The 71,923-nt window shown below is 41.7% G+C and overlaps 4 protein-coding genes and 1 long non-coding RNA gene across 8 annotated transcripts; 4 read left to right on the plus strand and 1 right to left on the minus strand.

The window, feature by feature from the left end:
* The first annotated feature begins 13,930 nt into the window (after window positions 1-13,930).
* LOC129596949 (olfactory receptor 1496-like) lies at window positions 13,931-17,602 on the plus strand. Its single transcript, XM_055494355.1, has 2 exons — window positions 13,931-14,329; window positions 17,033-17,602. The coding sequence occupies exons 1-2, from the start codon at window positions 13,931-13,933 to the stop codon at window positions 17,600-17,602; spliced, it is 969 nt and encodes a 322-aa protein (XP_055350330.1).
* A 2,180-nt stretch (window positions 17,603-19,782) lies between these two features.
* On the plus strand, window positions 19,783-21,403 carry LOC129596914 (uncharacterized). Of its 2 annotated transcripts, XM_055494320.1 has the most exons (3): window positions 19,783-19,984; window positions 20,059-20,605; window positions 20,716-21,403. In XM_055494320.1, the coding sequence occupies exons 2-3, from the start codon at window positions 20,132-20,134 to the stop codon at window positions 21,142-21,144; spliced, it is 903 nt and encodes a 300-aa protein (XP_055350295.1). In that variant the 5' UTR covers window positions 19,783-19,984; window positions 20,059-20,131; the 3' UTR covers window positions 21,145-21,403. The 2 variants fall into 2 exon arrangements, with proteins under 2 accessions (XP_055350295.1, XP_055350294.1); XM_055494319.1 differs by having other exon boundaries at window positions 19,783-20,605.
* Window positions 21,404-22,377: 974 nt separating this feature from the next.
* Window positions 22,378-23,303, plus strand: LOC129596960 (uncharacterized). The gene is made up of 3 exons (XR_008691499.1): window positions 22,378-22,530; window positions 22,691-22,839; window positions 22,912-23,303. It is a non-coding gene; the product is annotated as an uncharacterized LOC129596960 (long non-coding RNA).
* Window positions 23,304-26,420: 3,117 nt separating this feature from the next.
* Window positions 26,421-33,696, plus strand: LOC129596910 (uncharacterized). Of its 2 annotated transcripts, XR_008691494.1 has the most exons (8): window positions 26,421-27,813; window positions 27,885-30,104; window positions 30,251-30,673; window positions 30,767-30,998; window positions 31,431-31,468; window positions 31,777-32,204; window positions 32,376-32,671; window positions 33,321-33,696. XR_008691494.1 is itself a non-coding variant. In XM_055494315.1 (3 exons), exons 1-3 carry the CDS (start codon window positions 32,141-32,143, stop codon window positions 33,420-33,422), a joined length of 462 nt encoding a protein of 153 aa, XP_055350290.1. In that variant the 5' UTR covers window positions 31,933-32,140; the 3' UTR covers window positions 33,423-33,668. The 2 variants fall into 2 exon arrangements, 1 of the variants encoding a protein (XP_055350290.1); XM_055494315.1 differs by lacking the exons at window positions 26,421-27,813; window positions 27,885-30,104; window positions 30,251-30,673; window positions 30,767-30,998; window positions 31,431-31,468 and having other exon boundaries at window positions 31,933-32,204; window positions 33,321-33,668.
* Window positions 33,697-51,328: 17,632 nt separating this feature from the next.
* Window positions 51,329-54,448, minus strand: LOC129596913 (uncharacterized). Of its 2 annotated transcripts, XR_008691495.1 has the most exons (3): window positions 54,287-54,448; window positions 53,659-53,998; window positions 51,329-51,951 (listed from the first exon to the last, which is right to left on the minus strand). XR_008691495.1 is itself a non-coding variant. In XM_055494318.1 (2 exons), exons 1-2 carry the CDS (start codon window positions 53,835-53,837, stop codon window positions 51,702-51,704), a joined length of 429 nt encoding a protein of 142 aa, XP_055350293.1. In that variant the 5' UTR covers window positions 53,838-54,050; the 3' UTR covers window positions 51,329-51,701. The 2 variants fall into 2 exon arrangements, 1 of the variants encoding a protein (XP_055350293.1); XM_055494318.1 differs by lacking the exon at window positions 54,287-54,448 and having other exon boundaries at window positions 53,659-54,050.
* Between the last annotated feature and the right edge of the window lie 17,475 nt (window positions 54,449-71,923).

A 71,923-nucleotide genomic window follows, 5' to 3' on the forward strand; every position in this document is an offset into this window, starting at 1 on the left:
CAGTTCACTGTTAGGAATTAATGAAAATTAAGTGCTACCCAATCGTCCTCTTACATAAGTATATACAGGTAAACAATTCGAGCAATGATGACTTACGCTTCATATGCAGTGTTAGTACGAGTTATATGACCATATGGAACTAAAATAAAAATCTGTAAAATGTACCATCTACAAGAAAACGTTAAATTGTTCATGCTCCTCGCAGCGTACCGCGGGTCACGGGAGATTCTGCGGAAACTGTCCAGTCTGTTGCGCCGGATCACCAATGAGATGCTGGAGGTTTTCGATCATTTGATTAACTTACAAGTGCCGGAAGCACGTCAGTGGCGGCACGATGCACTAAGGGCTTCTCGGCAGCTGGACGAGCTTCAAGGTTACAATATTATTCTAATTTTTTTAATAAAGCTTGAAATAATAGAATCTTGATTGAAATACATAAATATCAGAATCTAGAGTTAAGTTAAAGTTAAGAATAATTAATTTTGGAAGTTAATTGTATAAAATCATCCTGTACATTAGCCTGGTAACCCATTAGCCTGGTAAGATATCTTCATCTAGGAAAAGAAACCAAATTTATGTTAATCTGCTCATAGCCTGGTGGTAGTACGTCTGGCTTTACGATTGTATGTCCTGGGTTCGATTCTCAGGTTGGGTAACTTTTATCTCATAAAATCAAACAAACAAACGTATAAAATTTCAAAATGAGCCAAAAAAATTTTCCATTAGCCTGGTAAGATATTTTCATCAGCTTACGCTGAATAAGCTGGCTACTGTGGGAAACAATAATAAAAAAAACACAGAACGCATCGTATATACCTCGTAAAGTAGTAGTAGTAATGATTCGTGAAGCACGGTGTTTTGACAATAAATGACGAGTGACACACTTTGCAGATAGCTTGATGTCCTTCCACAAGGGATTAATCAACGATCAGCAGAAGGCTGTGAAAAAGATGGAGGAACGTTACATGAGTACTACAGCCGGAACAAACTCCCAAGCTTCTGGTACCGGGACGAGCGACCCATTGTGAAGCAGCCATGCTGCTTCGCGTAGATGCAGAATTTAATGCTGTACTTCTGCGGATTTTGTATTACTGTTTCTATGCCGGCTAGATTTCGCTGTGTGCATAAATGAGGGAGGATCCCACATTTATGCATTCCATTAATATTATTAATATTATGTTATTAAATCGTTATATTATTATGCTATATTATTATCGCATGCGTACGAAGAATAAGACATACATACCGACATTAAAATTGTTTACAGAAATGTATATCCAAATTCTCTAAAGCAAATATTTAGATAATTTCACAGAAGACAGGCAGAATAAATAACGTAAAGTTAATTAATGAATTTGCCATCGTCAATGTACTTATCCGCTACCGACGGCCAGTTCCAACACCATGGCAGTGCCAATATGTACCGTAATTATCGAATTTGCACCCCTGGGGTGCAAATAGTTCAAACGTCCTGGAGGAGGGGGGCTTATTTCGGGGAGGGGCGTTATTTCGGGGGGTGGTACTATTTTTCAAACAGCTTTTTTTCCGGAGGGGGCCTTTATTTTTCAAACAACTGGGCATCCAGTTCGACTGATACTGAACGCAGCAGATACCGGTATTTGCAATTACACAACCTTACGAGCAGCATTCCGAAGCCACGCATCACATTATTTTTGTGACGTTTGTCTGCTTATACATTAAATCATAACAATTATGGTGAAGCAATTTGCGGTATATCTATCATTTTGTGGCGCTTAACATTTAATAACGCCCCCTGGGTGGTAAATTCGGGGGGAGGTGCTATTTTTCGAACGGGTTGTGGGAGGGGGGCTTATTACGGAGGGGGGCCTTATTACGGGGGGAGGTGCAAATTCGATAATTACGGTATATCAAGCCGAGCTGAAAATGATAGGGGCCGTACTCCCATTAGACATCTCGTCGTGTGGCGACTTGCGTTTGTTCAGGCGCAGGAAGTCGCACACATGACGGAATCATCGGCAAACCATCCTGTATACATACACTCTGGTCGCTCGGTTTCTTGCTGTTTTACTGTAGGAGAAGCAGGAAAGCGTAATATGTGGACATTTCTCATACGTTATATACAACGGAGAATGTTGCTAAATTCCATAATGAAGTGTACTGCTAACGCTCACAACAGTTACTGAATCGTTCAACACAACATCAGCACAGCGTTTAAAAAAGTTTCGCATCGCTAGAAATACGTTTCAGAAAGTTAACCCAGTATAACTTAAACTATCTTCTGCGATCTAGTTCTGTTCCATACGACGTGCCGCATCATTTCCGTCAACAGTTACTTATTTTACAAAGCTTACGTGATTGCTGGAGGCTTTATAACGACAACATTATTCGGATTCAAGTTTTCTGTAATATACTGTACAACAGTATTTCCAATCTCTAACCATGATTAACACTTTTTCCATCCAAGCTAACATCACTGATACTTTTGGCATCCGGAAAACCAAGTTCAAGGTCATCGTTAGCATTTTCACCGTCATTTTTATCAGCGGTTCAGTGTCGCAAATGACAATAGCTGTGCTACTTGTGGGCTCTTTCATAGCACTGCCATGCGTTAAAGGAATGCGTACCTGTACGTTAGGTTGTATGCTGAATTTTGTGAACTTTTCATTTAAGCTTCTGTTTTTGTTTCGAATTAACTTTTCATGGTAAATGTACACGCACAGTAATGACACATAAACAAGAAAGACTGGTTGAGTGTATCGGGCTGCCGAACTCGACAGAAAAAAAATTTTACTTACGGTTAAACTTACGCGAGTATTATAATTACTATTTACTGGGTTAGGTATATACCTCATAAACATGAACATAAGGCTTTTTCGCATAAACATAAATATAAAAAATAAAGCTGTCCTGCATAAACATAAAGCCGAAGTGCATAAGTATGTACCGCAAAAACATAAGGAGAAAGCTCCACACACCACGTTTTACCACTACCAGTCTCCGCACAACACTGTTCGCACCATGTTTTGTCTCGAGTCACCGTTTTTGCGCCGCCACCATGTATATCAAAATACCGGCAGTCTCGGGACACCACTATACTCGTGGTTTCGAAGACATATAATGGGCGGTTGTACTGTATATACGACTAATACGGGCTATGTTGGGATGATTGGGGCATACCGCCGAGAGTTGCGAGGTTTAGATCAGGAGAAATTTTGCGGATGTTTGTTTACGGATGAGGAATTTATTTGTCCAGTACAAAGAGTCTGGTAAAGCTATCGATCATGCATGCCACAATTTCTGTATTAACAACAATAATGATAAAAAAGGTGATAAAAAGGATGATGATAAAAAGGTGTGAACTGATGATAAAAAGATAAGAGTTATTGATAAAAAGGTGTGAGGCACTGTGAGCTAATTACAATTAGGAAATAAAAGGTTAAGCAGTATGGATTTAGAACAGGAGAGCATAATGCTCAGCATATCAGGGCGGTAGCGGTAGATCGATAAGGTGATGGAAAAAGTTGCTGACTGCTTAATAGTACACTTCCCCGGTGTTTCACCTGACACGCTAACCGTTAACATCGCTGGTGTTCGAGTTTGCCGGCTACACTCGGACACCTTCTAAATCTTCCACGCATGTCACCTTGACAGCTACAATGTAATGCAACCGTATTCTTCACAGTATCGTTTACGCATCTTCAATTCATTCTGCTGTCTACCGCTGGTCTACTAGATTCTTGAATGGTTGTGGTCACGGGAAAGCATCATCCGTATGATGACACTTCTGCGGTTTCGGTTTCCACTTGCTTCTCAAATCCTTGTTGCCAGCACAAGCGTAATAACGTTCAATAGTTTTCACTGCCATCAAGAAAGTTAACGTGATTCCGTTTTAGAGATACGTTAGCCCCACCGGAAGTAACTTCTCAGAAAATTGCATTGACTTTCCCAGTAACGCAAAAATGGACGAAAAAGACACGTCATCCAACACCAGGTGCAGTGAAAAATTGATATATTTTCAGGAGCTGCTGAAAATTCTCTCAATGCAATTAGTTAAAGTATTGATGTTTCGCAGGTGTTCATCATGTATTAATGTTCATGTACTGATTGTTCCGCATCCGATTCGCAGGAGAAATCCGGGATGGTTACAATATTTTGCGATCAAGTCCGCTGAGCAACCTGAGCGTTGGGAATTCATCATTTCAAAATGTGTTGACACTGCAGAAAATGGTAACAGCAGCATCATTACTCATTCCTAAACTCTAACAATCATGAATGTGTCGTCGATCCAGGCCAACATCACTAATATTTTCGGCAACCGGCAAACCGAACTAAAAGCCATCACCTGTGTCTTTACAGTAGTTTTCGTAACCGGTTCCTTTTTATCGTTAACTCTGGCTTTGATTATAGCCTGTCGACCGCGTTTGCGCACCGGTTCAGGGATTCTCATTGCGCATCAGCAACTGCTTCACGTTCTCCAAACCGGCGTAACCAATCCGTTCTACATGGTCACCGGGTGGGTGGTGTGGCTGGGTTTACCCATCACCGGGCTCAACTGTACCGTCATGCATTTCTTCTGCAAACTCTTCACTTTCACCGACATGTGGGCGTCGCTGTTCTTGGTGGTCAATCGTTTCGTCGCGCTGGTATATCCCCATCAATACGGCGCAATTACGACAAAACGCGCTATAATTATGTGGATAATTGCTTTCTGGATTATTGGTTTACTTCGGAGTTCAGCGTTAGTGCTTCCCGGTATCTTTGGAGTCGGAGGCGTTTTCGGGATGCGGAAATATGACTGTGGTTACATTGGAGTAACGCTGTCTTTCATTAACGACACCGTCAACAGTCTGGGAGTTTATATTCCGTCAATTTCGCAGGGCATTCCTTATATAGCTATGTTATTATTGACGCACCCAAATAAAAATTCGCGTGTTCATAGAAAACGTTTGGCGTTATTTAACTTATTGTTGGGCTCATATGTGTGGTTCCTGCTTTTTTATTTACCACAACCCATCGCGCTGTCCGGATACCCTCGGTTTTATTTTGAGGATAAAGTGCGCGCGGGTTGGTTCCAGTTGTTACAAGAAGTAGCATATGCCGGAAGTCCCGTACGTCTTACTGTGTTAGAACATTTCTTCGTAATATGCAGAGGATTACTGCGTTTTCGGATGTGTCAGTGCGTTATTGACTTATGGATCAACAAACGCACGTTATTGATCAACGGATAAGCTGATATAGCGTTTAAAATTACGCAGTTATACAGGGTGCGTTTGTGTTGTAGGTTTTCATTTTGCTGATGAACAAAGATATTGTTTCGGATGCTACGGAGGAACGCGGGTGGAAAAACTGCTGGAAATTTGGCGCTTCGTCGTCTCCAACAAATAGGGTGGTGGCATCTAATTCAAACGAGCCCGTTATAAATAGTTAATCTTTGAATTCCAAGCTAGAAGATAAACAAAAGCCTCTTTGATCAAACTTATCGTGACACCGTGATTTTAGCCACTTCTACCGTACATGCATGGGTGAAGCATTTACGTACCTGTTAAAATGCATGCAAGAGGTTTAGAAATGTTGATAAAGAAATTAATGAAATAATAATTTGGAAATAAAACGGTCTCTGGCGTCCGGTTCCCGAATCCGTATTGTGAGATGTTTGGAATGCGATGCTGCGTCGAAGTATTAATTAGCCGCCGTTAATTTTATCAGATTTTGCTGACGACTGATACATGTACCTAGAAGCGTAATTTAAAAGCTGAAGTTTTTTAGCATTGTTTCGTTATCAACAAGACTGAGCAACGTGAACTCCTGGAATTAACTTCTGTACAGGTCGTGCCAGCCGTTTACAAAGATAAAAAGCTAACAGTTGCACTATTTTAAGCTTAAATTTTAGGATGACCGAAATTGGGAATAATGAACTTACGCATGCATTCCGATTCTTCTAATTTCCCGCCATTTTACGTTCCGCGTAACTGAAGGAGCAGCAGCAAACCAAAATCCGATTGCCGGTTTGCGCTTGATTAAACAGGATTTTCCAAAGGTTTAATTAGTGGCAATAACGTGGCACGTGCATACACCGAGATAAATGAGCATTAGCGGAAGAAAGCTCGCCATGAGGGAAGATCGAGTTCATTGAGCTTGACCGGTAACCCAAAAGAGAGGAAGATGACGCAGCAACAAACACAAGGTGTAGTGAACAGCTGATTTCATTTCAAAACACATTACGAAAGATCGCAGGGTAGCAATTAGTTCCTGTATCGCCTGAAATACGCTTCGGAAAAGCAATCCACTATGGTCACACGATCTCCTGTAATCTAGTATTGTTTGCACACGACGTGCGTCGAAATGCACTGATTTTAAAAAAGCTGACTAGGTTGTTGAAATTCTGACTATGATATCAATATTTATTTTTGTAATATACAACAGTAAACTCCAAAATGATCAATGTTTCTTCTATCCAAGCTAACATCACCGATACTTTCGGTACCCGACAAACCGAGTTAAAGGTCATAATTAGCATCTTCACCGTGATTTTTATCACCGGTTCTGTATTGTCATCAGCCTTGGTTTTGATTATTGCCTGTCGACCGCGTTTGCGCACCGGTTCTGGTGTTCTCATTGCGCACCATCAGCTGCTACACGTTTTACAGACCGGCATCAGCAATCCGTTCTACATGGTAACAGGTTGGGTGGTGTGGCTGGGATTACCCATCACCGGGCTCAATTGTACCGTCATGCATTTCTTCTGCAAGCTCTTCACCTTCACCGAAATGTGGGCGTCGCTGTTCTTAGCGGTCAACCGTTTTGTCGCGCTGGTATATCCGCACCAATACGGCGCAATTACGACAAAACGCGCTATTATCGTGTGGATGACTGTTTCCTGGGTGATTGGTCTATTGCTGAGCGCGGCGTTAGTGGTTCCGGGAATTTACGGTGTGGGGAGTTTTTTCGGCATGCGGAAATATGATTGTGGTTATATTGGAGTGACGCTGTCGTTAATTACTGATAGTGTCAGCAGTTTGGGAATTTATATTCCGTTAATTGGACAGGGACTTTGTTATATTGCCATCTTATTGTTGACGCATCCAAGAAAAAGGTCGCGTGTACAGCAAAAGCGTTTGGCGTTATTTCGGCTATTGCTGGGCTCATATGTGTGGTTCTTGCTGTTTTATTTACCACAGCCAATTGCGCTTTACGGATATCCACGGTTTTATTTTGAGGATAAAGTGCGCGCCGGTTGGTTTCAGCTGGTGCAGGAGGTCGCGTATGCCGGAAGTCCGGTAAGCTCTTATGCGCTGAGATTTATATTTACAAGGCACCCTGTCTTTTGAATGTTTGGTTCAGAGTTATAAGACACGCACGTGTAGTTATCAGTGCCTCAGCTTACGGAACCTTATACTGTGTACAGTAATTATTACGGAATTACAGCAGATTGTATTGTAGGTGTTCCTTTTGCTGATGAACAAAGATATTCTACCCGATATTACGGAGAAACGCGGATGGAAAAATTGCTGGAAATCCTCTACTTCGGTGGCGCCAGCAAATAAAGCACTCGTTTCTAATTCTAACGCGGTTTTTACTTAGTACTGATGTGGGTCGTTTACAACTTTACATAGCTCTAATTTAGAAGTGGGAGTGAAGCCCGTTTTATCCACCGTAGTTTTAACTACACCATTATTACATTAAGAACAGACCATTCGATTAACTGGACTTCAACGTATGGTCGATACAAGAGAGCTAACTTCAAGACAGATCAACGATTCAGAGAGCAAAATTTAAGAAAATGCCATCACCATCGACATTGAGTATCTTTTTGTCAACGTTTTGTGTGCGCTCAAAAGTATCTTTATGTCGAATCTCCAGCATGCCTTTTTCTATCTTCTTCTTCACCGGTGCGACAATTTTTGTTGGGTTCGGCAAGGTATATGGCGCTCTTACGTTCGTGAAGTCTATCATTTCGACTAAATACGGCGGCGGATACGGCGGCGCTTCGTAGCTGTAGATCTTGTACAGCCACTCCGCTTGGACTGCTTCCAACAATATTATGATATTGTACAATCCGGTCCGGAGATGAAGCACGATAGAGAAACAGCTAATGCATAATAAGCGCGATGGACACTAAACTACTTTTACCACAATACGTAAATGCGCTCCGCATGTTACATGCGGAGCGCTTTTACGCATAGATTGTCTCTCACGGCACCGACCGTTTTCTAGCCACCTTCCGCCAGACAATTACGATTAAGGGTATATTCAATAAAATAAATGCCGAGCAACCAGCCACCAGCCAGCCAAACGCATGTTACGTGTTTAAACAGTGAGGCGCGGTATGTTGTTTGGCGTAACTCATGAACTTACACATTGTTCGTTGTTCTCTATCATGCTCTATCTCCGGACCGGCTTGTACATACATATTAACTGTAAACACTAAACATACAGTTTAGACAGTAGAATATTTCACCCGAATTAAAATGTTGTAGTCATTGTAAGAATTAGGCATATTCTAGAATTCGGCGTCAATCGGCGCAGAAATAAGCTAGAATAGATAAATCACACGGGCACGGTAATTTATTTTAGTTCATTTCTTCCGCGCAGAATGCGCGGAGTCTACTGGTGCAAAATAATTCTAGTCGATGTTTAACTGTACGGTGCAACAAATTCTGCCGTTCACCCCTTTGTGGTTATGTGGTTGTCATCGTTTCCAGCCGAGACCCGCTTCACAACATTCATCTAAATATATTACTATGATGGCACAATAGCCATAATATATTATACTAATAATTTTTATGGATATTACTAGGGGATTATGAAGCTTTTATGTTTTTCCTTCAAACTGTTTTGAAAGCTCCGAACACGCTGTTGTTGCCAGCGTACAATAAATTGTTTCCAGAGATGGATGTCAAACAGTACAGTATATTATTTAGGTTATATGTGGTGGAACAAAATTAGCGCAGTCTGTGCAGGCGCCAGACATAATCGTTCGCGCGGACATCCGTTTATTACTGTACTCGTAGTTTGAACAACTGCAAGGCGAGCCCATCAAAAATTACAACAATCAACAATGGCGACAGTCCAGCATGATCAAAACCATCCAGCATGATTATCAAGGTTTCGACTGGCCAAGCAAGCCAATATAACTGGAACTCATCGCTAAGTGATTGTGACCAAAGCTGGTCTTATCAGCAAAGCGGACTGCGGAGCTCCGTTGAGTTAGCATATGAGCCTCAAGTAATTTCTCGTACAAGATGGAGGGATGGGTCTGCAGTACGCCGTGTACAAAACTTTGCGTCGAAACGGATGCACCCTTTGAAAAAATTGTTAATCGAATCAGGAAAGCAGTACAGCAAGTTCCGTAAATCGTTCAATTCGTTGCGGCTGCCATTGTCTGTTCCTCTTGTTTCTGGAACAAATGAGCATTGTCCGTTTACTGTGACCAGCAGACATGTGCAGTGATGGGCGATGGAAAAAATGCACAAACACTCACTTGTTAAGCCATTTCTCATGCAATCAAATTTCAACAACTGCTAAAAGAAGCTGGTACGAGTTCTCTTCCAATCAGCGGAGTTGGATCGTGGAAGTGGCCGTGGCTTCCAAATTTTGTATATTTTATAGGCTTTGTTGAGGTCCACTTGTCCAGATCTCCAGACTGCAGCGCTCCTTATAAATCAGTGCCTTTCTTAAGCTTTTCTGATTGTTCAACAGATGTCTCCCGCCTAATTGGGCAAGGCGTTTTCCAATTTACAGCCTATAATAGTGTCTGTTTATGACAAAGTTTTTTTATAATTTTCCCCAAAATTCATTTTGCCATCCACAGATTGTACTGTCCGATGCTAGGAGATGTCATCGATGTCAGATAGTGTAGCGGTTCGGAATTTAACAATCGCGGCTTTACTGCATAGAGCCAATGCATTGAAAGCCGCCCGCCAAGAATGCGTGGACACATTCAATGGTACCAATAAAATTAACATTATTTCCTTAATGATTCGATTGTTTTCTGTATCTTACAGCCGTTTTTGAGCTATACAGTGCCAATTATTGTGGCTTATCTTGTTGTAATCCACAATAATTAGATTTACCGTTGATACTACGCCTTTAGAACACATCTTCACAGTTTTGGAGACAGGTAGCCATTTTTGTCCACTGTTTTAGAGCATTTCGCGAACGTAAAGAAACACGTTTCCGGCGTGGAAGGCCACGAGAAGCCTGGAAAAGTCGTCTGCGCCAGCCCCAAAGAAATGGCTGCTCATGAAAAGGAGGTCTCCAGTAAATCATCGGAGGAGGGACGCCAGCATTTTGCGCAGCTCAGCGACTTGACTACCAAAAGTAAGTAATCAAATGTAAACTAGGGAAGTGCACCGCTTTAGGCTAGCACTATTAGACCGAAGCGAAGCCGGAAACTGAGTGTTGTACAAAAATACTTAGGTTATTTTTATGTAGTTTTAATACGCAGTAGCCATCAAAATAACAAAAAATTGCAAGCGCTGGCATACTACTTTACATCACAGTTAAAATTTGAACATTAAAAATCGATGTTATTTTATGCTGATTAATGTTGATAAATACATAATGTTATGTTGATTAGGTATTTATTTCGTATTAAATATTAGGAAATAGCTATTCTTATCGCCCTGACACCACCTTTGTAATGTCACCACCTTTCACCTCGTTTTTGCTATTCGCACCATCTTTTTTTAATATTTCTTACACCACCTTTAGCTATTCTCACCACCTTACGTCTTTACTGCATTCGGCTATTGCCATCTGTTTTCGCTCCATGTTCTCACGCGTGAAAAGCCAACATTAATAAAACTGGATGCGATTTCCCGCAATTGCTAGTGTGGATTACCGCTTTATCGCACGTAATGCCTTTACTTTTGTGTAACCAGGTTATCGCTCAAGCTAATGTGAGCGGGAAATGTTTTCTTGTGCAGTTTTCGAACTTGTTTTCGGACTTGGGAACATTACTGCATGACCGACGGACAGACAAAAGCGCCGCAATGTTGTACTTATAGGTCTTGCGCTGTATGTTTTCTATAATACTCAAATTCATACAATAAATACGACAATTTTTTTAATATATTTAATTTTTATTTATATTTATTTTATTCTTAATTTTCTTATTTTTATGTGACCGACGGACAGATTAGTGCGTGACCGACGGACCAAAAGTAAATCAAAATATGACAAAACCGTTGCCCTTTATTTACAGGGCGCACACGCCAAGTTGTTATCAAAACTTTTTAAATCTTATAGTTTTCTGATCAAACCGGAAGTATTTGTTTAATTATTGTTTTTGTGGTTGCTATTGTTACTTTCCATCGTTTGAGCCATAAACTGCCACATGTGAGCGGGCTGCGATTTGCAGCTACCGAATACAGAGTACTTGTATATCAGTTTTCTTGCCATCGCGAAAAACTGTTTTTTGCATTTGCTTTTTAGGTTTTTCTTGCAGTCGTCGATAGTTAACATTGAATCGGAAAGTTATGTATGTCCCATCTACTTTTAAATCGTTCAGAGGGAATCCTTGCCTCAGATTTTCTAACAATCTTGTGAACTTATAAAGGTCTCGGGCATCTACAAAAACCTTTTCGGCTCTCGTACCGTATAACATTCCCAGAGCGGGGAAAACTTTCAAAAAAATGTACCTTTTGTGGTTTAATGGTTCCATTGCGTTGGTTCTCTTCTGCAGTGCTTACTTAATGTATATTTAGCTTATTAAAACCAATTTCAAATTTCAAGCGAGAAAATGCTTTCCTGGTTTTCTTATAACTTCAGTATACAGTTCAGTGCTGACCGGCCACAGAGACGCCACCAAAGATCTCACTTTGGATCTGCCTTCTGATATCAGTTTTAGAGCTAATGGTCAGATGCTGATTTAGAAAAACGCAATAGTTGATTCTGTACAAGAAACAAACATACAAACTGGAGTTAGGGAAACTCTTTAATTTTAAAAATGATCAACTTTTTAATGACATCTAGGCGTGTGCTCCCTGGCAGCCCCTTCATATCTATATAAGGTATTGCTTAACCCGTCACCGATGTACTAGTACACGGAGATGAAAATATTCAAGACGTGCTAGAGTACCATATATTAAACTCATATCTAAGTGACTCATATCTAAAGCCTGAATGACTCATTTATGACTAAATGTCTCAAGTATGGTTTATATGCCATAATTATGTGATATGGCTCATATCTAAATATAAGTGGATATGAGATGCGTAAGTCTCAGAATATTGAATAATCTGCAGTTAGCAATAACTATTACGTAATAATTTCCCGTACAGTACTACGTACTTATAGCGCATCACGAGTCAAGGGATGTGCAGCAGAAACTCTCCAATCTTACGCGCCGAATTACCAATGAGCTGTTGGAGGTTTTCGACCAGCTGATTAACCTGCAGGTGCCTGATGCACGCCAATGGCGCCACGATGTTTTATTGCAATCCCGGGAACTGGAAAAGATGCAAGGTTACTATTTCTACAATTTTTTTAATAAAAACCTTTACTTTTGAAAGTTCATGAAGGACGTAAGAATAAACCAAAGCGGTTGTACGTTACTCGTAAGCCGCTAAACGGCATACTGAACATCGCATACGAGTTTCTCTAGATCGTTGTTTTGCCATCAAATGACCGGTTTGCAGAGAGCTTGGCGGCCATTGACAAGGGATTAATTGATGGGCCGAAGAAAGCCGTAGAGAAGATGGAGGAACGCTATGCCACAGCCGGAAAAAGCTCCAAACCTTCGGGCAGCGAGTGATCCAGTAGGCATAAAGGCCGCTGCTGTGCGCTATATAATGCCAATACCGCTCGCGCTTCCGCACGTGTATTATAATACTGCGTTATAATACTGTTTTTCATGTGGGCTAAAATTTGGCACTTTGTGCATAAAGTTCTAAAGTGCCATTGCTAAACAATCTTCAACAAAAGCCTATTACACATGTTGTCACGACTTGAAGGTGGCGTAATATCTTTAATATTAACCCGCCACTGAGGGCGCACAAAACCAACTAATTATCGGCAACATAGCAACACAGGCACACTGCTTCCGCAGTTGCCATGCTGGACACACAGGTCACAGCGAACACAGTATCTCGTGACATAGTGCCACTACACTACGCCACACATGTGTAAAAATTCCTTTGACTGGCAGTACATACCACGAACGTTACAAAGCAACAGACATTTTTACATCTGGTTTTTTATTTGCTCTACAGAGTCTGTACCTGTTTGGAAAAGTTCGTCTGTTGACTGTTATGCCTAAATTTAACTGTTGTCCATACACTGTTGTTCGTACTTAATACATGACTGCACTTTTTGCGTCATGCTCTCCCTGCCTCTCTGGTTTGTGCACTTCTGTCTTCTGTAAAACAGCCGAACCGAAGGCATTAAATTTCTCATTATTAACCTTTAACTGCGGCACATACATACGATAGTAAGCACTGCGTCGGAAACTACTAATAAACCAGAAGAAGCGCCTGATGCAAAATGATGTTGTTGGATACCTAGCACCGCCTACAAAACCGTTCATGAAAACGTAGGGCAAGCACCTGTTCAAATGGTTTCGGAAATGCAGTACCACAAATACACTGGCGATATCGACAGTACTTTCCATGAATGTCTATTGGTAGCACTAGCCACCATTTAAAGATAATTAATCGCAGGCACATAACGAGCACAGTGGGACTGCAGTATATGTACTGTATTTATCAGCATTTACGTTTAATATTGTACGAGTATGCATTTACATTGTATATACTGTATATCCGTAATATAATGTCATCTAAAGGCAATATTTGCAATATTTGAATAATGCGGTGCTTAAACAAACATCTAAAAAACCCCCCCTCACTCTGACTCAAGAGTTGTACGAAGCGCTCAGAAACCACTTCACAGAAGCCTGCCACAAACGATATCGCGAAACATAAATGATTTACTGTAATTGCCATCATGGTCAACGTGACGACCACCGACGCCCGAATCGTCGACAGCTTCGTAGTCTATCAAACCGAGCTGAAAATCATGGTGGCCATATTCACAGTGGTCTTTGTAATAGGCTCACTTTTATCACTCACCTTATTCTTGATCATCGCCTTTCAACCGCGACTGCGCACCGGCTCCGGCATTCTGCTCGCTCATCACCAATTCATGCATGTTCTACAAACCGGCATCTCTAATCCGTTTTACATGGCCACAGTGTGGGGCGCCTGGATGGGCATCCCAGTCCGCGGCGTCAACTGTACGGTTATGCATCTCTTCTGCAAACTCTTTACATTCACGGAAATGTGGGCGTCCCTGTTTCTGGCCGTTAATCGCTTCGTGGCGTTCACTTATCCGCACCACTACAGCGTGATTACAACGAAACGCGCCATTTTCTTATGGGTGTTATTTGCATGGTTAATGGGGGCGATATTAAGCACTGCCTTAGTCATTCCCGGCGTTTATGGCATGGGCAGTTTTTTCGGTTGGAAAGGATATTATTGCAGCTACATTGGCATTACATCGCAATCGATAACGAACAGTGTCACGAGTTGTGGTGTGTATTTGCCGTTGGTCGGCCAGGGATTTTGTTATGTAACGGTTCTCATTTCGCACCATAGGCAGTCTGCTAAGCATCGATCCGTCAGTTATGAAAAGCGATACGTGACCTTGACATTACTGTTTGGGTCGTATTTGTGGTTTCTGGTCTTTTTTGTTCCACAGCCCATCGTCCTGTACGGATTTCCCGATTTTTATTTCGAAAACAAAGTTCGCGCTGGATGGTTTCAGTTGGCACAAGAAATCGGTTATACCGGAAGTCCTGTATGTAAATCTGAGATAATCGATAATCTTTACAAGGGGAACGGTTGTTCGCTAATTACGCGCAATTTTGCTAGGTTTTTCTGTTGCTGATGAACAAAGATCTGATGCGCAGTGTTAAGAGGAGCCTCTTTGGAATTCTACCACCTTGCGCTACGTTTTCGGCGGAAAAATCCGGCAAGGCTTCCGTTTCTAATTATACCAGTTTTGCTATGAGTCGGAGATTCTGACAGAAAAAAAAACTCATAGTGACTGCTGCGTCGCAACTCCTTAAAAACACGTTAAACTGCGCACAGTGTTGCTTGTTTTGAAAACGAAAAAACGAAATAAATTTGACGCCTGATGCTGCAGGATGCCTCGCAATTTTTTGATAGATACTGACCCAGGCAACGACTAATGACATTCTATCTCAGCTTCAGCAGTTGCGAGACACGATTGTGTTATTCCATATCTGTATTCACATGTTTCCAGGTTCAAGTACGAGCGAGTGTCAATTATTAAGTCATACCTTGCACTTGCAGTTCCAGAAAATCTGTCAATTTATTAATGTTTCACTGTAATTAATTAAACGGAAACAGCACATGAGTCAATTTAATAATTTCTCACTATAATCAACTAGACGGAAGCAGCACGGTTGCCCTTGGAAGAAACAACAGCCTCCGCTCCTGCTATTGTTACTAACCGTGTTGCGATGACTCTCAAACCGTCACATATCACCGATGCTTATCATCGCAAGTGCTATAAAAATGGCAAGCGGTCTGAATCAGACCCATTCTTGTGTGATAACCGTTCGCTGTTTAGCTCTGCATCCCTGCCCAATTCGCCTTTTTGAACCGATAGGTCCTGACTCCTGATCACCTGGTCACCTCTCTACTTCCTATCAAAAGACACAGGAGAGGGCAGAGTTGGTCAGACTGGTCGAAATGCATATGGTCTAAGGTGCCACATGAATGGGACAGTATACTTTCCTTTCTTTTACTACCTTTTCTGTATGTGATGGTGCTGGTTAGAGTGAGTCTTGAAATTCACTATGGCGATCGCGATTTTTAATCGTGCATTATCGAAATGGTAGGTGAATTTACGGACTCACGAGTTAGAAAACCGACAAATGCAATGCTATAGCAAATGACACGCCGTGGGATCGCTTTCGCTATTGCGATCACATTCGCGATCGCACACCTACCGGTGTCCAGAAATCAAAAGTGTAATGGCAATTGTACCGGAACCGGAAACAGCACTGTCGACATTTATCGAAATGAAGAACGCTGGTTTTTATTTTCTCCACTTCAGTGCGCAGTAAATTTCACCTGATTAATTAACTTTTACTCGCAGCGTAGTTTTTTTTATTATGGCCGTTAGGCTGCTGAAAAACTTTCTCGCAATAAATAGCAACCTGAAAGGCTGCAACTATTTGTAACTGATACTGCAAAACATAGGTCTACTGCTAACTGGTGCTGCAATGTTAAATAAGGTTACTTCTCAGCTAACGGAAAAAATGTCGCATGATTACTGTATCCATTGATTACTAGGAACTCTTACAACTTACTATCGGAATAACACTATGTCTGTTTGATCTTAATTTTTTGTATGTTGATACGCAAAAACCGCTGGAAATCCCAGATAGCACGTTTTCTACGCAGCTATCTAGCAACGTAGAAATAGCATGTCCCATGACACATCCTATAGCAGATTTTACGGACACTGGAGATTTGGCATGGCGATCGCACATGCTATCACTGCGATAGCGAAATAATTTCGCTATGGTATTTACGGACACGACTACGTGCGATCACAGTAGCACGATTTACGGACTCGCGGAATACAATTGCTGCTGCAATCACCATCGTACATGTCATGGTAGACCATTTCAGGACGATCTCGTGTGCTATTCGTACTATCGCGATCGTCGTAGTAAATTTCAAGACTCACTCTTATATGTGATTTCGTTTCGCAAGGATCTGGTAATAAGGAGGCCAGAGCTGCTTTTTCATATCACGCGGCAGCGGTTGTGATGTGACGGTCGTTCTGTGATATGTAACTTTTAAAGATCGCCGCAACACGGTTACTTTCTGATGACGTAACGCATCTAGAAGTTAACATTGTTTTTTATGGAAATTGAAAGGGGTTTGCTGTTATCGCGATGATGGTACAGACATTTGCTGCAGCAGTACAATACTGAGGCATAGAAACCTTGTCTTTGATATTCGCACGCCGAGACCGTGTCTCGGTAGCGAAATGCCATCATTTTCCCAGTGCCGGAACCAACGGAGACAACTTGAAAAATTTGTCCTCCACTTGTGGTTATCGGATACAACTTACCCGCAACTCCGCACCGGCTCGGGTATCCTCGTCGCGCATCAACAGTTCTCGCACACCTTGCAAACCGGCATTACCAATCCATTCTACATGGCAACGGGATGGATTGTCTGGTTGGGATTGTCAATTCGCGGAGTCAACTGTACCGTCATGTATTTTTTCTGCCGAGTATTCACGTACACGGAAATCTACGCATCACTGTTTCTCGCCGTTAACCGTTGCATCGCCTTGATCTTCCCGCACCGCTACATTTTAATATCGCCAAAAAGAGCGGTTATCCTGCAGATGCTGCTGCCATGGGAGGTCGCCTTGCTGCTGAGCCTGGGTTGGGTGGTGCCGGGTTTCTTCGGGATCGGGAGCATTTTCGGGAACCGGAAAACGGACTGCGGACATATCGGTGTCCCGTCTGCTCTGATCACTGACACCGTAGCCAGCCTTGGTTTGTGTATTCCGTTAATTATTGAGGGACTTTGCTACGTCACGGTGCTGATCCATCAGAAGAAATGAGCACCGAACGAAGTGTCCGTCACACATCGGAAACGCTTCGTTATGTTCCGTTTGTTGTTGGGCTCATATGTATGGTTCTTGGTGTGCTACCTGCCGCAACCGATTGTCAACTACGCCTTCCCACAATTCTGGTTTGAGAATAAGGTCCGCGCTGGATGGTTCCAGTTTGTGCAAGAAGTAGCGTATGCCGGAAGTCCGGTACGTCAATTGTATTGCAGTTTTTATTTTCTAGGGTGGTCTTTTTATTTGGTTTCTTTATGGTGTACTTTTCCAGGTGTTCCTCTTGTTATTGAACAAAGATCTTATGCGGGACATTATGGATAGCGAAGGGCGTGTACGTTCTCGTTTAACTTCGTAGGCAGTCGTTCCGGCAAAACAGGGTTTCACATCAAACTACATACTCCAGTCAGCCAGCAAGTCCCTCGTAATGTGCAGCAAAAGTTAAGTTCGTTGTAATGTAAATATTATTGGTGCATTGTTTGTCTAAATTTTTATAGCTTTCGAGAATGTTCCATAAGCATCAGGAAGTGTAAGTTTTATGAATTATTCAGCGAATTTGTCAGCATTGCACTAGTAAGGATTAAATTTTTATTAACTACGAAGTGTAACCGCGCTTTCTCTGTTGGTAACCTAATGGCAGTACGTAGCCTACTAAGAAAGTACTTGCAAAATTAGAGTCATAAGTGTGAATATTCTAGAAGTGGACAATGGACATTATTAAAGCCAACTTCACCTTAACGTTTGCCCTATAAACGTTGTTTAAATCCGCATGATTAGGTGATTAAGCAGTGCGTCGATAAATCTGGGAAAACACGTCACAGAACAGCAGAAGCTGGTTTACAGCTGCACCTGTGAATACTTAACCGGAAGTTTGGCACCGAGTGCTGCAACTTTTTTTTGGCATTCAACCAGTGGAAAACTGGAAAAATTCATAAACTTCTGGTCTGTTGCTGAACAGCATTCTTTTGTCGTCGCGTCTTATTTGTATAAAACACATGTGAAGTCTCGCCTAAACAGCACGCAATGCGACTAGCGGAGTTGGATTTAATTGCCATAAACATCCAGGACGGGGTCCCTCATCGAGTAGAAAACACCCGCGCAACGAGAAAAGAAGAAAATTTTTGTTGGATAGCAAGTGACAAGTAATGCAGAGCTTCTAATAGCGCGAACGGCCTTATATAGTTAGCACACATCCTGTCCAACGGCCGTGCCACACACCCATGCAGGTAACGAGTTACGTACGTACAAATATTATATTATGCAAGTTAAGTTTACCTAGCTGATGGTAAATTGTCGCAACTTTGAATCCCTGTATAGTTGTTTCCCTGTTCATTCTGACACCGGCAGTGTGCCGTGTGCATCTTGCTTTCCATGCGTTAGTTTACCGTTAGTAGCATTCGCGGTTTTTCCTTCGCTAAATAAATTTACCACCCACCCGCCCAACTGGGCATCTTACTCGTTCTCTTTATGCGCTGCTACTCGCTTTTGTCGTTAACGTTTATGTCATTCGCCAATAAAGGGGGGCGAAGGGACCGGGCACGGGCGGAAGGTGCCGGCAGTGAGCAATCTGTACCGCACGGTAAGATACTCACCTGTAACTGCGCACTTCCGGTCATGCCGGAAGTGCGCAATCGGTCTGCTTCCGGCCAGCTTCAAACCTCACAAACCGCACGCGGAGTCTATCTTTTGCTGACTGCACCGGATCCTTAGATGCAAATTCCCGTACAATTTAATATACAGATTTTCTCTGTAGCTGATCCTCCACATTCCCGGAGTTAATTTAGGAAAAAAACGGTTGAAGCGTTGGAAATTGAGTATCGACAGATTATCATGCCAATTGACGTTCATTTTGCAGTTTTTAAACTGCACAGAACAAATTGCTAGTTATAACTAACAAACACAACCGAGAATATAAATTATTTATTTGCCTGCGTTGCTTTATTGCAGTTAACGAGCACTGAGTACCGTTCTGATCATTGAAAATGTCAAACTTGTACGATACACATGTGTTATTCGAAGCTGATGCAAATAAACTTTTACATTGCACAGCGTAAAATACATTGTCATTCCAGTCCGTGTTGTGATGATATCGAAAACGATTGAAGAATCTGATAGTCACTGAATTCGATTGTTTCGAAGCTATCGACACAGACCTGCTGCACTGCGTTAGTACTTTTGCTGGCTGTTAGTGAAATAAGTGAAATAAGTGAAACAGCATACCTTCGATCGCTTAACCCTTTTTGCTGTGTCACGGGCAAGATAAACACAGCAAAACTTAAAAATGCATGTATAAAGACAATTCAACCGTTCAGCAGTCTGTCGATAGTAGATACATTCATTCCCTTGGTTCCAACCTTTGCCAAAATGGAGAGGAGTGCTGTGGTAGGTGGGCGGCAGTTTGTAGCGTCTGTTCTCTTATACAGTGCGTTGCAATCCACACGTGCTCTCGCTGACAGCGAAGTACCGTTTCATGGATGCGATTATAACCGGTATAATTACCTGGAGTGCAATACCGACACCTTCAGGCTGATGGACACGCTAAACCTTTCCAGCATTCCGAAATGGATGCAAGGCGTCCGTTTCTCCGGATCCTGTCACAATTACAGCCATGGTACCCATTGTTACGGATTACCCCCGAATGTAACCCCATTACCGCGCCGCCCTGGATTCTCTACGTACGGTGTTCACTTTGCCGGATTTAAGGCAATGGACGGTGGCAGAATTCCCCTCAACCGCTTTCTAAGCGAAAATAAGGACGTCATCAGGTTCATAACGGTTAGCAACAGTCATATTGGGTATATTGATCGGGAATTATTTGCTGGATTTGCTGGACTTCGGAATGTGAACCTTCGAGGAAACGACATCCATAGCATCCGCGCGGATGCCTTCGAAGGTTTGACTGACGGAAGCGATCTTCAGCCGGTACTGGTGGCGCTTGATCTTGGTGGTAATCGGCTGGAGCAATTTGACTGGAGTGCGCTGCATTCATTAAAAGATTGCTTGGTATGTATGCTTAACGCTTCAATTTTTAAATAAGTAAATTAATATTTTAATTGCTTTTATCAGTTTCTAAATTTTATAAATCCAACCGAAATTGTAAACTGAATTTGTAGGAGCACCTAGATTTAAATGAACAGACCCCTGGATTGACGTCGATTACCCGTAGCGGCTCGAGCACCTTTGCCACTCTTATGCGGACGTTAGATTTGCGAAGAAACCGGTTACAATCCCTTCCTGACTGGCTCCTGTATAATGTAGGTCTTGATAATTCCAGTTTACGATCTTTTGACTTTCGCTACAACGCCTTCTGCGAAAATCCGGCTGAAGTTATCCATGGTTGCGGCTGCTGTGATTTGAAAAATTTGGTTCGCTGGGCGACGACCGTTAAATCCAATTTTATCAACGAGTTTTCGCGGCCATCCGTCTGGTTCAGCATGATATGTGAAGATAAACCAGTACAGTTTACCTATGACGCCGTGAACATTGCTTCGGGTTTCGCATCATCAATCGCGCTGCTGGATAACACACTGAAGCATTGTTAACTGTAATACTAATAACTGAACAATTCGTTCATTTTTAAATTTATATCATGGCTCATGCTCAGCTTTAATTAAATTGTACCTGTACTTCTACCGATATTTTTTGGCCATGGCATAATGAGAGTGAAAGTTCTTGGATTTTTCAGCGGATTTATTATTGTTGCGCTACTGATAACTAACATGGTTTTTAATAAATATGAAGTGGCGCCCTCGCGTCTGCATCGCTATTGCCCTTTAAAAGGGTGTCACTGTGAAATTATATTAAAGTCTGTGCAGTTATGCGAATGGTAGCGTTTATTGTTACAAACGTGGCCTCAGCTTTTGTCGTACATGTGCCGATTAAATTCTAGCCGCTTGACGATGGTGTCGTACACAAATATACAGCATAAACCGGAGAAAGCTAACCACATAAAAACAGCACCACCTGTATATACGATAACAGCCTGTTCGTGCTTACCGTAATTATCGAATTAGAGCCCCAGGGTTACAAATATTTCAAACGCCCCACGGGGTGGGCTCCAATTACGGGCATGGGCTTGTATTTCGGAGGGGGCTTCAATTTTTCAAACTAACTTTTTTGGCGTTCGCTAACATGGGCTATATAGCATTTAATTAGCCCATGGGCTTATATTTCGGGGGGAGCTTATAATTTTCAAATGACTTTAAGGGTGGGCTCTAATTACGGGGGGAGCTTCTGTTTCGGGGGGAGCTTATAATTCGATAATTACGGTAACTGACAGTGCTGTACCAGTCTACAGCAGTTTAAGTATGTAATTTAAAGTTGTAGTTTTAACTTGCTATATGTATTTTTAAGTTTATGTGGTTTTAACTTTGTAAGTATGCTCAGTATAGAACAGTATAACTCCTACTTAGTTTTAACCATCGTGGATGCCAAACCTGGCCGTTATTGCTTTATTTGCATAGCCCTACCGGCAAGCACAACAACTGACGTCACTTTCAAAACGATAACAAAATTCACAAGCTTGGAGAATACATAAGCCATATCCTGGGCCATTGTTAAACAAGCTCCGTTTGCCGTCACGCGCTCCCAGTGTTTATTTACTTTGCAAAGCAGTGATCCGGTAGCAACTACCGTGAACGCTGTTTTTCTGCGAGCAACACTAATTGTTCCAGCACGGAATGCCAGCAGCCGAAGCCCTAATAGCTGCCGGTGCGCTATTGTTGTGAAGCTTTTATTGGAGGAAGCGGAAAAGAAAATTTCGGAAAACAAGGCGATAAAACAACGAGAAGTAGGGAAGGCGGTATATAAGTGCAGCCAGGCATCGGTCAAAATCATATCGTGAGAAAATCAATCTGAAATCTGGTATTCAGAAGAGATATTGAGCGATAACAAGGAGTTGACCGAATCGTGGTAACTACAGCCTACAGGTAAGATACTTATGGTGATTCGTTATCGGTATGAACTCCCTTGAAAGATATACCGCATTAGAGCAGAAAGTTGACGAAAGTTAATTTTTAACAATAATGCAAGGCTGCATGGTTTTGCGGCTGCTTTGGATTTTGGGTAATAGTTTGATGTTGGTTACAGGTAAAGTTTACTCGCTACAATGTACACCAGCTCGATTTCTGTGATTTGCGCGGTTCTGTTGGTCGCCCAGTTGGCCACTGTCGCCTTGGCAGAAAACGAAGCCGCGGCCGAGGAGTTCAACCTGTTGCGTGCCAAACGTGGTAGCATCGGTAAGTCTACTTTCCTCAGTAAAGGTTTAATTTAAAGATTTAAAGGCAAAATTTAAAGATTTTTCTCTGTAGACTTCTGGTGCACTATCGGATGTGGAGCCTACTGGACCTGCGTGTTTGGCAACAAAGGCAACGCCAGCAAATGCGGCTCGCAGCCATCGAGATGCCAGTGTAACGGTTTCGCTTGGCAGGGCGGGAAATAAATGCCGAGACAGCGCAGAAAGAGCTACCAGTTTTTACCTATGTAAAAGTTAGAAACTGACGCTTCGTATGTACAGTGTACATTATTTTAAATTGTTGCAGTTATTTGCAGCTATGTTTGCATCGGATTAACATTAACGTTGCCTAATCGACGTACGTAATTGTTATTTGCTCTTGTCGATTTCACAGTAAAAAAATTACTTTGTGTTGTTTTTGGCTGGCTGGACCTCGGCTCATGAAAAAATAGTTTATTCAGATCACAATCGGCGCATCCAAATCACATATCTCTTGGCCTCCGCGTCTGCACGTAAACAGCACTTTCTTATAGAATTTTTTATTAACAAGCTAACCAGTCTATGTACAAAACGCAAGGAAAAGTGCCTTCTAATATGTACAGAATCTACAGATGTATACAAACAACGCCAGAAACGACCGTTGTTTCCGTGTTTAGCGTTCAGAAGAGCCCTGGTAATCGATCCGACAAACACTAAAGCACAATGCGTCTGTTGAAACAGCCTCGTGCCTAGTCTGCAAAATTTTTACAGTTCCGGCAGTTTTTTAGCTGCACTGATTTCACTACACCTTTAACAGTGAGCCACTAAGCAAACCAAAATACGTGAGGCACATAACAGTATCTGTATACTGGAACAATGCAGAGATACTCCGTTTATAAAGATCGATAGATTTAGATTCCCCGCTTTCATAACGCCGTACAAATGTGATGTTTCAGAATTAACGAAACATTTATTATACGGATGCCGCTTCATTTTTTTCTCGAATAGACGAAGACACTCAACGTAAGTGCTACAGCGGGTCCAATCTTCCGGTAGTATTCACGACGTGCAACATTTACATTTACCTAATGCTCAGTGCTAAATCGCTGCCAAATTGCATATTAACATTTTGCTTCCGTTTCTTATCTCTTAAACGTGCGCTAATAAATTTAAGAAAATTATTGTTTCTGTTATTAGTGCACATGTTCCTTTTCTTAATAGTGTTTACAGGCGGTATCGAAATGGATGCATTTTGTCGGCCGTGGATAGCGTATTTGTTGGCCCTGCAGATTTTGTTTGTCGCTACTTATGCGGCCTCCATCTCGGATTCTCGGGTGGCACGCGCAGTCCCGTCAGCCGCTGATCCCAAACTGCAAGGCGTCATGCAGCTGTGCTTCCAGCCGTATTGGCAGTGTTTGAAACCGGAAAATCTCATGCCAGAGAAATTAGACGGCGGTAAACCCCGTTTCAAAGCTGATACGATGAACGGCATCGCCGATTCTTTTAAGAACTACATGAACTGCTTGAATCCCTATCTGGAATGCCTGATACGCGTAACAAAACCGGGAAGTGTTGCAACTTAAGAACGCATGGCGGCATACCGGCTGGAAATCTCACATCGAGCCGACATCAGTCACACTCAGACCGAACTGACAGAATGCTTACGATGCAACGTCTTTTTTTTGTGATCATATTATCAGCTTGTATTCCATCGCGTTACTGTACCTGTACGGTATAAAGCAGTTTTAGCGTTTGGTCTTTTCTGCTTCCGCCAAAATCTGAAAACAGCTTACGCTGTTAATCAGGGATTTATAACGGGATTTTCAGTTGAGTTGCAATTATGACGAGTTTCCTAAATTTTTCTTGGCTGCTTAATACGTCTGGACTCTGCATTACTAAAACTGCATACCTGTCGCAGTTTGAGGAATTGATGATGATAACAATTGTAAATATTAAATTTGGATGGTGGAGAGCAATACAACAAACTAAACAGTCCGTATACAGCACACGTGTTCTAGCTTTTGCATATCGATACATCTGTCTTAAATTGTTTTACCAGCTGTTGCTCTTTGAGACCACTGATGTTGCACTAGAAGTATTACAGACACAAATTCAGGTATAAGCAGCTACACGTAAACTCAAGTTTACTCAATAAAGTAAACAAATCAAATTTTTTCTTCACTGTCGACGGATGTGCTGCAGAAACAGCAGCAAAATACCAGCCGCATCGGGTTGTAATAAGAAAGCTGCTAGAAGAAATGCGCCGACAAAGAGACAATAAACCTTTGTCATAAACAGAAATTGTGATTTCAGCAGTTTCTTTGTAGCCAGCAAGTTTCATCAACGGAAACCGTATGTGTTAATTGCAATAAAGGATGGCACGGCAAGTAAAGCTTGTAAACGATCGAACACTGCTACCTGCCAGTAAATGGTCTGTTTTACGTTAAAGACAACCGTTGGAAATGGTGTCTAGAGAATGCCGTGAAGTGTTAACAAAATTAAGTAAAGGAAATACTCAAGGTAAGCGTCCGTAAATCGATATAAAAGATATTTGTACCGTTATGTGTTTGTTCGATAGATATTCTTCTATTCCAAAATCAAATTAACGTTTTCGCACCGGTCAGTCAATAATACCAAAACGAGAAACTACATTGTTTACGTCATCTGTTGTGGTTGACAGTCAACAATGGACTGGTACTACAAACCGCCACGAATTTTGTGCAACGTTGTTGCTAATGAAGTTTCTATGGATAAGTGGCCGTTCATCGACCTTCGCACAACGCCAGATCGACCGGTCAACACCGCGTGGCGATAGCCATAATTGCAAAACGGTGAGCGATTCCCCGGAGTGCTTCCGACCCTACTGGAGGTGCATGAAACCCGAGAACACCCTCATACTAGAAGATCCGACCGCTGACCATGACGATAAAATGGAGAAACTTAGCGGCAGTGTCGGTACTTTCCACAATTACATGAGCTGCTTAAATTCTTATCTGGATTGCCTTGTACGCATATCCATACCTGGTACCGGACAATATGGAGACAAGAAGTTGGTTGTCTTGAAAGGAAGTCGCCTGGAGATATAGAGAAAGGTCCGCTGACAATGTTATCCCAGTTACTGTTCTATTTAAAGCTTTATGTACACTGCCTGTACAGTATTTGAGAACGAATCCTTCTTTAGGGACAAACTGCAAAGGCGAACCGTTATCTTATTTAGGCCAGATGCTTCGTCGTAAAGATATTCTTTTTTCCAGAATGTTGACGCGAGTATTAGGAATGATGTTTATCTAAAAAGTAGTAAGATCCATTAACAGAAAAATTTTTAATTTCTAAGCCGATGACCGCGCTATCGCTGATAATTACGGATGCTGTTAATTTTGCACCGTGTAGCTCCTGTGTTAACCCGAAACTATGTCGGCTACTTTTCAGTCGAGCTTACACAATAATTCAGACTGCCAAAGTTAGCCGATGCTATCGGAAAAGATTAGCAATTTCGATAGTGAAATTTTATACGTAAAGACAGTCACTAAATAAAATTTCCATCTGCTCTATTTGTACGGTTGCACTGGCAATCCAGCCATGTACAAATAAAACGATAATCAACGCTGTGGTGCTCTGTTGTCGTTTGCAAGTATGTCTTATAATATTCAAGCTCGTATATAAACCGCTGCCAATTTAATAAATTTATGTATTCTCTCCAAATTTCTCTCGGATAGCTTTCAATGTTAGCAATATTTTTAGTCAGTTTTTGTAATATGGAATATGTGTAATGTACTCCTTATTCACTATTATGGCGCCTGCAAGATCACCGGACTGCATGACAATCGTATTGGTATATTTGTTGTACAGCACATTTCAGTTTTGTCAAGTTCCTTCTGCCAACTGTGAATGCATTTCTAATTACACAAACGGCTGGAACGAATATCATTGCGATACCAATATCTTTAGGATGATGGCGGCGGTGAACGTCTCAAAAATTTCGGCTCTAGTGCAGATGGTTTATTTTTGGTGTAACCTGCGAGGCACATATTGCTACGGGTTGCCGCGGAATGTGTCTGCTCTGCTGTTTCTAGGCGTGTTATATAAAATGACCTTGGAAGGATTAATTGCCACTGATGCTGACAGGATTCCCATCACCCAGTTTCTAGCTAACAATAAACATATCATAAAGTTTTTGGTGATTAGAAATAGCCATATTAATAACATCGACCGAGACTTTCTCGTTGGGTTTTCAGTGCTGCGCACCCTTGACTTGAGTCACAACGATATTTATTCTATCAGTGCCGATAGTTTTGAAAGTTTAACGGACGGCCTTCCGATTTTAAATAGCTTAGATCTGGAGCATAACCAATTTGAAGAATTCGACTGGAGCGTAATTTATCCATTAAGAAACTGTTTGGTAAGTTGTTACTTCCGGTATCGTTATAATGTGTATAGAAATAACGAGGTTACGAGCTTTACATGCAATTTGGGGGCTACGGCCCACTCCAAAGGAGAAATTAGCAGCAAAGAAGGCCGCTGGATTTGATCAAATTCAAATTTTCTTGCTATGAAGCAGCCAGAATAGATACCTTTCCGAAAAATATTTAGGAGACCCTCCGTCTCGTGAATCAACAACCAGGGTTGCGCAACTTATACCACAGTGGATCCACCTTTCAAACGTCTATCCAGCTGTTATTCCTGGGATTTAATCGTCTAACATCAATCCCTGACTGGATTTTATATAATATTGGCCTGAAGAATTCCAGCATGCGCCTTTTCAGTTTTCACTCCAATGCCTTTTGTGAAAATGCTGCCGAGGAGAATCCTGGTTGTGGTTGCTGCGACATGGAAAATTTAGTGCGCTGGACGCTGAATGTTTCTAGCGAAATTTCGCCGCCGTTGATCTGGTTCAGCTTGAAGTGCGGGATGTTCGTGAGGACAATTACTAATGACCCCAGTGTAGTGGCAGCCAACCATGGTTTCCCAATCACGACGCTGGGGAATTCGTTCGAGCATTGTAATATATTTAGGCAATAAATCGAGCAAGTGTTTCAAAATTTAGCCGTTTCTAAATCTTACGAAATGCAGGCCAAAGCAAAACCACAACCAAGTTGCCGCCAATAATCACCGTCCTTTCCACTTTTAAATCACCATCTTCTAATACCCACGTAATTAATACCGACTTTCGTTGCGAAAATGGAAACTCGCTCAAGATCAACTGTTCCGCGGGCCGTTTGCAACTCTCGGAACCTGACCTGTTTCGTGCCACGGCCGCCGAAGCCATTTTCTCTAGTGACGGAACATTCAGCTGCATCAGCAAGCTCTACGATCTCCACTTAATGGTGCTGGAAATGCTGGAAATCTCTCCCCGGACGGAACCGATGACTGGCCGCCAAGATATCATCCAGGTCCAATGTCGAAACCGGCTCTTTAGCATCAACACACGTGACCCGGAAACGTCTGGTGCTAGCAAACTGGTATTCCGCACCGATTTATATCCTCAATGCTTTGATAAATTCACACATTTTCTTCGCTACATCAACGACAATTTCATCACTGAAGCAGAAGTTGCTGCTCCCGACTTAGTAGTCGAACACGAGTTTTCTTTAAGCGCCGGGAAAAATTGCAGTGGGTCCAATTTGCAAGGAGACATTGTGTCGGTTAACTGTACAGATGGAGTCTTTGTATTTTCACACAACAACGACTCCGCCACTGCCGCGATTGGTGTCACAGTTCGCAGTGACGAATCTTTGGACTGCCGCGTGACTTTTGCAGCGATCCACGAATACATCTTGCACGAAGCGGAATCTACTATCTACGCACCGGATGTACCGTTGCCCAAAGCCATTGTTGCCGTTTGCCATAACGGTCATGGATTTGTATCAGAAGGCCAGCCACGGCGATCTAAGAAACTGGTGCTGGAGTACTTCTCAACGCCAAGTAGACGGTGCCGTGATACTTTTATCCGGTTTTTAACGTATCTTTTCAAATTATAGCCCTCAATTTTCTAGCTTTTTTAATATTTATTTCAGTTGAAATGTATGGCTGTGTTCATTGTCAAGTAATATTTCTGGTCGTTGCAAATGCACGAAATGTCTGAGCGTCGGGTATGAACAAACTAATATTATTTCCATTCACATTATTTTTCGATCTCAAAAACAGCAAACAACTGATTCACGGATAATCGTAGCTCTTACTTATTTGGCTTATTTATTTTTAGTTGGCTTGTTTATTCTATTACTGCATTAAGGGAATGGAATCAACAAGTATTTTAGTATTAATTATTTATTTCTAATGAACTGGATTGTACTGTAATACGCAGAACCTGGATGCTGATGTAAATAAACGCTTACATTGCGCGTTATAACAGGAATTGTAATTCTATTTTGTGTTATGATGCTATCGAAGAAGACGATTAACAAATACGATAATCAGCAAAGACTTGATTATTTTTCAGCTATCGACAAAAGTTGGCTATGTAACAGTAGTAATTTCGCTCGCTTTTAAAGTTAAGTGAAACAGCAGTTATCATACGCCGCTTTTGCTGTGTCACGGACACGATGAACACAGCAAAACCCAAAAACGTCTTTATAAAGACGCTCTCTCAATGAACAGCTGTCCAGTGACTTCTGTTCTAGACACTTTCGCCACCCGGTTTTCCTTCTTTCGTTACAATGCGCGCGACGCTTGCGCGACGTTGGCAGCTTATAGTACCTGCCATCCTGTTCAGTGCGTTTGAATCAGCGCACGTTCTCGGCGCCAGCGAAATAACCAATCATGACTGCGCCTATAACCGATACAATGACCTTGAGTGCTATGCAGAAGCTTACAAGCTTAATTATGGACACGCTGAACGTTTCCAGTATCAGAGCATCGGCACAAGGTGTCAGTTTCAGCTGCCGTAATTCTCAACGCGGCGCCTACTGCTACGGATTATCGCCGAATGTGACGCCTTTGCCGCGCCGCCCCGGATTCACCACATATGGTGTTTCCTTTGACGGATTCAACGCAACGGATGGCGGCCGCATTCCTCTCAACCGCTTTCTAAGTGAAAATAAAGACATCATCAGATTTATTACGATTCGAAACAGTCAGATTGGGTATATTGATCGGGAATTTTTCGCTGGATTAGCGGACCTTCGGAGCTTGGATCTTCGCGAGAACAACATTCGCAGCATCACCGCGGATGCCTTCGAAGGTTTGACTGACGGAAGCAGCTATCAACCGGTGATGGTTGCGCTCGACCTTGGGTACAATCAGCTGGAGCAATTCGATTGGAGCGCACTTTACCCGTTAAAAGACTGTTTGGTATTCCTTTTCAAAACTTACAATAAAGTTTAATCTGAATTTAACATTTTTAACTGAATTTTGTTTTTAATTCAAGAATTTAGAACTTCTAGAAATTTTAATTTTTTGTCTGCGTTTTCGTGACTAAGCATGTTTTTACATTGTAGGAGATCCTCAATTTAAATCACCAAACAACAGGACTGAAGACGATAACCCGTACCGGCTTGAACACTTATGCAAGTCTTCTTCGGGCGCTAGATTTGCGAGGAAACCGCTTACAATTCCTTCCTGACTGGCTTCTGTACAACATCGGTCTTGATAGCTCCAGTTCACGATTTTTTGACTTTCGCTACAACGCCTTCGCGAAAATGCCGCTGAAGCTATCCATGGTTGCGGGTGTTGCGATGTAGAAAATTTGGTGCGCTGGGCGAAGAACGTCACAGCGGATTTCGTCAATGAGTTATCACGGGCATCTGTCTGGTTCAGCATGGTTTGTGGAGAAAAACCAGTACAATTCACTTATGATGCAGCGCACATTGCTTCCGATTATGCAACCTCTATTGCGCTGCTGGAGAACACGTTCGAACATTGTAAGCCAAAAGCCAGTAATGAATTCTTCATTACAGTATTCAGTTTCGAATTAATTCTGTATAAATTTTTACTGGTGATCTTTTTACGTGTAGGCGGCTCTACAGCTGTTTCCCGCTAACGGCCCGGCCTCCGACGCTGGCATTATTTGCTTTAATGACCGGTTGCCGGGAGAACTTTCCTTTTATGCATGACTGAAATTTGCTACCCGGTCACCGCCCTGGGCACGGCCATCTCCAAAAACCAGATCAGCGCCACTGACCGTGGAATACCGAGAAATATTGACTTTCCTTCGCGAACAGTTCTTAGATTTTTTCTCTCAATACTGTATGTGCTCATGATAAATCCTTCTGAACGTATTTCTCTGACTTGTGAGCCTAATTATAAAGCATAGCAAAACAGGCAATATACGAAATAAGTTTCCATCGACAGCCCTCCTTCCATAATGGGTTAGGCAACAAAAGATATTTGGTTGTGCATTACTTCAAGTAACAGAGATGCAACTTAGGAAAAAATCTTTTTGGAATGTCTCTTTGTAGTTATAGCGAAACATACATTATTTATACGTTATTTATTGCAAACGTTCTATTGTATATCACATACGTTATTTATGTACGTCATTTAGATGTCGGTTAATATAACGTTGGCAGGGAGTACTGCAAATACAAGTACTAAGAAAACAAAAAAGCGGAAGACATATTGATAGGCTACTTTGTACTGTAATACGGTAATTCTATATAATCTCTCGTATTTTTGCAGATATTGTATTCTGCGTTGATGCACCTCCAAAATCGAAGGTGATGACGAGCGATATTTCGATCAGTAACTTAGTATTTTTGTGAAGAAGCAATACAGCAGAAATTGTAGCAAAGTAATATTAGCACTAACAGCAGTACATATATAATAAAAGCTGTAAGGAGCAAATAATATTGTAGTGATTATCGGTGCAAATGCCGCTCGACTGTTTCCTCATTCTAGAATAGTATTTTGATAACAAAGCGGTACGAATTCTATGATTTGCTCAATTTATCTTTATTGCCATAATAACGACGTTGTAACAACGCTTAATAATTTGAAGAATGTAGTGAAAGATTTGTTGTTGCAGACCTTACATTGCGATACATTTGTATTACGAACAAATGACAAAAACTACATCAGCAACGTGGCACTTCGTCACTTCCGTGTGCTATTGCGTTGCAATCTGCATAACTGGGATCATGGCTGATAAAACGTTGATACCGTTTATGTTTCAAAGCAGAACCTGTATTCGTCTTTGTTAACATAATGACGATGGCAACTGCAAAGCGACTATAAAGCACTGACTGATTCTGCGTGGAATATTCGGAAGCACTTGAAGTCTACTGCAAGTATTGTGCTTTTTCTAGCGTTGCGACACTACGAAATCGCTGCTGTCGTCTCACTTTTTTCTCCGCCGTAGTGCCTTAATTTTGCTTGAGCTTGGTTGAAAAATGAGTACCAAAACGCTTTTATTTGCCGTTGTTGTGACTGTATTCGCGGCTGGGCACGCATCAGGTAAGTACTAGCGGGTGGAAAAAACCGCTTTGAACAGCATGCAGTATCTGTGAGAATTTTGTGTATCTTGAGAATATCTGCGTATCTTTCAAAAGAGATACGTAGGCATTACACAAAGTACATTTAATTTTTTGTGTAATGCCTATCAATCTATCATAACATCTTTTGCAGAGGCGCAACACAAGCTAACTGGAAACGAGCATATGGGCGCTCACTCCGGCGTGAATGCTGAACCGATTTCGGCGGAATCAAATCGAGCCACAACAAGTATACAATGGGGCTGGACCGACATGACCGGCACAATGTTCTTTGACGCGGAGCACTGGGTGACCTACTATTGTAATTTGTACAACTATCAGTCGCTGGAGCCACTTACCAATGGAATCATTGGAAGCCTAAGAAGCCGCTACAGCAACTATTACTGGCACGTGGTGGTCGCAAGCGGCTCCTGTGGTTCTCATATATCAGTAAGTCAAAAGGCCAACAAAACTATCTGAAAGCATTAGAATTTAAATCTTAGAAACTGAGCGCGTCAACACCGGCGGGACGATAGGCCAATTGTCTTGTACCGTCGAGTGTCAGGTCACGGATTGAGTTAGAATACTGTACTTGAATCGTATGATTGTATAATGCCTGCAGCTGACAACTGTTTATTTCAAATTTAATGACATTTAGGACTTCGAAAACTGCGAGAGTTTGAAAGCTCTGCAGAAGTACGAAGGTGGTTAGCTAGTATGTACTGTGCACGTGATTTTCGCAAAAACTGTAAAGGGAATGCTATTTTATCATCACTGGATTATTGAATTCTACGTCCTTTGCATCAGTTTTCCCTTAGAGTTTTAATGGTTATTCGTAATCGTGAGTAAATATAATTCTTTAAAGCTCACAACTAGCACGAAATATTATTTCCGTAATTCATACTACTTGAGAGCTTCCCAAAATTCCAGACATTATTTATAACGTGTTCCAAAAAAAGATATTTTGAAATAAGCGCGGTTTTATCAGTATTCTGTATTAATGCTTTTGGTGTCATCCTGTGAGACTTTCTATCGAGGAAAATATAACGGGAACTGCTGTAATGCTGCTACATTAATGACATTATTTCATCTTTTGCAGATGGACAGCCATCCCGGAACCAAGTATCAAGCAATCTGCAAGGGCCACTGGTGGACTATCTGGGGTCTTAATCGGACAATCACTTCCTCTTCCCAGGTGTGAATGCATTTTATTCTCACTCCCTGAGTTCCAGGACAGCCAACATCATCTTCTAAAACTACAGAAAGATAACCGACATGCTTCATCTTGTGTTTTACCAAATGTTAAAAAAAATTTCACGACCTTCCTCGCACGACTTTAAAATCGTTTGATCTTTGATATAACTGCAACACAAACCGTAAAACTGATTGTCGCGAGAAAAAAAGCTGTACAAGCATTGCCGAAGTAAAGAATTTTTTGAAACTTTAAAATACATATTGTCCAAGATTCATTTTAAAGTTTGAAAAAATTCCATTTTCTGAACATTGTATGTACATGTATCTCCATATGTACAAAGTACATGGGTATGCCTTTTGCAGAAACAAAAACAAAACAAATAATTATTTGATTTTTAACGCAGGACACTGGAGTTCAGTAAGTTTACCAGTTTTCACATTGAAATTGTAACCCGAAGTTGCGCGCCAAAGCGCTGTAATAAATAACGCTGTTTGAAAGAAACTTTCCAATGATTCTCTTAATGGGTAGAACGCGCTCCAGTCCAGTTGTTCCAGATGATTCCCCGCAAGATTGACATATGGACCTATGGCACACTTCGAACACGACATTTTTTTACGGCCATCCATAGGTGATGTAGTGCACCTTTCCGTTGTAGCCTATGTATTCGCAAAGGCTGTTTATACAATAACAATATTTTTCCGCCATGCCCGTAGTTACCTGCATTTTCATTATTTTGTGCGGGTGGCCTGTAGTAACTCGTAGTCTCGGTAGTTTGTGTAGTTTTCGGTAGTCCCGGTAGTTTGCGTAGCTTTCTGTAGTTTCCTGTAGTCTCGGTAGTTTGCGTAGTTTTCTGTAGCTTCGTGTAGTCCCGGTAGTTTGCGTAGTCCTTTCCTGTAGTCTCGGTACTTTGCGTAGTCTTCGGTAGTCCCGGTAGTTTGTGTAGTTTTCCTGTAGTCTCGGTAGTTTGCGTGGTCTTCGGTAGTTTGCGTAGTCTCAGTAGTCTCGGTAGTTTGCGTAGTTTTCGGTAGTCACCAGTAGTCTCGGAAGCCTGTGCAGTTTCCTGTAATAACTCTAGTTCGTGTAGCCAGCGTAGTCGCCTGTAGTTTTGTAGTTTTTGTGGCTCCGAGTAGTGTCGGTAGTCTTTGTAGTATACGTAGGCGCAAAACTACCGAGACTACAGCAAGCTACGCAAACTATCGAGACTACCGAAGACTACGCAAAGTACCGGGACTACAGGACACTACAGAAAACTACGTAAACTACCGGAACTACAGGAAAATACAGAAAACTACGTAAACTACCGGAACTACAGGAAAATACAGAAAACTACGTAAACTACTGACTACAGGAAACTGCAGAAAACTACGTAAACTATCGAGACTACAGCAAACTACGCAACTACCGAGACTACAGGAAACTACAGAAAACTACCTGGACTACAGGAAACTACAGAAAACTATGCAAACTATCGAGACTACAGGAAACTACAGAAAACTACGCAAACTACCGGGACTACTGGAAACTACGTAAACTACCGAGACTACAGGAAACTACAGGAAACTACGTAAACTACCGGGACTACAGAAAACTACAGAAAACTACGTAAACTACCGAGACTACAGCAAACTACGCAAACTACCGAGACTCCAGGAAACTACAGAAAACTAGGTAAACTACCGGGACTACAGGAAACTACAGAAAACTACGTAAACTACCGAGACTACAGCAAACTACCGAGACTACAGGAAACTACAGAAAACTACGTAAACAACCGGGACTACAGGAAACTACAGGTTACTACCCAGACTAAGAGTGACTACTAAGATTTTCGGAAGTCGACAAACAGAATATGATGTGTACAGGTTACTACGGTGGCTACTGGACTACGACCTGGAAGTCATAAAAAATTGTTGTGTTCGAAGTGTGCCATATACATATTTAGACATATACCAGCACTGGCCGGTAATCTTCTGTCAATCTTGTGAAAGCATCCACGCTGACACTGTGAATGTCATTATACGTACTTAAGCCACAATGTATTAATCGTGGCAAATTGCGCTGCTAAAATTACGCTAAATTACCATTAACGCTTTCCATATGAGATTGTATTTGCATTTATCATATTTCCGAAGATACCCTTTATGGACTCTTACTTGGTCCATAAAAACGCACCAGACTCAGCCATGTTTGTATTTTAATTGTTCAACTGATAAATTCCTTGAACGTCGGAAGACGTCTGGTTGTGTCCCCATTTGTGACGATTATCTTGCACGATACTGCACGATACTGCTTTCATCGGCAGAGCATTCGGTTGCCGGAAGTCGTTGTCGCAGCATGCCAAAAAGGTCATGCGTAGGTGCTGGAAGGTCACCTACACTGGCTACACAAAATGCGATTAATACTTGCAGTACTTTTTGAACTTGAGCCGTCATAATTGTGATTTGTATCGATCTAAGCAGTCTTGTATATTACTCGTATGTTTCTTGACGTGCTGTGTCACTTGTCCGAACGTTTCTGTATTTTAAAGGATTATGTCACAAATTTACTGTTTTTACTATAGGAACTGTACCTACATGCTGCAGCAGCTTCGATATAAAAACATTCTCTAAAAAATCAAAATTGTATTCAATTTTACTGGATCACACCGGTGGAAAACAATACGTTAATACTTTCAATTTTCGACACTTTCAATACTTTATTCGTGCAACGCACTGGTATCATCGGAAAAGCTTCAAGTGAAAAACTACATACTGCCATCGTAATTAAACAATGGTATCAATAGCAATTCACCAGAACCATCTCATATGCTAAATCCTTTAGCCGAGATCGGGCGCACAAGAGTTGCTCCTTCCGACATGACCGCCGGTACTGCAGACACTACATGACTGCAGCCATTGTAAATCGTGTCCATTTGTGCATTTGAACAGCATATCATTCTCATGCGCCTTCATGTCATAACCTGCAAAAAAATCACATCATTTCATCCACTTCATTATTTTTTTCTAAAGCAAACTTCACGCGTTGATAAAGCCAAGTGATGTCTCTACTTCTTTTTATGATTAGTGAACTGTGTTAGCGAAAGAAAAAATCAACGTGCTTTGTTGAGCGCGCAGCAAAGAATTCGAAAGAAACGAATAAAAACGGCGCGGATACCGACCTACCAGTATGTATATGAAATTGGCATTTGATAATAACTGAGGTTTAAAAAACAGACCTATTGCAGCGGAAATTCCGTTTAGCCACTGGTGGCTAAACGGAATTTCCGCTGCAATAGTGCAATTTCCGCGGAATTTCCGCTGCTGCTGCTGTTTCGAACACTGGCAAAAGCTTACCGAGAGGACGGAGAGAGTATCCACAATAGTCAAGACCTGCTGTGCAACCCGCCGCATTGGTAAACGCCACCACCAAAGAAAACGCAGTGAAAACAAAAATTATCTTCATTTCCGTGGAAGATAAGTAAGTGAGTGTCAAGTAACTAAGTAAGTATAATTAGTAAGTACAAAGTATGAACAAAGTAAGTGGAAAGCAGCGGCGAGTTTTATCTAGACATAGTCTCAGTAGTAGAACTCTTTTGCTTTTCAGCATGACAATGAGAACATTAAAAATACCAAAACGTTTATATAGCACTAAACCTAGGTCGTAGAGCAAATATACTATTACTGCCGTACTAAAACTGTACACACTACATACCATGGATCGAGTGATCAGCGGTGCAGTCGATACCGATCGAACCTGAGGTTTACCGGAAGAGTGAGTCACTTGCATAAGCTTTGTGCGCGTTAATGACTATCATTGCGATGCCGACCATATTCTGTGGACTACAAACTACAAAGAAAGTGTTAATCATGCTACTATTTCCGCTTGAAATCTCCGGTTTTCCATAGACGTTAGCGCATTAGAATGATAACGCAGTTTGAACTCTGTAACGCAAAAATTCCAAGCAGTAATTTTACAACTGAAACTAAGTCTTTCGTGAAACAAATGCCTGATGTGAACACTTTGCCAACCAAAATTCTGGAAGTCTTTCACTAAGAAAATTCTTTTTCACGTTGGCAAAACCTATGTAGTTGTTTCAAATTGATTAAATTTAAATCGTGAACTCAATTTGTGAAATAATATTATGCTTTCATAGTCAGAAAACATCAAATGAGTAAGTATTTAAATCACCGGAAGTACCGTATCCAGTATACGCGAGAGTTTCGGCTTCGGTCTCATAATTCATTCCTCAAACACAAGCTGCAGATAAAATTTTAACCGGGATCCAATGTTGCCAGCAATTGTTGATAATTAATGAAAACTATTTTCTTGTTCCGAGCAACAGAACGTTCCTAGTAACGGAAAGTTCCGATCAACGGCTGAGTATTCCTTAGAGTTCTTAGTCATTTGATGCAGAGAAGTCACGGGTACTTCTTTGATATATGGTAGTTGGTTATTTTAAAACGCCAACACCGATTTTAACCTGTAAATGTTTTTTTCAAGCAACATTTTCATCATCTGGAATTTTTACGCAGTAAGATAGCGGTAAATAGTTTTACGCATTAATTTGTAAATAAGCTGCAACTGCAAGTTAAAGTTGTAAAGCAAAGCGTTGTCGCAGAACTTTCAGTATGAGTTTTTAATTTTTTATACACAACACAGTTTAGTGCATCTTTCATCATAACTTTATGCTTTCTGTTTAAGTTGTGTCACTTTGTGCGATTGATGAATAAAGCAAGCCACCTTCTGTGGCTGCTGGTATAGAATTCATGCATTTCCTATGGAAATGATCAGCTTCTTGGATTATTCTTGGCTATTTCCATATTTTTCTTGTTTTATCCAGTAAATTCTTCCTTTGCGAAAGAGCCGTATTCTCCCGCCCACAGATTCATCCACATTTTCAATGGGGTGTTAGACCTTACTCGGTACAGCTGCATCAGTTTGCAAGACATCCATTTTAAATTGCGTTTTTCGTAGCAACTATCGTCAGTTTCCAGATCGAGGATCTTCGCTTCTGGCTCAAAGTGTTTAGGTCGGTGCAGCATGAGTAAAAAAGAAAGAAATAAAAAATATTTAAGCAGAACAAAATTCCATTTCCGGTTTTGGAACTGGAGTAATCATTAAAATCAGAATGCAAAGTTCTGTTTGCGCAAAAATAACCAGACTATATATATTAATAAAAAAATTTAATTTCCTGCTTAGAATTATAATTAAGCTAACCAAAGTCTTGGTTTACCAGGAAAGTACACTGATTAGAACGCGGAGGTAATACCCAATTAAGTACATGCAGGGCACCAAAGAAAGAAACCCAAGAACAAACAACCAGAATCCAACCACAAAGCACCGTTCGTTGGGTACACTTAAGAGCGCCAAACCAATGATTTGGCAGACGCCGAGGACTATTGCTGCAACCGAGGGTCCCTCCAGAAGGCGCGCTGTTTTCCATCCAATTACGCGTTCACAACGCCAGCGGGCGAGACCACGGGGATCCCCTATAATGGACGAAACCAATGGAGTCGTGAAGGTGTACGTATTAATTAGTAATTACGCTAAACGCAAAGCAATCTTTCGGCATTCAGACTACTCCTACTGGATCCATTATTCCACAGAGTAACAAATGCGTTGGAGTAACAACAGTACGCTGCATTAGGAATGGAATTAAATACTCGAACATACCCCATTCGCACTCAACCGAATAGCACAATTTGAATAAAACATTTTCCGGGCGATCCGAGAATTTCGGGTCACCTATAGGGTATCCCTGCCCTGGGCTAGACCATTTGAAGATGTCATCTTGCTTGACGGGAGCCTGAATGCTGGTGTTTCCCAATGTAACGCGGCCACTGCCATCCGGCGAACCTAAAGAATGCTTACCGCGTTTGTTTTATTCATGCTTGAGAAAATATTGGCACCAGGCAAACAGGTCGCAATAATGAGAATTCTTCTCCAGAGTTATTTATTCAAAGGGTCACATTATTGTCACAAACGTTTAAAACATTATTATATTCACTGGATAAAGGTCAAAAGACAGAAAGTGTACATAATTTTAACGATTTCGCCAGACCACCTTACAGTTTCGATATTGATAGCACAGTCCCCAGATTCCTAGAGCCACGGCAGGCACAATGTTAAAGATCATCAGCCAAAAGCAGACACAAGGCCCCCATTCAACACAGAAAAGCCAGCAGTTTCGTATGCCTGATGGAATGGGCGGTGATTTGCACCAGAACACTTTACGGATTTTGTCCTTCACTATTTTTACTATCTTGGATGCATAACTTTCACGGGGATGTTGTGCAGCTCGGCTTTCGTCTCCAGTATCAGATTTTGACTGTTGGCATGGTTCATCAACACTTCCCACTTTCGACATCACGGCGTCGCTGAACTCTGGATGCTGCACAAGGTATGTGCTTTGCTCAATGAATGCAAAGATTTATTCGAGAAGGTTACTGCGAGGTCCGTTCTCTCTAAGCGGAATAGAGTGGAATTTATAGCGCTGGCTAACAGTTCGAGGCGGTTACTGAATCATCATTAATTAATATAAGATTTGCGGTGCGTCTATATGAAATTTTAAAGCCACTTTGCGCTCTCCGAATAATCGATCGTGGTAACTATACAGAATAGTTTTCCAGCTGTCAATTAGTAAATGTATGAAAAAGCGGCACACGCTGGAATTCCCGCTGCCGCCCTATCACATTGTAAATATTCATTCTGTCCGGATCCAGCCGTTTCCAGTCGTCATTACATAGCAGCTTCAGAATGCTGCACGCTTCAATTATTCGAACAAACCTGCCAAAATATTTACACAGTGTAATAGCTGTAAATTTCATTTGAACTGTACAGTGACCTGCTTTGGTGGTTGCAAAAATACGGAAAACAGTTATTGATTATTTCGCGGTTTGGTGTTATGTTCTCTATCAGGGCAATCGAATAATTCCTCGTATCATGCGAAACTTAACCCCACTGTAAATTTTATGGCATTAGTAGGTAGTTGTATTGCCAGGATTATTTTACTTGGTATACGTCTGCTGCACCACATTGTTTCCCGCTGCGTTTTTTAGCTGTATCACTGTACATGATGATTGAAATTGATATTTCCTTGAAACTGCGTTTTCAGCTTTTATCAAGTAATTTTCTTAACCTAATGGCTTTTTTCAGTTTTCCTGACTGTTAGTCAACACAGCGAGAAACCATTCCAAAACCACTTGTTGGTTCTGTGTTTTGGAATCTGCAAGCTGTTATATATTACTCGTATATTACATATCAATAACGTTATAATATACGTAGTACAAGAGTCATCTTCGGCTTCGCCTTAGATGCTCTTAAGGCCTACAGTCAATTCCATTGAAATACCAGTTTTGCTAATTCACATTTAGGTTTGTTTTTTTGCGTGCGCTTTAAATACATTAGACGATTACGCACTGTATTCCGTTTGCAGCTTGCTCAGATCACGACACAGTAACAGTTGATCGACTAAATTATGTGAGACAAAATAACTGCTCCGCTGAATAAATAACTGATCTAATAACTAACTGCTAATAAGTTCTGATTACCTCTAGACTCTAGTAACTCCAAAATAACTGCTTTTAATAACTGCTCCGCTACTTTTTAATGACTACTTTACTTTTCCGATAGCTGGTGACCGATCGACCGTAATAACGAGCTACAGACAGATTGTTAGCGTGCTCGTAATTGTTAACACCGAACAATGTAGAAATAGCAAGTCCGGCAACTGCCGTTCACTAAGCAGCCCTGATAAGTGATCCCTAAACCCTGGTGTGGACTAGGGTTGACTATTTCTGAATTTCGATCATTTAGGGGAGCAAATCTTTCCAAAATGATGTACGTAAGCCAAATGTCGCTCTCCCCGATGTGCTAGTAAAATTAAACTGCAAAAAGTTATTTTGTAATTTTCTATCTCGTTGCTACTTTACAATTTTTTAAAGCAGTTGAGGGAATGTTTTTTGTCTATGCTTTAAAACGTTTTGTAAACTAAAAGGTAAGAACCGACCATAGGCCGATCTTTTCCAAAACTTTGCTCGTGAACGAATACGAGTATCAAGGTCGTTGTACACCGAACACCGAGTTCCTCAGTTTTTTTTTTCAAATTTCAAAATGAATATTAAAATTTATGTACCAGAGCGCGCGGAAGTTTCCATTCATGCAAATAGGTACTGTAGAGTAACCCTGCACTTGACAGCTTTTTTTACAGCTCAGAGAGACGTACGCTGTACGAGCACATTCAGCATTCACATGTGCTGCCTGAGACTAGGCAGGCAGCACATGTGAGTGCAGTGCAGTCGGCTCTGAGCCAGCTGAACGTTTGTCAGTACTACAGTGCCGTACAGCTCATATCGTACGAAAAAGCTGTCAAGTGCAGGGTTACTCTACAGTACTCAATCTGGTATCATGTACCGGCAAATTTTTCTGTTTGAAAACTTCCTTCCCGGCGACAAAATTTTAAAAAAATTTTTTGTTTTTGGTACCACGGAAGTGGACTATACTCATTTCAAACGATAATATCTACAATTTTTGTTGTTGCTAACATTCTTTGGAGCCGGTCAAATAAATTTTCTTCCCTTTAAGGCATTTTGTAGAAAGATATGAAAAATTAAAAAAATTTTCTGTTTTTTCGGAAAAAAATTCAGTTGTTTTGTTGCAGTATTTGAATTTCATTGCTCCACGCAACAGTGTTTCAGAGAGTTTTTCAGAGAGTCACCTTGACCTCGTGCCTGTACCGGTACCGGCATCCAAGTGACGGTCCCAGGGCAGATATTCTATAAAATAAAATGCAGCCCTTTTGGAGCATGCTGAGTTTAGTGGTGAAGTCGGTTTTTTTAAATTCACTTCGGCGGTTTTTTCTGACCGTTTTCCACGGGGCGGCAGATCATAATATGGATCTATTTCCTTTGATAGACTGATGTATAATAATATTTCTTTCTATGCACGTAGCGGCGTTACGATCGAAAGATTATTGAATAAAACTTAGAAACTACCATTGACAAATGGTGCTTAGTTTTTGGCACCGGGAAGGTGCTACGCCGTACTCTTCGAGACGTTGGACAAATTAGTGCTCATCGACATCACGTTACTGCTTCATCTCGCTGTGTTCGATGCAAAATATTCCATGACCGCAGTGACGGTGTGGCAAATGGGCATGCAGGATCGTGGATAAACCGGCAGTGCTCGTTCAAGACAGTATGAGTGCTGATTTGCCGCATGCTCACATAGCTGTTAAAAATGTCACAGTTACGCTTTGGCGGTAAGGCAGTCACCTAAACTCTCGTACATCCTCCAAAGACCTCCATTACCTTTACCTCTTGTACATCCATTAGAAACATCCATTCATTAGGTACGTCTTTCGGCTGTTACGGTGTTACCTCACGTACATTCACTAGGTTGATCCATTACAACAGGGATTTTTGCCTGATGCCTCATAAACAGCATGTGCAGTACCACAGATACTGTAGGATATAATTGCGCTTGATTGCAAGCTAGCTTCCTGGTTGCTGAACTTCCTGGATGAGCTGGTAAAGCGTATTAGACTGAAGGCGTGAGAAGTGCGGCCTGTACAGTATTTCTTGCATCGTTTCGGTGCCGGAAATTAACGCGGCAGTGGTGATTGGGAATTTTCCGGCTATTCATGATTTGTATTGTCGCTTTCAGTTAAAGTTAGCAAAATGGAGAAAGAGTTTGAGAACGCAATACCTCTGACTGACATGCAGAAGAGCGATGACAATGGTGACAATGGTCGCCCGTTCGATCCGGAAAGTTTGCCGTGTGACATTACCCTTCTTACCCGAAAGACACGCAGACTTGCATTGCTGATTAACTATTTCACTGTCGTCAGCGTGATTCTGTTTGGAGCGAGAGTCTGCTTATTCACCACAATTCGTTTGTTAAACGTCGATGATGATCAGGTGGAATCGGGCAATGTGGTACATGTCTCTCGGCGAAAGCGGACGATAGATGCTTTAATTCTTCTCAGTGCTATTCCGGTGGAATCGGGCAATGTCAATGTGGTACGTGTCTTTCAGCGAAAGCGTTCGCCAGCTGCTTTCATTTTTTAAATTTTAATTCAAATTTGTTTAGAAAGTACGCGCATAGTGCAGGCATTGTAGAGCAAAGCCTGCGCAATTTTATCGCAAAGTGGGCAAACAAGCGCTTCCCTGTTTAAACCCTAATAGCAATTTATGCGTAATAAATGTCTTTTGGTTGCACTGACTTGCACATTGCTAATTGGTTTAATTATCGAAATTTCTAAATTATTTGTCTGGACCGACCGGTTTCCTGTCTTTTTGTCCAAGATTGCAAACCAGCAAATTCGGTGTACAAAAATTTTTTATTGCAGTCTGCCGAGCAACGCTTCACGGGACAAATGATATTGCTGGGACTCGAGCTATTCCCGTCTCTGAGCTTTTTCTTCTGCAGCATTACGTCGGGAATAACCGCCCTGCTGCTCTTCGCTGGTGTACGACGTCTGTGCGATGACTCACAATGGCCGACAGAAGCACGCTATTTGACCAGGATTGCCAAAGCATTATGCAGCCATTGTGGGAGCTTGTACGCCACTTTCCGAGGATACCAGATAGGGACTTCAGTTATGCAGATTATCTGGGTGACCTTCCCAGCAATCCTGCACTACGTCGCCAAGTACAACAAGGGAGAAAATTTGTTCGAAGCTCAAGCCACGGCTTTAATACCAACACTGGTTATGGAGTGCATGAACATTTCCGTTTCCATTAAATGCTCCATTCTAATCTGGGAGTTGCAAAAGGATATTTTGCACTACTATTATTTGCGGAAAGGAGGAAATATTGCGCCGTGCCCTTTTCCCTCGTGTGAACGAATTGCACAGATTTTAGAGGATTCGGTAACGAACCAGACGACTGAATCATGCATTAGCGCACCTGCTTAGTTTTAACGAACTATAATTGTGTCGGGCGCAAAAGCTAAAATCAACGAAATTTGATACTCTCATGAATGCACTATCCGCAAGCTTAAAATTTCCGCCATCCTTTTCTATTTTAAATATAATTCATATTTTTCTACAAAGCATCTTCATTTTTTGTATTGGTATTTTCGATTTTGTGTATTTTTTGGAATTTATTTGTAGGTTTCTTTCGTTTTTGTATATGTATTCTGTGGAATTTATTTCATTTTTTATTTTATCCGTATTTTTTTGCTTTATTTTTAGATTTTTATTTTTTACAAGTTTTTTGATTTTTTTATCAATATTGTTTTTTATTTTCAACTTTCAAGCATATAATTATTTTTATCGCTTCATTTCTATATCGTAAATTTGCTAAGTGGACCAGTTAATGCCAGCCATTCCACGCCGAAAATTCATCACTGCTGCATTACATCCCCTGCCGAAATTACAGTGGACAGAAGAAAACAGCATGCGACCATAAACCTGTATTTCCGCTTCCTGCCGCTCTTCCCTCGGCGATAGCGCCTTTGACCTTGTTTTACTCATTGCTAATTGCCTCATCCATCGGTACTAACCTGAAAATATCGATCGCTTCCCTCTCTGTTCCAATTATTATGATATAATTGCTTTTCATTAACTGCGGTTGTTGCATCGTTCACTACCGTAAAAGGGTATTTCATAAATTCACCATCGCACGAAGTGTTACTATTTGCTACATTACTGTTACTACTCGTATTTGTTATTAAACCGGCAAACTACGCATTTGCGCACTTGAAGAACTTTTAATTAGATCGTCAAATTATTAATGATCCACAACAATTCCAAACACTGGAAATATGTATGAAATCCGAACTTTAAAAAATAAGTTCAGTAATGTCGCTTTTTTTCATTCTTTTCATACCTATTCTTCCTCTTATGCTTAAACAATTGCGTAACAATTGCGTAGTATGTGCTTCCTGCTGGTCGTACATCTTACATGAGCTGTTCCTCTGGATACTGTCAGCATCAGTAAAATTATTGTAATATTATTAAAGAATTACTTTTGAATTCAACATTTTCGTATAACGATCATACAGAAAGTAAGAATGTAGCTAAACTGCCACTTCTTACTTGAAAAATTTTCTTAGAAACAAATAAAGGTGCCTTATAATACTGCTGACGGGATTTCTATCTTCGAAGGCAGGTTTGAACGCAAAAGAAAGGTATGTCGGCACGCACTACGCAGTTTAGAATTCTTGTAAATCAGTACAGGCCCGACACTTTCGCCTAAAATAACAAACCATTTTATTAATAATTTTCTGAGCCTCAAAAGACATTAAAAGTCGCACCACCAGTACGATTTAGCAGCAGATGAGGACTCAGGCTATACATTGTGTGATAACAGTGCACTTACTGAATAGATTCAAAGTTATTCCGAAATATCGAAGTGTTTCCCACAAATGTGGTGGAATTATTGTTTAGGACTTGAAAAGATTTCTGTGTGAAAAGAGTAAGGAGCATCGCACAATCACCGAATATAAATACTCTGGTCTTGTAGCACCCGGACAACCGGATTTTAACAACACATAACTGACATTTCCTCTGGCGTGGTATGTTGAATGAACACGTCATGTACTTGTAACTCATGGCGTCTTCAGCAGGTTTGTTAATTTGCCGGTATGACGGAGACTATCCAGCTAAATAGGTTTAGTTTTCAAGATATGGATTGTATACTAAAAGATTTCATCCGATTTCGTGACGTGTCTATGCCCATGATAATGCTGCTCCTTTTCGTTCTGGTAGCGTTGCCGGCCCCATCATCGACCATCATCCAAACATTCAAGAGACAACAGGCCTACTCTTTACTGACACGAAGACACCAGGCAGGTTCGGCGAATTGCTTACGTGTCTTCCGCTCAGTGCTAAAAAACACTATTCGTATCGTGTCGTATATTATCCAGTAATTGTCAGATTTGGGCGTTGCTGCTGCATAGCAGGTTAGCAACCCATAAGGAAATTGTTTCTAATGCTTCAGTTTATGTCGTAACAAATTTTGGTACTTAGTACTTACTATAATTCTTCATGACGAAGAGAAGAGCAAAAACCAGTTTCTAGGAAAGAACGAATCCCAACAAGTAGCGTTGAGCCTGTGTCCCAGTCTGCCGACGTACAATTACCTTGGTTATTTGAATGGAATGGAGGGTACAAGGTTCGATGTAATGCCTGACTCCTTAACGGAACATTTCCAAACATACCTGGAGCGGAAGGAATTTGTGAGCCAGCACATTGTTGCGCTGCGGATCAGTAACCGAAAAGTTCCCGAGCTGCAGGACGCACTGACTTATGCTTGGCTACCCAGCCTTGGTAAGACGGCGACGGTTCGAGTACAGCCTTTTACGCTTCGCAATGCTAATTAACCTTTCAGAAAATAGCAACTGGACAGCAACCCATGCTGAAATCTTGCAGATAGACAACGGAACGACGTATTTTTCTACAGACGGGTAACCTCACGCTGCTATAATTGATTTTGTAATTCACATTCCGTAAATGCGCAGGTCGGCGTTAAGATTCGCTACATGTTACCGGTGTCGGATACCTTCTCCCCGGTCAGCTTCACAAAAAATGTACCGCGGTATCCCTGGCTATATGCTGACAATCCCACGTACCATCAGTTAACCCCAATCATTCCACCACCTATCACTGACTTTATTCAACGATTGCAAAACAAGGGCTTGACAGCATATGACGGTCCGGTCTTTTATGCAATGAACGGTGATCTAGGCCATTATGTCTACCTGAAGGGAAACTTTTCACACAACGTTTTCGATACCGACCAACTAAAGGCGAATGTAAAGGGATTTATTTTACAAAGGCGCGCCAAGTATCGCTGTACTGCTGCAGACTTGAATGATGCTGAAATTAATTTGGGTCCACTCGAGCCGGGAATCCTGCCACTGAGGATCAACGGCACCTTTTCAGAGTAAGGACAGTTGTTCCAAATATTTACTTTCTCGCTTTCGTGTGTTCCCTCCCATATATTTCTCTGCCTTATTTCACTTGGAGATATTCTTTGGCCAAATGGATTGAAAAAGATTGTCGTGAAATGTGTTAGTGCTCAAATAGGTGCACTAAATGTCTCATAAATTGTAGACGGATGATAAAAACATAATTTTTCTTTTCAACAGTGTGGCCGTACTTTCCGCTCCTTTTGTCATCAGCTTGCAGAAAAATCTTATCAATTACGATCGAATCGACTCCGTTACCCTAGCCAACAATTACAATTGCTCTTCTCTCGACATAAGAACTGCACGTGAAAAAAAACGTGAGCACCACCGATTTTTGTCCAATGGACCAACCGCCACTTAACCCGGCATACTCGTCTCGAATGCACCTGGATCGACCACTGAACGTCCAGAGATTGCCGTTACTGGAGGCCCTGATGACATCTCGATTAAACATCAGCATTGGTGACCATACTTGACATGGGCCAGCTGAAAAAAAAATGTGGAACTGAAAGTTCTTTCTCCAGGTCGTGGCTGTCGAGCGGAGGTGCGTCTATGGAACTTTGACCCAGACGGTTGGGTTGTCAGTTTTTTCGTCGTGCTACATTACGAACGTTTGTCATGGATGCCGGTCGCCGTAGATGCCAGACTGTCATATGCCGCCAGCATCTACCGTAAACTTGATGGCCTCCAGCTTCTCTTGCCTTCGACTAATAGAACGTATACAGTGATGACGAAGCCTGTACTCGAGCACTTGAAGAAGTCTGTTAAGGTGTGGGTCCTACGACAATGCGACGAGCGGTTGTCCTTTCCAGTAGAAGAACAACCATGTCCGGTGAAGAAGACGTTTACATTGTACGTCGAGCGGCTGGCGGAGCGTCTGTTATTCACGATACCACTGCCGGTAAGCTATGAAATTATTTCAGCCAGATGGATAAATGCCTTTGGTGCTACTAGTATCTGTAAGCGCAAGCACCAAATAATATAAAAGATGACTGACAGGTTGATCATTGAACTTTGTACATAAGAATATAAAAGCAGGTTCTGGAACGCATATTAAACAAACTGGCTTGTCTGTGTCGAAATCAGTACTAACGATGCTGGTGATGAGATTTACGTTTTTACTCAGGCCATAGGTCGGTTTTAAACTTTCAGCAGTTCTCAGTTTCACATTGTATAGTATTAATTTTGTCAGTGCAAGCGGGAATTTGATTTGATAGATTTATGGCTACATAAAATGTACGCGCCTTGGCTTCATGATAAGAGCTTTACTGACATTTAGTTGGCAGGTTATTCATTGACATAAACAAAAATTGTTTTTTTTTGTACGCTGTCTTTGCAGTACTCCGACAAAATCGTGGATGCAGTACAGCAAGCCTTTGCCGTCGCGAATCCTGTGACAGTGAATAACATCAAGCTGACCATAGCTTTGACGGGACGCGATAACCGGCTACGTACGACAGAAGGGTCAGTGGAACCGTTTATGGGATTTGTCCCGGTACATAGCACCAAATTCGTGGACATCTACGGGAACTTTCGCTGTCGCGCACTCCCAAACACTTTTTTGCATTGCTTTATGGTATTTTGTAGCCAAAAGATTTGTATACATAGGCATGAAATCCGTTTTTGCGCGCAACATCCGGTTCGGGAGTTATGGCTGTTAGAAAATTCCAAAAGTTTAAATGCATTCAGGTGTACCAAAAGTCTCATTATGGATGGATCCCTTTCAAAATTTGCACGTAAATGCGCATAATTATGAAGATCGTTCTTACACCGATCCACTGTTCTAGCATGTTTTTTAAATTTTAAAATGAATTTTAAAATTCGAAAAAAATCGTGGAAGTCTGGATCCGTGTAAGAACGATCTCCATGGTTATGTGCATTTACACGCAAAATTTGAAAGGGATCTGTCCATAACGAGCCTTTTGGTACACCGGGTTGCATTTAAACTTTTTGGAATTTCTAATAGCCATAACTCCCGAACCGGAGGTTGCGCGCAAAAACGGATTTCACGCCTACGTATACAAATCATTTGGCTACACAATGTCAAAAAGCAACCCAAAAAAGTGTTTGGAAGTTCGCGACAGCGAAATTCCCGCGCATGTACACGAAATTAGTGCTATGTACCGGGCCAAATCCCATATACAGAGAGCGCAAAGTAGATTTTCCAAGTGGATCTGCCGCCCTTTTCCCAGCGTTTTTTCCAATATCGTCCCGCCAGTGGCTCCATAAAAGTATGTCTATTTTATTTTACAGACACGACGCTTCCAAGCTTATCTTCGCCCTGGATTATCCGAAAATGAAAAGCGGAACATATTGGAATCTGTGGCGCTATCCATCATATGATGAACTAAACGGCTTTTTCACAGCGTAGCGGAAGCAAAATTAGTCCAAACATGGACAGTAGCGGTTTAAGCCTCTAGTTACTCCCTTATTAATTTCAAACCTACCATATTTATTTGCAATGGAAGCTGGCATTTGGTCGCACTAGTTGATCCCACTTCCAGCGTCGTCTCGATGAGTTGTTCTGTAAAAGCTTGTGGTGTGGAGTTTTGTAAATATAGGGCAATTTAGTACGTCAAAATTTTGTATTTAGAAAAGTTGTACGAACCCGGATTGCACGTACGACGATCGTACAATATCATATTATATCAAGTACGACATGCAAAAATATCTTTACTTTCGCGCCTCATGTTAAAGTCGCTTACACAATGCCGGGATTGTGTGAAGTACTTTATGTAAACGTGAAGTACTGTCAATACTTTATACTTCCCGCATGCCGCGAATCGGTGAAAAGTCAGTACTTTACATAAAGTCAGTACTTTATCTAAAGTACTGCCAATACTTTATACTTCCCGCATGCCGTGAATCCGTGAATCAATGAAAAGTCAGTACTTTACATAAAGTCAGTACTCTATCTAAAATACTGCCAATACTTCATACTTCCCGCATGCCGTGAATCGGTGAAAAGTCAGTACTTTACATAAAGTCAGTACTCTATCTAAAATACTGTCAATACTTCATACTTCCCGCATGCCGTGAATCCGTGAATCGGTGAAAAGTCGGCTGCACCTGTCGATTTTCCTCCTGGGCAGGTGCTGAAGGACGGCCCGCCGCGGGCGGTGCCGATAAAGTGGCATTGAAATGGGCCGCTTTTAAAGCGCTGAACAAGCGGTCTACTAGCTGAGCTTTGTTACCGGCGATTCTCTTTCCTAAACCTCTCAACTGGTTTCTCAGTTCTTCGTTCGACTTCTTCTCCAGATTAGTGCGTGATTCTATTTTGATGAGGAAATTAAACAACTGACTGACAATAAAACCTAACGCAATTTTAAAAAGAAAAAACTGATTCTATCAGAACAAAACGCGATATACAGTATACTGCCAATTCCAACGAAAGGTCACTTGCAACGAATGCTAACAGCGGTAGCAAAATCGAAGTTATAAGAAAACTGGCGCGATCGAACCAGAAAGTGAAAGTGAACTAAAACCACATTAGGGTAAGCAAGTGATTATATACTGACCGCACACTTCCATCTTTACCACACGCACAGACAGCGGCACATCACACACATCAACCAAAACTCATTAGCGGTAAGCATGCAATTATTACAGGGAGACGTCTATTGTGCTTCTCCAGGTGGCTAATGTGGGATTAGTGGCCTTTGTCCATATCGTTGGGAAATGGTCACGCGTCGTTATAAACGGATTTCCATGAAATCCTCCTCATAATTTCATCTGGCTTGTCTCATCCCTTCTACGGTAGTACCGGGTTTTCCTGGGTTAGTGGCTGCATCACGTTGAATGGCTTACAATTTCCGGTAACGCAGATTTGACACTAATAATCCGGGATTGTTGCGCTCATGAACATCCAATAATTCAACGGCGCAATGTCTCCGGATAACAACTTCAGTGTCAGTAATGCCTTTCGCTATAGTGGTGCGCAGTGCACCTGGCTGAAAGTGAGTCGCAAACTGCTTTGGCCGGGTGTAAAAGGTGGGAGTGATACAACAATGAAGCGTATCCAGCCGTGGGCATTTATTTCAAAAGCTAAATTAACAAAGCTTACCAGGTGCGTTAGCTGCAGGACCAAAGGCGAAATCACCATCCCACGAAAGGTGGTGGAATTTATTATACAGCACAAAATTTAACAAAAAACAGTTTAACAGATTGACATTCCAAGATGGTTCCTGTCTTTTATTTACACCAATGTGTGTCCGCAGCATGTTCAAAAATGCTAATATGCTACCATCAGTACAATCACAAATTCTGTTCCAAGCAACCACTGGCTGGCTATGCGTACGCAACATCGTAAGGAAATTAATTGATAATCAGCGTATGCTATATCGACCAATCGCAAAAAATATCGTAGCCGCGGCCATCTGGCCTAGCCCATGTTTAGCCTTTACGCATTGGCATTTGGCCTTTGCAGTTGTTGAGGAGGGGTCCATTGGGCGGCGCGCATGTCGGCGAGGGAAGGAAAGTACGGTATAGACCCGGTTTGCAGATGCAGGTGCTGTCGCATTGAAAAGCGCAAAACGCCGACGGGTTGGGTTTGGCGCATGACCTCTCACAGTCGCGACAGCCATAAGTCATTAATGGGTCGGGACATTTCCAAAGTGTTTCCAATATCTCGACTGCATTTGAACTGCAGAAAAATGTCAACGCATTCGGTATGGGCTCGCTAGTAATCTGCAATCCTACTGTCTGAACAAGATGATAGAGGTCGATTTTTGGATTTCGTTTTCCACCTAAGGCCGCATCAACGGTCGGTCCCCAATGCGACACAAATTTTTGGGGTATTTCCCCTCGTAATTTTCGAAAACATGTTCCTCCCACAATTTTCATCCAAAATGTTTTCTGAATACCCCATTTAACTCAGCGTAAAATGCTGAACAGAATGCTTAGGGTAGTTCCCAGAACCGAGTCCCACGGACGGTCAGCCATGCGACTGTGTCTTTTTTGGGGTTTCCCCTACAAACCCATTAAAATCATTTGCAGTTAAAAACAATATTTTCTTTCTCTGTAAACAAGCAAACTCAACATTTTTCTTCGTTTGGGCTGGCCCCTGGAACTCGGTTCTGGAAACTGACCGTTTTGTTCAGAATTTTACGGTGAGTTCATTTGTGTAATCAAATATTTTAGATGATAACTGTGGGAGAAAAAGATTTTTGAAAACTGCGGGTGGCAATACCAATATGTACCCTAAAATGTGGTGTCGCAATGGGGAACGCCTGTTAATGCGGCCTTACGGGGAAAACAAATTTCGGAAATCGGACTCTATCATCCGGTTCAGATTTTTACGGCGAGTTCAAGGGGGTGAACGTTATAAAAGGTTGTACGCTAAGAGGAGTTTCACTGTATAAGCATTAAACACAATGATTCGTTATTGGGAGTGAGAAACATTGTTTCCTATCAGAAGCGATCGAAGTAATGATTATCCCTGTTTACGATAGAGCAGGTTTTTCCGTCTGCACTCAAAAAACTCGCAGGTGCGCTATATAAAAATGAGATCGATCGACGTATTTTGGAGAGCAACATTCCGTAGTAAATCCCGGTGCTAAACCACTTGTGTGACTGAAGTATGCGTGCATTGATTGAGTGTTAGCAAAATTTTACAGTAGATTGTATAGTCGATTTGGATTTTGTTCTTTTACTCGACCTTTTAGTAGTATCTGTAAGCGTTGCTGTATGCGCTTTGCAGTGGCTGTACTACCGCTGTATACTGATTTAAAAACGTTAGTGAATTGATTGTACTCCTATGTAAGTGCACAGAAACTAAGCATTCTCATTCTGTGTGAGCCAGTGTACAGAGTATTGCCACTCCTTCTGTTTTCACCGCGGAAAAGAAATATCCGAATCGGCTGTACAAAGTGCCGGTTTTCGTATAATGTATATGATATACATTTTACGAAAACCGGCAGTATATGTATGTTTCCAGTCATGGACCTGTGCAGTTCAGAAAGCCCTTGTCTGTTTCTACTGTTTTGCTGTTTCACGTTTTAAAACCAGTTTCTGCCGCCTTCACTAAGCGCATTCCCAAAATCCGTTGCGTTTTTTTTTCTCGCATGTATGTCGCTCTAATCTCCGCATAAGTACAGTTGTAGGAACAACTGCCGGAAAACATGATCCCTCAGTTACGTATTGTATGGTTAAACGACAATATTGTAACCATAGCAGAAAAAGCATGTTGCCCTAAACTGGGCTACCACGACATAAGCGCCATTAACAGCGTGAAATAAGAGTGTTCCAAAATTAGGCTAACTGGCTAATTTCTGAGGAGCTTGTTCTAGTAAAACTTGCTTCAGCATATGTGGAGCCGTAAGTTTTTTTTTTAAATCATAACACTTCTTACCGCTTTTCCCGTGTTAGCTTGTCGGTTTCGGTGTCACTCCCCGATTTGACTACGCCGCTTCCCGCGTTGATTGTGTTGAGCCCAGATTCGACGGTGGGGTTACCAGACTCCGCTGCACTGTAGTGGAGTAGCAGCGTGACGGTGGTGCACAGCATGATGATAGCAGCGGCTGACTTCATCGTGTACAACTGAGCTCGGCAAAGACCGGAATAAAATGAACAGTAGTTCTGCTAAGTTAATGTGATACCAATCAATGGCACTCGCACCCAGCTGCATCGCCTTATACACCGGTGCTTATTGCCGCGTCGAAGTTCCGGGTGGAAGCCTTATCAGCTGGAGCCTGTCAGCCGTCAGTGTCAGCAGTAACTGGTAATTAATTTTATAATTGCTACCCGCTTTGTGATGACTGTTTAAAATTCAACGTATACATTTGAAATGCATATCGTTCGTTGGCAAACCTTGCGCAATCAGGACATGATTGCCCCAAGGACAGATTTCACGTCTTACAAAAGACAGTGTAGGAAGCTGTATATGTGTGACAGTGTAGGAAGCTGATCGAGTAGCTGTATATTAATTATCTGCCACTAGGCAATTCTAGTAAGCACAGTCAGTCACGGGCTCAACTTACCAGGATAAATCGGAAATAACTGACGAGGAAGTAAATTTAATTTCTGGGTTTACTTCCATGTATATTCAGCAGCAGCAACAGGTAGCAGGAAATCTTAATGCTGCCCAAAAACGTCGTGACAGTGGTGGTTAGAGCGGGTACTAGTCATTTCCTTGATCTTCGTTCCGCATTTCGGTAGTTTGCTAGTTGACATATTGCTGATTCCTCCCATTTGCTCACTGAAAAATTAGTTGAATGGCAATTTTGCTGTTTTGTGATGTCGTTGAGTGACGTTCTGCCGCAAGCATTACGCTGAAAGATAGCTTACTTAGCGGTCCAGTCTAGAGAAATTATGTCTTGTGTAACTGGTCTGCAGCAGAATGTAGCGGTGCGGTTATGCTAATGTACGGCTGGTAAACATTTTAATTAGTGGCTAACTGGTCCCGTACGTATCGCTTGATGACATACCATACACTTAAACACAGATACCACACACCTACAACTGAATAAACACCCGTACTCACTGGTCACATAATCCGCTGCCAGAACCATCTAGAACGCTAAGGCACTTATCTCATAACATGTCTTGCGGCACACGCTGCAGTATCACTGTGTGTAGCGTATGCTGCCACATTCCGTACTTTTAGTATTCATGCAAAGGTGGTGTCATTGTGAGCTTTGGTAATTCAGTAAATCTATTCATTTAAATACGATAAATCCAACTAACGTCGTGACGTCACTACGGTTCGCGGTCGTATCGCTGTATAAAATATCCCAACTTGAATCGCGACTAAAGTATCGACGTTAAAAGACCTTCTCCGTCAGCAGCAACGTTTCTGATATTGCACGCAGTCTACGGCATAATCGTGGTGCATACCCAGAATAACATGCGAACATTTATTTGTTTGTTTTGATTAGGCGTAGTGCCACGTTATTATCATGGGACGAATGCACAGAGTGTCGGAGATCTACCAAATAAGTCATCGGTTCAGTTCATCGGATTAGCTAGGTAATACCGTAGTCACGGCACCGCGGCACAGTTTAAGAATACGTTGCAAATTTTTTATAAGGCTTCTATCATCTCATTTTCATGCGCTTAATTTTTATCTTGTTTGCCTGATTTTTGTATACCGTATACAGGTTTTTATTACTTTTGCAGAAAACGGAGCTTCCTAAAGTCGGGCTGCTTTAAACATCAGGAGAGCGACGCAATACGTACTGTTTGACTTCCTGACTGTCTTAAGTTACCGGGCTTCTTCCGCCCAGGGTGCTGCGGCAGGGTAAATCACCAAAAAGTAAATCTTGTTCCCCAAATAGTACAATGCATTTGTTAACTAATTTTATTAATCTAGTGTTTCATTCCGTCAGCTCTGCTGCAAAGATCAAATTTTAGAACCAAACAAAAGGGTCAAGCTACACAAAGGAAAGGGCAGTCAGAAAAAAACTGCTTTCGTTTTTCAAATAATTACTCGCTTTTGCTAGAATAGTTGAGAACATGTAGACCAATAAGTCAACGAAACGTACATTTGTCAGAACGGAGACTTTTTGATTCGATTGCCTTGTGTCGAGAAATGGCCAGGAGGTCACACCTATTAGCATATTAACTTCACAGAAGGAGAAAAAGCCCGCAATAAGGCTTAAATTGCGGCGCTGCAGCATCCGCGACTCTTTGTTTTCTAAGTTTAGGAAAGTCTCCTCTAGAGCCCTGCAACGGACTGGGAAATCCGATCCACTCCGAACCCACTCCGATTTTCGGACCGGATTGGACGGATTTCAATCTGGAAAATTCGGAGTCGGAGTGGTTTCGGAGTTTTTGTGCACCTGATCGGATCGGGTTTGGATGCAATCGAGACTCCGAATAATCCGTAATTAAATAAATATTAATAATTAATTTTGATTGAATTTCACCGGCCTTCAAAACAAAAATATTCGTCAGCGTCGCGCTTCGCGCGATGCTTCCATTTGCGCTGAATTAATTTGCACCGAAGTATCTGCTTTTGTTTAGTAGACTGTTGTCAATTCTCTTTCATTTCCTTTTATTAATTTTCCTGACACTTTTGAATATTTAGAGTGTTTTACGATTGTTCTGATGTCATTATTTGTTATCGTCTTATCAAATAATTTTAGTACTTATAACTACTTATATATTATATAAATATTATATATATATATATATATATATATATATAAATATTATATATATATATATATATATATATATAAATATTTTATATATATATATATATATATATAATTTGAAATTGAAAGGTCTTTAAAAAGTTAAAGTTTCGAAGTTAAGTGGAAGAGCCAGATTTCAGCAAACGGTCTTACTTCAGAATGCTAGAAGTTCTTAAAAAACAGTTTAGTTACTGGATTTCCATAAAAGGTCACTTTGAAAACTTGTTTAGTATTTAAAGAGGTCAACGCTATGCGCAGGAGTTTTTCATTTTAAAGAAAACTCTGTACGCCAAAATCTGCAGATGAAAAAGTCGTACAGATCACCGTTTTTAGTGTACTTACGAGTTTTAGTACAATAATTCATGTGCGCGTTGCGTTGTGGATCGCATGTACATTGTTTGGACAAGTACGAGTAAGTTTGGACAAGTACAAGTACAGGTAATGTTTGTAAGTACTGTACTGCACACCGCACGTTGGGCAGTACAGCATCTATTCTAAGTGATCTTGTGTTAAAAGCAATCCCGTATGCCGTCGATTCGTGTACAAAATTCAATACTTTAGGCGAAGTACTGCACAGTGTGCATCCATCCACATATACCTAATTCCGTGAACTGGTGAAAAGTCAGTACTTTGTGTGAAGTACTGCACATTGTGCATCCATCCACATGTACCTAATTCCGTGAACCGGTGAAAGGTCAGTACTTTGTGTGAAGTATTTGCACAGTGTGCATCCATCCACATATACCTAATTCCGTGAACTGGTGAAAAGTCAGTACTTTGTGTGAAGTACTGCACAGTGTGCATCCATCCACATATACCTAATTCCGTGAACTGGTGAAAAGTCAGTACTTTGTGTGAAGTACTGCACAGTGTGCATCCATCCACATATACCTAATTCCGTGAACTGGTGAAAAGTCAGTACTTTGTGTGAAGTACTGCACAGTGTGCATCCATCCACATATACCTAATTCCGTGAATAGGTGAAAAGTGAATAAAATTAAGTAAGTACTTCATGTAAAGTACTGCCAGAACTTTATAATTCCCAGTGTTCCCACATGCCGTGAATCGGTGAAAAGCAAGCAATTTAATTATGGAAGTACTACCAGTATTTTGTAATTCCCAGATGCCGTGAACCCGTGAATCGAAGAAACGTCAGTATTTTATGTAAAGTCTGCCAGTACTGTCAAGGAAGATTCAGTGATCACGTGAAAGTTCAATAAAGTTCAAAGTATCGACCAAAAGTTTACAAAAATTTTTTAAATGGAAGCCAGGGTTTAGCAATGGCATTTCCTAGCCGTCTAATTTATGTGTGATATTACAGCCCCTTCCTCATTAGATATCAACGGGAACTGCACAAAAACGGCCGTACTGTAGCGCGAGTACTTGAACGAGAGCTTCTGCGCACCACCAGACACGCTTTTGCGTGGTCAACTGATTTGTACGAAATTCAGGTGTTCAGGCGCGAAACATTGGTCTAGAGAGTTACAGGAGACAACAATTCAAAAAATAATATTATTACTGTTAACAGCTCCGAATGCGCGAAAGTTCTTGGCGTATCATCGGCCTGTAGCTATAACAATATGAAGTTGACACCGACACGGCGACACCGCACCGACTACGTCACTTCGAGAGATGGAGGTTAATTTATGCATGTAGTCATTTTTTTTTCAAATCACCAAAGCAAAGCGAACGCTTTCTGTGTTCAAGAAAACAGAACTTCAGTCGGTCTTTCGGTCGTATAGGTAACGTCTGTCACCTGAGTAGTAAGTATTAACTTTTTAAACTGCAATATGGTGCTACTTTTTTGATTTATATAATAATAAACTCAATTAATAAAACGAAACTTTTATAGGCACCCCCTAAAACCCTTGTTTCTTATAGGCAGTCCTTTTCGCATCCTATTTATTAAAGGCACTCATTTTTGATTATTATTGTACATAGTACTATACTAGCAGACCCGTGCAAATTCCAAATTGCGCGGAATAAATAAGAGAAGAGTTATTCAATGTAAAAAAATAATTGTTTTCAATTCTATAATTGTTAATTGTTTTCAATTGCTTCAACAGATTTAGGAAAGTTGTAGAATTTATGTTACTGTTAATATAATGTTACTGGACTGCCACGACAACCCCAGATATTAGCATATGAAATTTTTTAAAAAATTCTTTCCGGAATGGACCGGCCTTTGGCTTAGTTCTTCAGAAGGAATCCTTCGCACCATAACAGTATAATAAACTAACTAATTAGCTATCATTCAAAATTTCAGAATATGTCACCAGTTGCAAAATAATAGCTATGTGATGTAAATACAACTTTTGCTGTCTGCTTATTTTTGTCATCACGATTCGGCCGGTCAGTCCCGCTGCTTCGAATTGCAAAGTAGTAGTACAGATAGCATTAGTATTGCGGCTGAGACTCCCGCGGTCAGGTCTTGTCTAGAAATACTCCCGCGGTCAGGCTTGTCAATCAAATTATCCAAAAATCTTCCGATTTTTAATTGGCTTTCTGTTTCTTTGTATTCACAACGCAACTAATAGTAAATTAAAATTTACAATAACATAAATAGCCTATTTAAAATACTGTAATATATTTCTTTCATCGTCCGTAAATGTAAAGCCTCGCGCTTGCTGCTCCGCGAGCTCCGCTAGCGCCCAAACTCGGCGTCGCCTCAACTACTGAAGAAAATTATATACAGATAATTTCATTTAAGATTTAAGAGTACGGAATAATACGGTCGTGATTCAAGAGCTTTCCCCCATTCCCAGCAAAGTTGCGTTTGGGCTGTCTAAACAGTGGTGAGGTGACCATTTTTGCAGTGATGGATTCTCAACTTTTCCCATTGGTTTCCTGTGTTATAGTTTTCTAAAGATTTCTTGCAAACGTTTGGTTTTTTCTGAAAATTGGCTTGCGATGGCAAATCTACCCACTAAGGGCTACCGAATGATACGCAGACATGAAAGTTTGATTCAGTGGATCGGGCTGACGAACTCGACAGAGTGGGAATTTCGTTAAGGCTTACGCGATTATTAGGGCGATTATTAGTAGTGATGATGATTATCACCCGAGACCTTTAAGCTGTCCTGACAATTCAAAATGGTTTGAACGAGTACTTTGTATAGGTATTTGTAAATACAAAATAAGACCATTAAACTAGGAAAGTGCACTCGCTTTTTGCGGGCACTGCATGTCCGAAGCGTAGCAGGACTATGAACAGAATGATTGGCACCCCTTTTTACTGTAGACAATCCTCTTCGATTAAGTATTTAATGCTCTCATCGCGGTTGGTAGAAGTTTTAGTACAATGACAATGAAATCTCGGCCTCTGGCCCCGGTACGCATTTACGTAAAATTTCGCAAATAGGTAAATATTTCGAATACGTGTTTTGAAACTGTACAAAAATAATAATTTCTTCGGCTCTTGTAAAATAATTTATGCCCCTTCATGCAATGCTATGGGAGGTCACCGCCAGAATATGCACATATGCAAAGTAGTCAATGGCAGTCACATATCTGCTGAATAAGGTCTGAAGTGTTGGATTTGGTAACTCTGGTGGCGGTTTATAAAAGGCCAAAGATTGACCTAAAAAGCAGCATTCCCATGTAGGTCCATCATGTCAAAAAACTGGTGACACCAAACTAGCCGGAGGGTTACTATTTTCACGAAATTGCACCTAGCAATGTTGGCCAATTACGATCCTGATTAAGCAATTTTCCAGAGGGAACTTTCTTAATAACCGGAATATTATTTGGCTTTGGTTTTTTGCTCCCGGAATTGTTTGTGTTTGCGCTTTTGGGGCACAACAAAACTGTCTGTGGGGACGTATTTGCTGGGAAATGCACGATTGACAGCTTTTCTAGTATTCTTCGGTTTTTTAGTTTTTGTTAGGTTGCACAAACGTCAAGAGGCCGAAGTGGGTGTCACGAGAGGAGTGTCAGGTAGCCATATTATGATACTGAACAGTGTTTGCAACACCCAGCCAAGATACTGATTCAAAAATGCTTAGCAGAAACCGGTATATTGATAATGTCACTACCGACTAATGATTCCATTATTGGTAACGAAACGCATCGCCTGTGACTGACAAAAACGCCCCTACGGACGTTTCTGCTGCGCTTTTTTGCCATTTTTATCAAAAGCAATAATCTTTTGATCATATCGGGTTGGTGACCACCGGCCCATGTATACGGCTACCGTGCATATGTGCGCATCCGGTTAAAAAATCATCAGCGTGCACACTTGCATTTCATGGCGGTGACCGACGCACAGACACCACATTTTGCATTATCCTTGAACACAGAAGACCTTCGCTGCGCTTTTTCGGAGCCGGGAGCAGGGTTGTAAGGCCCCGGTGAGTTGCATCAGCAGCCCCACCTGCACGCGGCTACTTAACTTTCAATTAGTTTGTAGATTTGCAGCAACCAGTCAGTTTTTATGATTTCCGTGTCTGCTTTTTTGGCAATCCAAAAATTTAGCTGGATGAGAATTCTACCGATTATTTGACCATACAAAAGCTTGCCGTCGCGAAATTCTGCCTGCGCTACAACTGCCAGAGCGCCGTTGAAGCAAAACACTTAGCATACGAGTACTTTACCAATACGCTGAGTTACAGAGCAGTGCACGTAGTGATGTACTCTTGTTGGATCATTTGGATCAATTGGATGTATTTCCATGACAACTGCCGTAGCTTACACTGTAAACTCAGCAGTCCGCACCAAGTGTCAAAATACAGGGAGCCTAAAAAATACCGAATACTTCCAGAATCCAGATATTATTATTATTATGTGTTGGTTTCACAAAGGGGTACACTCCTTCGGCGGTGATCATAAGTAGTACTGATGGGCTTATGAACGCATTGAAGTTTTTTGTACCATAATTCAATTAATTTATTCATAATTTCAATTAATTTATTCTTCTTTAATTAACGGTGAAGCGGCACCCTATCATTTCGGCCACCATTCATTTCGGCTATCATAGATTTGGTTACCGCGTTCGAATTTTAGCTTACAGTAACATGTAGTCAATGTCTCTGCTGTAAGGCTAGCCAAGGTACTCAAGCAATGAGCATTAAAAAAAATTTTGGAAACCTAAGATTACCTAAGAATAACCAAAGAAACAAGATAACCTGAAAAACCTAAGAATAGCTGAATAACCTAAGAAACCTGAGAAACCTAAGAAAATCAAACGCGGTAACCGGATCTATGATAGCCGAAATGAATGGTAGCCGAAATGAATGGACACGGATGAGGCACGTATAAAGCCAGCTCAGCTACGCTAAGTTCGGAACAATTGTGAATTGAATTAATAAGCATTTCGATGCGTCGTTTCGTGTTGCGTTTTGCAGCTTCCGGTGCAACTTTTTATGGGCAATTCAGTACGAAAATCGAAAATGTGTTATGTCAGTTAGTACTGTACTGACACCCTGCACTCGGAGAAAGTTTTAGCTGTGCAGCCACGCGTACGTTGTACGACTGCGTTCACTGCTCACATACACGGCTTGCAACTGCATGCAGACTGCTGGCTACTGGCTGAACGCAATCGGCTTTAAATCCACCTGTCTACAGTACCGTGCTGCTCATACTGTACAAAATTTCTCCAAGTGCAGGGTGTCAGTACAGTAATCAGCCATGTCGGGCCTCCCATGCGGTTAACAAGAGGGTGTGACACTGAGCATTTTTGGGTGTTTATAGCAGCCTGTAAAAAAATTCTACTACTGGAGTTCTGTAAATTAACTACACCTGAATAATAAATAAGGGATTTGTTGAACCGTCGGTTATTTAGTTACCAGATTGTATGTGTGTTACCGGATTGTATGTGTTAGTTACCAGATTGTATGTGCAAATAAAAAATAAAAAAATAAAACTCATAAGTTGCTCAGAAGGTCCGAGATAATATAAAAGAACAGAACAAACCCTAAAAGTACATTAATATTATGGCTGCGTGCACGGGTAAACACAGGCGTTGGCTGGGCGTACGGATGAACTTTTTGGGTCGGCACGGGTATTGTCTGTGGGCACGAGGTCTGGGAACAGGCATTGGCTGCGTCCACAGGTAATTTATTAAGTTTTGAATTTATTTTATTCGTTTACTAATAATTTTGTTTTTTGAAATTTGTTTACTAATAATTTAACGCTTTTAATATTCTTTTATTTTGCAGTTTTTTTGAAATAAAATACTACAGAAATTTGTCACAAAATCCAAAAAAATACCGTTACGTAGCAGTACCCGGTTTCGAACCGTTCGAGAAAAAAAAACGTTCGTGTTTTCTTCACCCAAAAATATGTCCTCAAGATGGGTGTTTTTTGAGACCCAAAAAGCCATTATATAGTTCTGTGGAATGTGCATTTAAAAGCTGAAATGTACATTAAAGGGCCTCCATAAGTATGATCCAAGATGCCGTTTTAAATACAGCGTGATGTGCTCCGACGATGTTTAAAATATTATACATAAAAAATTCCTTGTCGCAGAACCGGGGTACTGCAAGTTTTGTCGTCATATATCAAAAGTACTGTGCTACCAGCTAAATTGAGCTAATGCTTATTACGTTATTAGTGCAGCACTGTGAATTATTTGAAAGCCAGAGTAAGAAAACTCGAATATCAAATCAGCCAGCCAACACGAAAACGTAAGAAAATTCAAATTTAAAAAGCCGTGCACGCAGCCAACACCCGTGCAGACACCCGTGCTCACAACCAACACCCGTGTTTTCCCGTGCGCGCAGCATCGACCTAAAATATTTCAAAGCTTTCTGCTGGTCAACTTTTGTACAAGGTACAACTACCGTAATGTGGTGCAACAGATGTTACGGAGAAGCAGAAAACAGCTTTTTATGGCGAGTAAAAAAGGTGCCCATAGATACTGGATGTTCTCCTAGATTTAAGCATTGAATCAGCGCTCAGCAAACGTTATAACATTACTCACACCAGTTTGTTTTGGTTACTAGAGAGTACTGTAATAGAAATTCCCCACTCCGAAACTGCATTAATAAATGCTCTGAATAGCATCCGTATTTAAAATTCCATTAAAAGGCTTAAATAAAATGCGAAAAAAATCATTCACCACTGCACCTTCAATGCAGAGCGGTGGGGCAATGTGGAAGGCGAATTTAAATCGTTTGGGCGAGGCACTTTGAACCAAAAAACCTAAAGGATGGTGAAGTATGTATATTATTGTATAATGCTGCAGAAACATTAGAGTAGAATTTTTCGCAATTACATCAGAATACTGTTAATTTCACGCAAAGCCAGCGAGCGATTTTTCAGCAAAAATTATATAAAAATTCCTTGAGTAATAGTAGAAATAGTTTCGAATTTCTTGAACTTAAAGTTAAAGGTCAAGAATGATATATCATGTACAGAGTCCAAAGAACAATTGCAAGTTTCGCGCAAAGGCGATTGCTAAAAACTCTTTATAAAATGCCAAATTAGAATTAGAGTAAAATGCCACTTTTGGGGTACATCAGTTTCTGATTTTTGAGCACACTATTTATGGTTAATTAAATGAGCAAGTACATGTATGCACTGTGCGTTCTGCAACATTTGCGCGTACTATGCGAAAATTAATGAGAAATACGGCTAACTTACTCCTGTATTTCGAATGAAAATTTTAGACTGAGTAAATAAGGTATAGTAAAGATCTCCAGAGCTTCCAGAGCGCGGAACGAGAAGCCAACAAACGGTTTTATTGCAAAAATCGCTAGAGTATGAATCCAATAAAAAATGGTTTTTTTTCTTTCAGTCTTTTGCAAAACCGGCTACAGCATTATCAGAATAGCAGTATGTACCCCACCTGTTTAATTTTTTAAAGTACGCACTTCTTCAAAAATCCCGGAGCGGCGCGTGCCTCCGTGCCACCCTTTCTAAATTCGCCATTGTGGCAGTGGGACGCAAAAAAAACTTTATAAGGTGAATGAAGTAGCACCACGGAGTCTGGAGTAGGGAAAATAATATGTACAGGTACAGTATGTTGCTAGATACGTCCGACAGTAGGAATCCAGCGGTCAGCCCAGCTTGTTGGCCGAGCGAAGCGAGGCCTTCTATACTCAGCTGGCCAAAAAGTCGAGTGTTTGTGTGTGTGTGTGTGTGTACACGATAACTTTCGAAGGATTTGTGCAATCCTTCTCAAATTTTGCATGATGATAGTATGACCCAAAACTGAGGTCGAGTTCGTTAATTAGCCAGATGTGACCGGAAATAGAGAAGATTGGGGACTCTGCAGTTAACATAGCGGTCTACGGAGAATGAACTGTTGCAATCGGCTTACCACGAGCTTATGGTTACCCGATTGGAGCAATTTCTATAGCCATACATTTGCAGTACTTCAGGTCTTAATTTGTTGAAACCAAGAATGCTTTTTGCCTTGAGCTTGCTAATCGGGATTGCTAGTGTTTTTTTATTGTTGAGTACACGGAACATTAAGTAAAGTATGAAGAAAACATAATTCTTTGAACTATTGTCATAAGGTACTTCTGTATACGTGGCATCCGCCAGGCAGCGTCTTTCTTGCAGAACTGATTTAGACAAATACCCCTTGCAGGGATGACGGTACGAGTTGTACGATACAACTCTGTACTACGTCACCACAGGTGTGCAGAGCCAGCCAGGTGGATATGTGGCCAGCGTGGTGTTGTGTTCTTTTAGTGTGTGAATATGCACAGTCTCGACTGGCATATTTTTCTCTTCCCTTTTGTGCCCTTTCCTCCGCAATGTATTGCATTCACTTATGAATAAAATTCCCATTTTATTCACGTGTGTTGTCTCATATTCATTCGTCATCCGGGATACGAGGATAAACCTCGTATTCCCTATATGGTAGCAGATCTGTGAAAGATCTCGTCTCTAGAAGAGCCTCGATCTGTGCTGTTTACAGCGCAGACTAGAATCATATCTTTGGATCCCATCCTTGATCGGACGGATCCATATTCCTGCGGATATTTGGGCACCATCAATTCTTCACTGACGAACAGTGGAAAGGGAGGAATCAACTCCAGAAGAAAATCAACCTCACGACGCGAACAGTTCACGGAATAACGCTGCTGAACGTCCGACATTTCTGTGTACGAAACACGCTGTGTCACAGGGACAACAGTGAACCGTGTATGCGCGCCGTATCTTTTAAGGAAACGAATCCAGCAGTTGCCAAACGATCAAAGAATTGTTTCTAGAATTACTTCTGACGAACAGAAATCTTTACGAATAAATACGAAAAATTCCTGACCTTTTCAGATAAATTCTACGATAGAATTTCCTGGTTACGTACCTGGAATTTTGGTAGCTGTTAACTGTCTGTCTGTGGTAAGTGCACAGTAGCTAGATTATTATCAGCCTAGCACGATAACAAAAGAAGCGGATATATCCGCATACAAAAAAATATTGCTACTGCAATAAAGCCGTGCCTTTCTGCCTGCTCATTGACCTGTAGAATTAAATATACTTGTATACTGTAATACGAAATACGATGTCTGGGAGATACGGAATTCTTAACGGACTGAAAAGCATTTTCCCGTTCGGAACACGTGATAACATGGAGGAAACTATGTTTATGTACGCTGATCGACCAAACCCTCGTCAACCGTCAACTGCTACTGGCGCTACGACGCGCCAGCAGACAAAGAAATTGGGAGCTGCTAAAAAGTCGAAAAACGACGATAAGACTGAGGAATCGTCCAGTGATGACGACACATCATCGCAGACGACTGCGAGGAGAATTTTCCTAGGACGAAAGCACCCAGCAGACAACATGGAAATTCCACCGGAATTCCCGCTGGGAGACGGCAGCGATAACGAACGAGGAGATTCTCCCTGGAATGGAGATCAACTCGACACGACTATGATCGAGGCGAATGAAGACAATCTGAAAGACATCATTGAAAATGTTGAAAACGAAATACCGATAATCGGCGAAGAAAACCATAAAACAAAAAAACCGGAAAAAGAGCTGGACGAACCAGCAACGGAAAAATCAGCGATGGAAGATTCACAAAATACAACCACCGATACTCACGAAGAGGAAGCCATGGACAAAGAAGCCGCCGATATGACTGAAGCGGAATTACGAGACGCATTTTACCAAGTCGTCCAACGAAATACGCACCTCCGAGGAGAACTGTCCCAATTAAATGAACATTACGAAGAGACGTTGGAACGCCTTGAAGAACTGGAGAAAAATCATGAAGCCATGGAAACAGAGTTTGACGAAAAACATAAGGAGAACGCGAATAACGAACAAAAGAATAAAACATTAACTGCTGAAAATGAACGTTATAAGAAAGTCATTTTCAAAATGGACCAGCTACGAAAGCTGGATAAAAGCAAACACGTAGCCGAAATGGAAAAATTACGCAAAGAATTCGCTAAATCGTTGAAGGAAAAACGTCACGAAGACGCGAAGGCACCGGCCAAACAGGTCAAAACAACGGAAAAATTTGGATATTTTAAAATGGAGCGCCGTGACGCGGTTGGCAGAAAATCACCTTTCGAGAAGCCACGTGAAACGCGAGAGGTTTTGTACACCAGAGATCAAGTGGATCAGACAGTGGAGAACGCGCAGTATACCGCTTACGAGCAAGGATATCAGGAGGCAGTGGAACAAATGCAGGAAGAAAATTTCCGCTTAAATGCAACAATTCGAGATCTGACGAACAGATCGTTGCAAGCCCGTTCCACAGCACCTCCACCTCCCCCAAGACGCCCACCACCTGTCAACACAGCACCAGTTACAGTTCCTTTACCACCGGGAACGATGCCCGTTAAGGACGTTACGGAATTAATTAAAGCGGCGCGCGCCCCGATTCCAATTACGAAATATAATGGAAACCGGGAGGAGATTGACAGTTTTATTATAAAGTTTCGCCGTGCTGTAGTGCAAAATGCCTGGGATGAAGCCACAGCTGTAACGCAGCTAGGAGCGGCATTGACCGGCGAGGCACAGCAGTGGTATAATCTGACGATCAGATCGCAGCCACACCTGGATAATATTGAAGCCTGGTTAACGCTCTTGACTGAGCGCTTTACTGATAAGAATCGGGCTACGACAGCCTTGAATGAGCTGACAACACGTGTCTGGCAAGCCGGAAAAGAAGACATTGACACCTATTATCAGAAAATGGTATCTTTACGCGATATGGCCGGTATGATCGGATCGGATAAACAACTCTGCACATTCCTTACGAAAGGAATAAGGGATTATCCGCAACTACACATGGCCTTGAAAATTAAAGATCCGAAAACGCCAACGGAATGGCTTTCGTATGTCAGAAGTATTATTTCGGACGATCCGAAATATGTAAACGGAACTGACAAAAAGACTGCAACAGTTAGTTTGGTAACCGTCGACGGAGAAAGCTACGCCGTAATTAACGCAGCAACAGCTGACGACAAAGAGGAACCGTGGAAAACGGTTACGAGAAAAAAAGTGGAATGGCAACGGAGGAAGCCCAAACGGTGACGACAGCCGTAAATCCCCCACGCCATCATCCTCACCGCCGAAAGGGAAATTTAATCGTCCTTGGAACGGAAATCGAAAATTTAATAACGGCGGTGGAAATAACAATAATAACGGCAACTACGCTCGCAACTCCTTCTATTGCGATAATTGTGAGATAAAGGGTCACGAAACCCGGCGTTGCCGATTTGCTGGAGTCGCGAAAATCGACAACCCTACGTTCTGCAATAACCATCCCGAAATGGAGTTATTCTACATGAAAACTCATCCGGAACACCAGCGAGCAGCAGCAGTAATTGCGCGCCACGCAGCCGGAGCCGATAATGCGGACTCGAACGGCGGAAACCGGGGGAATTTCCGTGGTGGCAGAGGACGGAGTGGATTTCGCGGCGGCGGATACCGCGGAGGAAACCGTGGGAACGGCAGATATAATAATAATCAGGGAGGACGAACCTTCACTGATTTAAACGGTAATCCTGTACCGCAAGATGCCGCAGCTGGTAATTTAAACCCGCAAGGGAACGGCCAGTAAATCCCGGCTACGCTGTTCCCGTACCTCCGAAACCGCCGGATAAAAATATGCACACGGATTTTAAGGCGACGAACGCCGAAGGAATAAGTATTCACGGATTCACCGTGAACCGCCCTCCACAGAAATACGCCGAAGTAAATTTATTAACGGCATTAAATCAACCGGAGATTGCACCGGTGCTGACGCACAGCATTCAAGTAGGAGGAATTCCAGTGGACGCAATGATTGACACTGGAGCGGAGACGTCCTTAATTTCGCAACAATTTTGCGAATTAAATAAATTGGAGACGTATAAATTAAAGACGCCACTTTCCATACGCGGAATAGGCGGTATACATAATTTCCCCGTGCAATACGCTTGCACAGTGCCCGTCTCCATGGACGAAATAATGACTGGCCATTGCTTCTACGTGAAGCCAACGCAGGATGCCGTTAAAGTCCTCCTTGGACAGGATTTTCTGCGGAAGATAAAAATTGTGATAAGTGGAAGTCGCATTGTGGTGACAGAATGGATTCCACCTAACGAAAGAGGGCCAGTGAAGAACGCTGCCACGAGTGCAAATGTGGATGCGTACGAAACGCAAAATAATACGGCAGTAGAGATAGTGTCATCTCTCCCTACCGGTGGCACCGGTCGAAAGATAAAACTACCGAAGAAAATCGATGTCTGCGAACCGGACTACGCAATAAATACGTGTGATCGAGATGTCACCAGAAGAGCTGAAAGAAATGCAGGAAGAATATGATGTGAACGCGGTGGAAAAAGAGCTTACGAAAGCTGCAACGGTGATTAAAGGGCAAACGAGCCAAAGGCACGCGTTAAATTATTAAAAGTCTACGCGACTGACGACTTCAACGTGGACCCTGGATACACGTGGATATCGGCAATGCCAAAGAAATACGATATCGTACGAAACGAACCGTACATTTTCTCGCCGAATCCCGCTATATTCTCTGCAACGCAGATGACCCCAGTACAAGGACTGGTGAAGCCGGAAAACCGGATAATCGATATATTTATGACCAATTTCAAGATAAGCGGCAGATTGTACGCAAAGGCACTTGGCTTGGAATTTTGAAACGTATGAAGAAATACAGGACGAACCTGTAGTTTCCACTGTAAAAGTAACGCCAATGACTGCCGATGAGAAGAAAGAAATGGATGAAAATATCGCCGCGATGCATTTCGGTCCACAAATTGATGAAGAGAAAAGAAAACTGGTGCGGAATTGTTTACCGAATTTCGGGATGTATTTCCATCGAAAAGCCGTCCATACGGGACAGTGACAGACAGTTGCAAAGCACCATATTGATACAGGTGACGCTAAACCTGTGAAGTGCCCGCCACACCGTACGAGCTGGAAGGAAAAGAATATATTTCTGAGCACGTGAAGGACATGTTAGCGAAAGGCGTCATACGACCATCAAAGTCTGCATGGAGTTTTCCAGTGGTACTAGCGATTAAACATAACGCTGATGGACATCGTCTAGCCGGTTGGCAGAATACGAGATTCTGTGTCAATTATATTCGCCTTAATAATGTCACGCGCAAAAACAACTATCCCTTCCAAATCCAGATGAATTACTGGGAGCCGTGGCCGGCAACGCTCTTTTCTTCACCTTTGACTGTCACCAAGGATTTTGGCAAATTCCTATGGACGAAGAATCGATACAAAAGACAGCTTTCATAACGCAGGATGGACTTTACGAATTTACGAGAATGCCTTTCGGCGTCTGTAATGGTCCTGCGACCTTCCAAGCTGCAATGGATACTACGATACAACCATTAAAGGCGATGGGATTAGAAGGAATTTTCGCATTTTTAGACGATCTAATATGCGCCTGCAAAGACTTGATGGATGGCATAATGAAACTACGAGCACTATTTGAATGTTTACGTAAATCTGGCTTTACGCTAAAGCCATCGAAATGCCATATCGCCAAGGAGGAACTTCATTTCCTCGGTCATATCGTATCGAGGGAAGGAATTAAAGTGGATCCGGAGAAGATTAACGCGATTAACGCAAGGAAAAAGCCGACTGACGAAAAGTCGCTACGTTCTTTCCTCGGATTCGCGAATTATTACCGGAAATTTATCCACCATTACGCGAATAAAACGCGTAATTTATACGATTTACTGAAAGGCGGAAAAGACGTCAAGGCCGATTGGAACGAGAAGCACGACGAAGAGTTTGAACGACTCAAACATCTTCTCACCAACGCGCCAATTTTAGTAAAATTTGATCCGGAAAAACCCGTGGTTATAGAATGCGACGCTAGCTACGTAGGAATTGGAGCGATACTCAGTCAGGATGGAAAACCGGTGGCTTACGCAAGCCGTGTGTTGAAAGACGCTGAGAAGAAATACGCACCTACGGAGCTGGAGTGTCTTGCGGTCGTATTCGCTGTAAATAAATTTAGACATTATGTTGATTACAGTGAATTTACGGTCAAAACGGACCATCAAGCGTTGGCAAATCTCTTACGATCAACGTCGAAACGGGATGGAATTAATCCGCGACTTACACGCTGGGCAATTGCTCTGGGACGATACCAGATAAAAATTGCATATCGCCCTGGAAAAGCGAACGATAACGCGGATGATTTAAGCCGAAATCCCATCGGACAACCATCACCAGACGAGAATCTGGATGAACTGCCAACATTCGACGCGTATAAAGACGAAGGGATGAAATTAAATGATTATGAGCGGTCAACAGCACGAATAAATGTGATTACGCTGGACGACCCAGCTGATCACGATGCGGATACCGAAGAAGACAATTTTATGTTCTTACGAAAAGAACAGGAAAAGGATCCCGTAATTTTAAAGAAAATTCTAAAGCTGGAAAACCGCGATGCGACGAAGCCGTTGCCGAAAGATTATGACACATACGAAATGTGGCATAAAGTACTGTATAAAATATCGGAACGAGATGCACAAAAATACCGTCGATTCATCGTTCCACGTCACATGAGAGGAGATATTTTACGTGCCATGCATGATTCCCCTTCAAGCGGACATCTTGGAAGAAAGAAAACGTATAAGGCGATAGAAGTACGATACTTCTGGAACGGCATGACGCAGGACGTCATCGATTACTGTGACAGCTGCAAAAGATGCCAGATGCGGAAAATTCTTGGAAAATTACCGCCAGGAAAACTACAAGAAGTGAAAGTCGGTGAACCATTCTTCAAAATTCAAATGGACTTAAAAGGCCCGTTGCCGATTACGCGGAAGAACAAAAACCGATACATCGCCGTGGCCATCGATCACCTAACAAAGTTCGTGATAGCAGACGCGCTGCCCAATATAAAAGCTTCAACAGTCGCTGATTTCTTCGTGAAACGAGTGATACTGCCATATGGAGCACCAAGGATAGTCGATACGGACAGAGGAAGACAATTTACGAGTAAACTCTTTGAAAGGATTACGAAAATCTTAAAAATCGAACGACACCTTGGATGCGCATACCACCCGGAAGGACGCGGTTTGTTGAGCGGCAGA

The sequence above is a fragment of the Paramacrobiotus metropolitanus genome, unplaced genomic scaffold, assembly GCF_019649055.1.
Source record: "Paramacrobiotus metropolitanus isolate TYO unplaced genomic scaffold, Prichtersi_v1.0 Parri_scaffold0000098, whole genome shotgun sequence".
NCBI lineage: Eukaryota > Metazoa > Tardigrada > Eutardigrada > Parachela > Macrobiotidae > Paramacrobiotus > Paramacrobiotus metropolitanus.

What these genes read in the sequence shown, in the direction of transcription:
- LOC129596949 (XM_055494355.1), top strand. Translation starts at nt 13,931, where the DNA reads ATGGTCAACGTGACGACCACCGACGCCCGAATCGTCGACAGCTTCGTA. An exon ending in CTTATCCGCACCACTACAGC is followed by an intron (nt 14,330 to 17,032) that starts GTGATTACAACG and finishes TCATTTTCCCAG; the next exon opens with TGCCGGAACCAACGGAGACA.
- LOC129596914 (XM_055494319.1), top strand. Translation starts at nt 19,967, where the DNA reads ATGGAGAGGAGTGCTGTGGTAGGTGGGCGGCAGTTTGTAGCGTCTGTT. An exon ending in ATTCATTAAAAGATTGCTTG is followed by an intron (nt 20,606 to 20,715) that starts GTATGTATGCTT and finishes CTGAATTTGTAG; the next exon opens with GAGCACCTAGATTTAAATGA.
- LOC129596910 (XM_055494315.1), top strand. Translation starts at nt 32,141, where the DNA reads ATGAGTACCAAAACGCTTTTATTTGCCGTTGTTGTGACTGTATTCGCG. An exon ending in CGCGGCTGGGCACGCATCAG is followed by an intron (nt 32,205 to 32,375) that starts GTAAGTACTAGC and finishes CATCTTTTGCAG; the next exon opens with AGGCGCAACACAAGCTAACT. An exon ending in CCTGTGGTTCTCATATATCA is followed by an intron (nt 32,672 to 33,320) that starts GTAAGTCAAAAG and finishes CATCTTTTGCAG; the next exon opens with ATGGACAGCCATCCCGGAAC.
- LOC129596913 (XM_055494318.1), bottom strand. Translation starts at nt 53,837, where the DNA reads ATGAAGTCAGCCGCTGCTATCATCATGCTGTGCACCACCGTCACGCTG. An exon ending in AAGCTAACACGGGAAAAGCG is followed by an intron (nt 51,952 to 53,658) that starts GTAAGAAGTGTT and finishes ATTTTTCTGCAG; the next exon opens with TTCAAATGCAGTCGAGATAT.